Here is a 70,759-nt window from a genome sequence, read left to right on the forward strand (position 1 = left end):
TCACCCTCCATCAATTGCCCCCCACTCCCTGTGCTGGTGGCGGTGACCCAGCGCGGGGAGGTCATGACGCACTGGGTGGATTTGGCGTCAGTGTTTGTGCTGCGTCATCGTGCGTTCCATCCAGCTGTACCGATCTAGCGCCTTGCTCGACCGAAAAGAGATTCGGGTCGAGTCCGGGTTACGCGCGGACTTCACGCGACTTGGACTTCGCGTATGTCAAAAACGCGCTAAATCGTTTTCGCCTCGAAGCTATAAATAGGGGGTCCCTTGGCCATTTTCTTCACCACAAAGCCTTCATCGTTAGCGTTTGAGCCCATGCCAGGGGTTTCTTAGCTCAGGTCTTTCTGTTCGTTCTATTCTTCCAGTCCGATTGCGTTTCTTTGGTGAGTCTTCCCGAGCTTCCTCTTCCCATCTAGTTTGCTTTTTTCTGTTAGTCCGGTATGTTGTCTAGTGTTGACGATCTCATCGACGAGCCCGAGGTAGGTACCTTGGCTTGGGATGTCCCCTCTACTACCCAGCCATCCGAAGTACTGGTGGCTTCGGGTCATCTGGCGTCTACCTCTCATCGAGGTCGGGAACCAGATCAGTTCGGAACTTCCATAATGACGTCGAAGAGGCTTCAAGACCTCATTCAGAGGTTCTGCCTCCCTAGCGAGTACTCATATAGTCTTCCCACCGGCAACTTCCCATGGGAGCATGGTCCCAATGAGACCGTGATCTTCAGGGAGCAACTGATAGCCGGGCTCAGACTTCCACTTTACCCCTTAATTGTTGAGGTTTTGGTACACTTCAACATTACCCTGGAACAACTCCACCCGAACTCCATACGGAATGTGTTGGGGTCCATTTCTCTTTGTTTTGACTGTTCACTTTCCATAGATTTAGATGTTCTTAGTACGATCTTGGCTATAAAGAAGAGCACTTCCGGTGTTCTCCCCGGGCATAGGCGGTCTTACTACCTGTCCCCCCGCCCGGGTTTTAAACTCATGCACAAGCTCCCGAGCAAAGTCCCAGCTTGGAATCGGGACTACTTTGTAGTCTGGAGCAGCACGGGGTGGCCCTTCCCCATCGATTGGAGGATAGCTGTTCAAGACTCTGGTGTCATCCTAGACGGGAAGACCAAGAAGGAGCTCCAGTCACTGGCTAAGCTCGGGTTGCATTATAAAGAATTCACTTCTGAGGAGAAGTTCGTCCGAGCGGGCTTGAGTCCAAGTAGGTTTTTCCACTTCGGCTTTTCTGCTCATGTATTTGCTTCGGGTTACTGATGTCATATTTCACCGCAAGTCCCATGGAGGCGGAAAAGATAGACAGCCAGAAACTCTTCCACCAGATGAAGAGGAAGAAACGTGTGGCAAACAAGGCGCACGTTGAATCCCCGCCAGCTCCAGTCGAGCCTCGCCTTCCGCAGACCTCTGCCTCGGGGCCCGAGGTGGCAGCCGTGCCCATCATAGACTTGGAAGAGGGGGCTGTGCCCAAGGGGCCCGAGGTGACGGCGGAACCTGCCGTTAAGCCCGCCGAGCCCGTTGCTAAGCCTACCTGACATGCCAGGGAAACGTTACCGAGCCTAACGCCGCTACTACCGGGGCTCATCCTTCTGAAGCTGCCGCCGAGACCTCCGAGAGCTCCACTCACGATGTGGAGATGACGGCTTCCAGCTCAGAGGGTCAAGGGAGCCAATCCGTCCTGAACCCCAAGTGCAGCCTGAAGAAGAGTACACTTGCTGCATACCCAGGGGAGGTCAGCGAGTGGGCCAAACTCACTCCTGGTCAGCTCGACGCCCGAGCTGCCACTCATACTATGGTGATGAGTTTCTCTTCTTTTTCTCTTTTCCCTTTTTTTTTTGAATGGTTTCCCTTTCGTAGGTGAACACCGCCATTCGCGCCTTGACCCTCCAATCAGATCAGCACCTGAGGCGGGCTCTAGAGGCTGAGGAGTCACCTTGGCTCAAAAGAGCTTCATCGAGATGTTGATAGCAGAGAAGGGGGAGCTGGCCTGAGATAAGGACAAGTTGAGGGCTGAGGTGAACGACCTTAAGGTCAGTCAGGAGGCCTTAGGGCTCGAGGTGAGCAGCCTCAAGGCTGAGCGGGATGCCTTGAAGCTTGAGGTGCAAGGCCTCAAGGAGGCAAAGGGGAAGCTGGAGCATGAAGTGGGGTACCTCCAGGAGGACATAAGGGAGAAGACTGCAATCTTCGAAGGTGCTCTTGAGGAGGCCAAGACCCAAGCCGTCATTGACTACGTCAAGTCTTCAAGATTCGACAATGTGATGACGGAGGCCTATCGTAAGGGCTTCAAGCTCAGTCGGTGGCTGATTAGGCACCTCTACCCCGAGCTAGACACGAGCGCCATCACTACTTTGCAGATCACTGACGACATCGTGTGTCAGTCAAAAGACAACCCCGACTCCAAGGATGAAGGTCCCGAAGAAGGAGCAGAGGATGCCTATCCAGACACTGTTCCCGAGAGGGTCCCTGATATTTGTAACTTAATCTTTTCCCTTTCTGAATTGTGAATGTACCATCCTGAGCCTTCGAGCTCAGGTAAAACTCTTGTACCTGAACTCTCTTTTGAATGAAAAATAATTTCTTTCGAGTATCTTTGAGTGCAAAAATACTTCTAAGTGTGAGCGGACTCCAAGCTGGTCAATTTAATGTATGGGTTGCCCGAGCTATCAAGCCACTCAGTTGGCGATAAGGGTGATTGAGTGAAGTTGTGTTACTTCGGGTTGCACGGGTTACCCCGGGCTATCGAGTTACTGAGCTGAGTAAGAGCAACAAGGGTATAGACATCGTAGGGTTCATACCCGAGATGTCTTTCCCTTAAGGGTTAGAGATAACCAGGTTTTTGTCAGTTTGCTATGTCGAAGTGGCAACTGGGGTTTTCTTTTTGCCCTTAGGCTTAAGAAGGGACCCGTAGTCTCTTCTTAGGTTTCACCTAGGCTGAAGTGGCGATTGGGGTCTTCTTGTGGTCCTTAGGCTTAGGGAGGGACCCGTAGTCCGCTCCTAGATTTCACCCAGGCCGAAGTGGCGACTTGGGTCTTCTTGTGGCCCTTAGGCTTAGGGAGGGACCCATAGTCCGCTCCTAGATTTCACCTAGGCCGAAGTGGTGGCTGGGTCTTATGTGCCGAGGTCATGTTAGCTCGGTATTCTGGCCCTTAGGCTTGGGGAGTGGCTCATGGCCTACTCGATTCTTACAAATAATATTGTCTTAGGTTGACAATATTCCATGCTCATGGTATCTATTTCCCCTCGAGGGTCTCAAGCTCGTATGTTCCTTCCCCGAGCACTCGTTTCACTCGGTAAGGACCTTCCCAATTGGACCCGAGCTTGCCAGTGTCGGGCTCAGGTACCGTAACTTTATGAAGGACCAGGTCGCCGACGTGAAGGTTCCGCTTCCTAGCCCTGGCGTTATAGTACCGAGCTACTCTCTACTGGTAGGCTTGTGGTCCTAATGTATGCGAGGTCCCTTACTTCGTCGAGTAGGTCGAGGTTGGTACGTAGCTCATCTTCGTTTGTCTGATCACTGTATTCTTCTAGTCGTATCGTAGGTACTTCGATCTCTGCGGGGATCACTGCTTCGGTGCTGTAGGTGAGATTGAAGGGTGTTTCTCCCATGGCAGTCTTCTCTGTGGTCCGGTAGGCCCACAGGACATTGGGTAGTTCATCTGCCCATAATCCTTTAGCTCGGTCCAGCCGTGCCTTTAGTCCGTGAAGGATAGCTCTATTCGTTACTTCTGCCTGACTGTTTGCTTGAGGGTGCGTGACTAAAGTAAAGTTCTATTGGATCCACATGTCTCAGCACCAATCTTGAAATTTGATGTCCTCGAACTGTTTGCCATTGTTGGAAATCAATACCCGAGGTAGTTCGAAGTGGCATACGATGTTCTTCCAAAAGAAGTTTTGGACATTTCGGGCTGTGATCGTCACAAGGGGCTCGGCTTCTACCCACTTGGTAAAATAGTCCACCACCACTACTAAGAACTTTCTTCCACCCGTTGCTGGCGGGAATGGCCCGAGTAGATCGATGCCCCACTATGCAAAGGGCCACGGGCTGGTGAGATACTTAAGGTCGGCAGCGGGTTGGTGGTGAATATTGGCATGTCTCTGGCATTTGTCACATTTTCTGATGAGCTCAATAGCGTCGACCTTCATTGTTGGCCAATAGTACCATTATCGAAGTGCCTTTTGGGCGAGGGCCTTGCCCCCTAAGTGCCCACCGCACAAACCCTTATGGATGTCATGGAGTACGAGCTTGACTTTGGTAGGTTGCAAGCAGCGCAAGTAGGGGAGCGTGTAAGATCTCTGATATAGTTGTTCATCTATCATGAAATATTTGGCTGCCTGGCGTTGCATCCTTCTTGTTGCATTGTGGTATGTAGGGAGGGTCCCGTGTAATAAGAAGCTTGCGAGTGGATCAATCCAACTCGTTTTTGCTTGAATGACGAGAGCGACCTCCTTTGCCCCCTGAGAATGCTAGGCCGAGATAGGTCCTCTATGTATACGGTTCTCATGGTGATGTCACTGGTGCTGGCTAACTTGGATAGGGCGTCGACCTCAGCATTCTCTGACCTAGGGATTTGTTTGATAAAGTGTGACTAGAAGTTGAGCAGGGACTTTCTGACTTTGGCTAAGTAGGCGATCATGGTTGGCTCGCGAGCTTCGTACTCGTCGGTGACCTGGTTGACCACAAGCTGGGAGTCGCTGCAGATAACGATGTGCTTGGCTTTTATTTCTCTGGCTAGAGCTAGTCCAGCTATCAACGCCTCGTATTCTGCTTCATTGTTGGATGCCTCGAACTCGAAGCATAGCGCATACTCCAGTTTTATGCCACTTGGGCCGTGCAGAACTATTCTGGCACCGCTGCCTTGTTGGTTTGAGGAGCCATCTACGTGAAGGATCCTGGGCTCCTCATTCCAGCTCGCGGTTGGCCGAGCTAGGAGAGGTGCCACACTAGCTACTACTTCACGGGGTTTAGACTCGATCGATCTGGGAGCTTCGAGTTCACCCGAGGTGGGAGACTCGCGCTCAACCGGACTGGGAACTTCGGAGCTGAATGTGCATTTGACTATGAAATTTGCTAAGGATTGGGCCTTAATGGCAGTTCTCGGCTTGTATTGGAGGTTGTACTCGCTGAGCTCAATGGCCCACTTCGTCAACCGACCAGAGACCTCGGGCTTAAGCAAGACTTGCCTTAGAGGTTTGTCGGTAAGGACGATAACAGTATGAGCTTGGAAGTACGGGTGGAGCTTCCAAGTTGCAATTATCAATGCGTATGCTAGCTTCTCCATCTCCGGGTATCTCGTTTCTGCTCCCTATAATACTTTACTAACATAATAGATGGGTCGTTGGACCCGATCTACTTCCTTTATTAGTACCAAACTGACAACTTTGTCACTTGCCGAGAGGTACAGTTCTAAAATGTCACCCTCCTCGGGCCGGGTTAAGATTGGCACACTAGCGAGGTAATTCTTGAGCTCGTCAAATGCGAGCTGACAGTCTTGGGTCCACTCGAACCCTTTGCTCTTGATTGCCTTAAAGAATGGCAGACAGCGGTCCGCCGATTTGGACATGAAGCGGCTCAGGGCGGCTATGCGGCCATTCAACCTCTGAACCTCCTTCAACTTATGGGGTGGTCTCATGTCTAAGATGGCCTTAACCTTATCCGGGTTGGCTTCAATGCCACGCCGGTTAACGATGTATCCCAGGAATTTACCTGAGGTCACATCGAACACACACTTGTTCGGATTTAGTCTCATGTTAAACTTACGCAAAATTTCAAAAATAGAATGCGAGTCTTGTATTAATTCATGTGAGAATTGAGTTCTGATGACCATGTCGTCTACATAGCATTCTACTTTTCTGCCGATTAATGGCACAAATAATTTATTTACAAGTCTCTGAAAGGTTTCCCTTGCGTTTTTCAACCTGAAGGGCATAACCTTGTAACAGTAGAGGCCGAACTTTGTGATGAAGGTAGTCTTTTCTTCGTCTGCCGGGTCCATCTTGATCCAGTTATAGCCCGAATAGGCATCCAAGAAACTGAGCAACTCATGCCCTGAGGTCGCGTCCACCAGACGGTCGATTGGGGGGAGCGGGAAGCAGTCTTTCAGGCAAGCCTGATTCAGGTCGGTGTAGTCGACGCACATGCGCCACTTGCCGTTGGCCTTCTTTACCAGGATGGGGTTGGCTACCCAGCTCGAGTATTGGACTTCTCTTTTGAAGTCTGCTGCGAGGAGCTTCTCGTCTTCCAAGTCGACCGCTTTCCACCATTCCGGGCTAGGTTGTGTTTCTTCTGTCTAGCGGGCCTAACTACAGGATCAGTGTTCAGTTTGTGAGTTATGAGTTCGGGGTCTATACCGGGCATTTCTGTCGCGAACCATGAAAAAATATCTAAATTTTGAAGTAAAAAACTTACCAGTTCGAATCGTAGGGGCTCCTGGACGGAAGCGCCAATCTGAAGCGTCCGAGCTGGGTCTACTGTTTAGATCGGGACCGTGACTGTTTCTTCCGTGGGCGTGGCTCGCTTTTTGCCTTGCTCCGTGGGTCGTTCTAGTTCGAGGTCATTAGCCACCTTGGTTTTTCCCTTTAGGGAAGCAATGTAGCACTTGCGGGACTCGAGCTGGTCGCCCCGCGCTACTCCCACACCGAAATCTGTTGGGAAATTCATAGCCAAGTGGTAAGTGGAGACCACCACCCGTAGGACATGGATGATCGGTCGAGCTATTATGGCATTATAGGGAGAGGGGGTCGCTACCACCAGGAAGTTGTGTTCAAATCTGACCACACAAGGACATGTGCCGATCTCTACAGGTACTGTTATTTTCCCAAGGGGGCAGACTTCCTCTCCGCTGAAGCCCACTAAAGGGGTGTCTGTAGGCCTCAGATTGCTTTTCTACAACTGAAGCTTGTCAAACGCAGCTTTGAAGAGGATGTCGGCTGAGCTGCCTGAGTCCACAAGTATGCACCTGACCTCGAAGTCATTGATCCTTAGCTTTATCACGAGTGTGTCATCATGGGGGTAGTGGACCCCTCGCGCATCGTCTTCTGTGAAGAAAATTGGATCTCCCGTCTTCGGCCGCTTTCGGGGGTTCTGCTCTTCCTGGGCAGCCTCACGAATTGACGTTCGAGCTGCTGCTGAGGTGCAACCCGCAACGATCGAACCTCCCACTATCATGTGGATGGTCCCCCGAACTAGCCTCTCCTCCGGAGGCTGCCTCTACGGTTGTTCGGCCGGCCTGCTGTTGGACTCTGAAGCGTCTCTACCGTGCTCCCCTTGTCGACCTGTTCTATTACTATTATTATTATTTTATACAAAGTTTCTCAAATATCCGCGACGGATGAGCTCCTTTATCTCATCGCGGAGGTTTTTACAGCTCTCGGTATTGTGACCGTGGTCTTTGTGAAAACTGCAATACAAACTCTTATTTCTTTCATTGGGATATCCCTTCAGACGGGGTGGCCACTTCACGTATGGGGCGTCCTTGATCGCCATCAGGATTTCGACTCGCTTCGCATTCAATGGGGTATAATCAGCTCGGTCCGGTGCAGGAGCTCAGAACAATTGACCCAGCTTCGAATCCCAAAGTGTTTCCTTTTTTCTTCGGGTGTCCCCTTGACTGGAAGGATCTTCTCTTTTTCTTTTTTCGGGTGCGCCCTCACTCTTCTGGTTGAGTGACGACCATGTGCCACTTGAACTCTTTGTGCTTCACTCCCTTCTTGGCCGCTGCAAGACGTACGACGGGGTCCAGGCGCGGTATCTGCATACAAGCGTCATTGAACCGCTTGATATAACTTCTGATGGACTCTCCCTCCCTTTGTGCTATGTTGAAGATGCTTTCTTCGGTTTGCGGGCACTGCTTGCTGGTGGCAAAGTGCGACGTGAAGGCTTGTGCGAACTGCGCCCAACTTCTTATTGACCCGAGCGCCAAGTTCCGGTACCACGTGCGGGCTGCTCCCCTGAACGTAGTGGAGAAGGCCATGCACATACATTATTTTTTCGGACCAGGTTCGGGATTTGTTAAGAAAAAAGCCTGGCCCAAGCCCGTCCCAACCAGATCTATTATATAGTATAATAAAATATATAATTATAGTATAATTTCTAAACCCTGAACCAACTTACCCTTTCCCCTTTCCCTTTCCCTCATTCTCACTTCTCACTCTAAGAGAGTTGAAGTAGCAACCACCAACACCCAGTCACTAACGAACCAGTAATCTCCAGTGAGGCAGCGAAGAGCATAGGCTAGCAGCGGCAGGCGGCAACCATTGTTTCCTTTTCCGGTGAACTTGGGTAGCAGCGAGCCTTGGTCGTTCCTCTCATCTATCTCCGGCAAGGTGGTGGTCTCATCTATCTCCGATGAACTTAGGTGGTAGCCATTTTTTCAATAGCTTAAAGAACTAAGGCTAACACAATATATTTTTTCCATCTCATATGTTCTTTCAAATATATAAAATCAAAGAACTTATCTCCAATGCTAGCAATTTTTGGGTAGTTGAATTTTACTGTCTTCAATGTTGAATACAAACCACTGCTAGCAATTTCCCAAATTATTCACAAATAGTCTAGCTGGTAAAATATATGGGAATTTAGTTTTATTATATATTTATTCATATGATTGGATATATTAATATTTACATATGCAAATAAACTTTTTTCTTACTGAATTTTTGTTGTATGTCATTGCCATCAATGTTCCCGGTCAGCATCTAAAATATAATTTCAAAGGTTTTGATGTAGCACAATCCAGTCACTCCTAGCTGGCACTCGCGTGGCTCCTGAGATGTACCTGAAACGAGAAGAAGGAGGAAGAACTCCCGGGGGGTTTTCCGGCAGGAACGCTCCGATGCTTATGTTAGTATTGCGTGCAGGAAGCAAAGAGAGAATGAAAGCTAAGAGTGTAAGTTGCGCTAGTGATTTTTTTAGATACCTTGTTCCTTGAGGGTAAGTTCCTTATAGCTGAATTCCGTTGCTCCCAACCCTCTGACTTCTGACAGGGTAGATATAACTGCCACTGTTAGTCTGCCACAGCCACTACAGGCAGGGCTGAGGTGGCACACGTGGGGCTGTTGTGCAGGGTATGTGTCTGTCAGGTGTGGGACGCCTTCCTAAAGGTGGCAGGCGCGACAAGGAGACATGCCTGCAATTCGCAGGTTTGTCAGGTATGACAGTCGGGCAGGAAGCCATCCTATGGTATACTGAGCTGCCCTCTTGTGAATTACCCTGAGCTGGGCTGTCCCTTAAGTGACGGGCTGCCTGTAGCCGGTTATGCCGAGCTAGCCGACCCGAGGTCTTTGTGCCTCGGGGCGTCTAAAGAAGAATCAGTGCGTTCTTGCTTGGGAGTGGCCCGAGGTCCATTGGGAGGAGCTCGGATCTCAAAAGGGGTCAGGGTGCCCCAAACTCGGGACCCCCGAAGTCCCTTGACCTCGGGGAGGAGGTGCGGGCGAGGCGGCTTTTAGCAAGTAGTTTACCCGCCTATGTGTACCTGAGCTACGAGGTTGGGCCAAATCACCCTCCATCAAGTTTGATGACCTCATTAATGGTGTTGTTTGGAGCTTATAGAGGTGCAAAGTGTTTCTTTGGTGTGTGGTGGTGATTTTTTTAAAGTTTGTTGTTGTAGTCATATTTTGAATCATATTGTATAAGTTGTTTGAAACTTTTTGATGATGTTGTTGTTAAGATTCATCGTGGTGTGAAAAATATAAAGAAAATGGCTTCTTGAAAGCATTGGTTTTATGAACTTGTTGAAAAAAGTTTTCATTTGACTCAACGATAAGGTTGAGGTTAGACATGTGTGTGAGATGGAACTCAACTTATTTGATGCTTGAACATGCCATCTATTATAATCAAGTCTTACAACATTCGGGGTAAATGGATAATGCTTTCAAAATGTTTATGCTTTGGGAAGAAGAATGGGGAAAGGTGGATAAGCTTCACAAATTCTTAAGGGTTTTTTATGATATTACTTGCATGCTTTCTACTACCAAGTACCATATTTTAAACATTTACTTCAAGGGAGTGTGGATGATTCATAAGCATTTAATTGCAATGAGTAATGAATCTCATAATTTTATGACTGATATGGTTAGAGATATGAAAGAGAAATTTGATAAATATTGGGCTAAATATAGTATGATTTTGTCTTGTGCTTTTGTGTTGAATTCTCGTTGCAAGGTAAGGTTAGTGGAGGATTTTTTTAATAAACTTTATGGTGATGATGGTGGGGAGTGTGTTAATGCTATAATTAAAACCCTTCATGATTTATTTGGTGAATGTAAAGAATATTTTTCCTCAATCTCCTTTGCTGGATCTTCTAGTCAAGTTGACATGAGTGAGAGAAATGATGATGGTGATGGATTTGAGAATTATGAACAACTTTTTAGTTCAAAAAGAAAATCTCAAAAATGAAAAAACTCAGTTGGACCTTTATTTGGAGGAACAAAACATTGATATCAAGGTAGACGTTGATGTTTTGGAGTATTGTAGTAAGAGCTTACTTATTAAAATATATGATTCCACACTTCTTTGAAGTTATTCTAATAGGATCAAACTTGTTAGGGGCTCCTTCAACATCTTCAAGTTTGTTAAGAGAGGATGAATGATTAAATAGTAGCAATGATGATAATGAAAATGTTGAACTTGATGACTTCTCCTCCTCCTCTTCCCCTCTTTTCCTCTTCCCGCCATGTCTGTATTCTCTAACACTCTCCTCTCTACCTCTTTCCCTCTCTCAGTTGGAGCTCCACCATACGATATCCAATTAATGATGCTAGCGTCATTGGATGAAACCCAATAAGGGTTAGATTTCTTAACTCCATCTCCTCTCTCTCTCCATTTAACCCTGACTGCTTTAGGTTTCAAGGTTACACCGAGCTGCAAGTAGAGAACTCGAGATTACCGGCGACATCTCTTCTCCTCATCCAGTATCCAATGTCAAATGTCAAGCAACTCTCGATCCAAGCGTTACATCCTCGACCTGCACTTGATCCTGTGAAGGTCATTGATTACAGTTCCTCTACTGCCTCCATCATCGGTAGTATACAGGTCGCCTTCCTCTCCTAGAGTCCTTAGTTGTTGCCTTTGCAATCTGTGTATATGAGTTGATATAGTAGATGGTTGTCTCTGACTAGGTCGATGTCACTCTTTGTTTCGTTAATGTGCTTTTTAACAAATGTTGTCTGAGATGTAATCATTGTTTCATTGTTTGGTAGTTGTTTACTCTCTACATTTGGTTACACGCATTTCACCTATATTTGCTCTAGTTTTAATTAACAGGTTTCTTTATTCAATTTTTTCTTTTTGAATTAATGACTGCATTTTTTCAAGAGTTTTGGTTTGAGCGTTTATGTCATTTCCTTGCTAAAATTTTTTGTTTTTTTATCTCTTTAATGTGGAGAAGGCGCTCAGGGGGGGGGGGGGGTTACGATAAGAAAAGTTAAATTGTGTTAGAATCAGAAAATTCAAAGGCTAGAAACAACAATAATCCTATGTAAATCATGATGGAGGACAATATTCAATAAGAACCTTGGTGGAGCAAGGACTTGGAAATTGCAATGTGAATTAGAACCATGCGAGGAGTTTTCTGGTAATAGTTTCTAAGAACTTGCAACTCTTGATGCAATTAGAAGGACATGTTTTGTTATAGCTATAAACACAATTTTCATTCTATGACATGGAAAAAAGTGAGAGGTATGTAGAGATTAATATCATCATTTTCTACTTGTGTTCATGACATTAGAAAAAAGTGAGAGATTCTTAACCATGAAATTTACCACATAAAATGTTAAGCATCATTATATTTTGAAGCAGGGATTAGATATGACTTATGATCAGACGAAGAGAGAAATACATTTGAAATTCAGAGTGTTTTTTGGTTGGAAATGAAAGAAATGATGCTACACAAATCTAGGGGTAGTGCATCCCCATTCCCAATAATCCTCAAAAGCTATGTGATCAACAATAGAGTTTGAGACATCTCTTTTCTGGTTCTGCTCTCCCCACTAAGAAAGATAGGATTGGTTATCCTTCTTACAAATGCAATTTTTCTTAGTTCAGATTTACAATCCCCCGAAACAATTCTTTTTTGTAACCGTTAGTTTAGCTAGATCATCATCCATGCTATTTCCAGATCTAGGAATCCATCTGAAGGAACACCTGAAATATGTAGTTAGAGTATTTATTTTCCTTAACACACATCTGAATCTCCAAGACCTAGCTTCATCATTTCTAGTAAAATTAGGATTTCTTTGGTAAACTCCTATTCCTGTAAACACTAGTTATCCCAATGTATTGCTTGGTTCACTTAATCACTTTATTCTGAATAGTCTTATCACGATATATCCCTTTTCTAATTGATGGGAAGCCAGATTTAGTTTGCTAAAGACCTATTTTGTAAAGTAAAACTTTCAAAGAAAATCAACATCTCAGCCTTATTCCAACTATATGGAGTTGGCTACACTAAGACTTGTAAAGAAAATCATAAGTACAATTGAAAGTTTTACACATTTGAATAAATGTGTTCATTGTCATGGTGGAGTTGTACAAAACCCATAGAAGGTCTTTGTCATTGTTCATGGTGGAGATGTACACATTTCATGACATGGTTTCCTTTTAGACACATCTAGGTCAATTTGATGGCTATTTACATCCTCTCTGTATGAGCAGTTGATTTTCAATACATGTTGTCTCTAATTCTTTTTTGTTTTTGTTATTTTCTTGTTTCTGTTCTTGTTAATGTGGCCTTGGATGTGATCCCAGCATTTAACTAGTGGTTCTTTGTCTTTTGTTTTTGTGTATCTTAACTCTGTTATCAGTTAAAAATCAAGTTCTTTTTTTATTACCTAAAAAACTTGACATGGTGGCTTTCTCTTGTGATCATGTAATTTACATTGGATCCAAATTACCAATTCCTTAGCTTTTAGTTTATCAAGAAAGGGAATGGGCATTGGGCCCAAGCATGGGTTGGGCTGGGTGTTTGTCTTCTTTGGGGCCATCAAAGCTGCTACTAGCGACAGGTTTTCCATCAGCTTCTTATGCTCTGTTTATACATTCTTGCATCCAAACAATAGAAGTGGAATCTAAGAATTAGATCCTAAGAATACAACATTAGCATCCAAACGGCAGAAACACATAATCATCAACTGATTCGTATTTTATGGGTTTTGGAATCAGTTCTTTTCGTCCCATGGGAGGGGTTCATATTTGTGCTAATATCTCAACTGAATGCATTTGGCTTTTAATGCTTAGTCATTTCAGTTTGGTGTGGTTGCAGTGTTGCTGCCTCTTCCATGGCTACTCTGAAACAGCCAACAAATAGAGTTGTAGCCATCATAGCTGAATATGTTCCAGAATCTGATATAAAGCAGCTGATTGCTTATGCACGGGCAAATAATAAGGTGAAACAAGGAGATAGTGGTAGTAACTTTTAGATATATTCACATGATAGATGTAATAGGTCATCAAATTCCAATATTTTGACTTAGAGTAACCAACATTGTCAGCCTGATATATTAATAAGTATTAAAAAAAAAAATTTCAGATATCCAACTTTCCATTAGACTCCAATGCATCGACCTCCAAAATTATGGCATTGCCAGTGATTTCCCTCATGTCAAGATAGTAGGCTCCTTCCCATTTTAAGTATTTTTTAAATTTATTTGAACCTCCCTCTTTTCCTTTTCTTGGTTTTGACTTCAAATTCTCTTATGAGCGCAGATATCTGTGGAAACAATGATAGATCTTAGCGAAAGCGCTAATTGTGCTCTGATTGTTAAGGATCTATTATATTAACTGTCAATTGTCTACACCTTCTTCAATGTATCTAGGAAATATTATTGATTCATCTCAAGTAAGAAGAATGATTTGTGCAATCTTCTGGGTTGATATTTTGTACACATGCTAGTTTTGTCTATCTTAATTCTGGGGAAAAATTACCCAATTTTGCTTTTGACAGAAGGGTGGTGAACATTCATATTTGGAGTTACTGGCTTAAAGCCTCTATGGATATGCCTGGGGAGAAGATTTTAATATGTTAATGTCTGAATTTAGATTGTTTTGTACGTCTGTCTTGGTGTTAATATAGGAATGGATCTCATATTTTTAAGACAGCCTATCTTATAAAAAATGACTGGAATCTCCTTGGTTGTTTGTCACACTACTATTTTCATGCCTGCATATCTGAGTTTGAACTTTGAAATATTATCAGATTTAAGTCTGTTCTCACAATGTCAATCAGGTCTTTTATTGTATTCTGTCTATGAAGCTCTGAGTTATGTTTACATGGCCCATGTTTCTTTGCACAGATCTTAGAACAGTTAAAGGTATTTGCTGAAGATGATATAGATGCAACCTACCCTCGGAGGCATTAATAATGTAACATTAAGTTCATTGAATCTAAGCTGGATATCATCATTCTATGACTATTCTTTCCTTTTTTTTCAATGATTTTGTCAACACTATGTATGAGACTACAAAGTCTAAGTATCTTGTAAGATCAAGGAATTACTCTATCTTCCTACCTCTTAGGATGTTTTCTATTGAAACGTGTTATTAGAAGATAAGCATATCCATGAAGGTGATGATTGTGCCTTTAATTCAGTGAACTCTCCAATAATTGTGGCCAAATAAAGGGGTTTATTAAGGTTCTAATCTTCTCTGAAAACCCAAGGATGTTAATGTTTGGGAAACACAAGGCTTTCCCAGCCTATATATTGAGATTCTAATGTAAGAATTAATAAAGATATATATGAAAATAAGTCAGTTAGTCAAACACACTGAATGCAAAACAACGGGCAAGCAAGAGGCAATCTAATTTTTACATGGAATACATTTCAACACAAAAAGCACCAAAGGATATTGGCCAAACTATCTACTATGTGAAAATATGTCATAATTGTCTGTAATCTCAACTAGAGGCTACAATATTGATTTGTATTGTGAGACAAAATTTACTTTGTTACACTCTTGAACTCTCGCTTGTATAAAATATTAGTAGTTGTTATTTTGAATAGTTTATGATTAAATGATTCTCACTTCATGGAAAGTTTGTATCATGATATGTTTTCTCAAGTGCCAATCAAGAAGCTCTACATGCTAATCGAAATGGCTGCCCAGGGAGCAAAAGATGGAATTGTAGAGGCTATTTACTCTGGTAAAGAGAAGATCGACATCGCTCATTTCTTTGATTGCCATGGAGATGTCTTTCGTGTATAATTTGTACATGTGCCACACTGTACAGCTCCTAAAGAGATATGGACAAAGAGATGAGCAATCATGATGTGCTTGCATTTGCAAGGGACCAGATGCAATCATCTATACTGGAAGTTATGGTCAAGGACAAGGATCTTGTGTCAAAGATGATTTTGTTGGAATTGCCAGCTTTGACCTCAATGAAGTACCTACTAGAATTTCCCCAGATAGTCCTATTGTCAGGTTTTACCTCAATGATTTTGTTGGAATTAAAGCTTTATTATTATTATTATTATTATTATTATTATTATTATTATTATTATTATTATTATACTTGTTATGGGTTCTGAAATTTTTCTTTAATTCATGAACTCTAATTAGAGATGAGGTTAGATTATCCCTAAACAAAGCTGAAAAGGAGGTCTTAGGTCAATGCTGCCAAGTCTCACCAAGGATGCCACTACAATTGTTGGTGATGGAAGTATACAGAAAGAAGTAAATAAGTGAGTTGTTCATATCCATAACCTCATTGAGGTGAGTTTCTAGAATTTTAGTCTTCTTTTTTGGAATTTGCTGCTTGTATTTGTCCAACATCTTTTACATTGTAATGGTCAATACAAATTGCAGAAAAAGATTATGAGAAAGAGAATCTCCATGAAAAAATTGCAAAACTCTCTGGTGGTGTTGCTGTCACTTAGGTAGATTTCTCAAACATGAATGGGGCTTTCTGTTGGTCATGTGGAAATTTAAATATTTGTGTTTATTAATGTTTGTGATGAACATGGATAGGTTGGGACCATGCTATATAAGTGTTAATGTTTGTAGAGTCAGCATAACCAAATCGAGTTCGTTATCTAATCCATCTATCCTTGGACTTCTTGTTTTCTATATAGTTTGAATTCCAAGTGCAGTAGATTTTCTCTCTTCTGGTCTCTGTTACTTAACAGTATGCCGTTTCTGTTGTGTTTAATCAGGTTATGGTTATTGCGCTGGGGCATGATGAATTACAGAAGGCTGAATATAATCCACAACTGCAATGGGTGGTAGGATGGCTATCTTTTTCAATCCACCACTGAAAGCAGATTTAATCATTTTTGGAGATGGGCTAATTGGTTCTGTTTGTAAATTCATTGTGGAGAGAGAGAGAGAGAGAGAGTACGTAGGAGAAATTCCAGCAGTGTAGATTGCTGGAGTTCAGCATGTATTGACTGTAGCAAGCTGCAATGACATTATTATTTTTGAGTATTATGAGAGAAATTATGTTCATTGTCTTCCCTTTGCATTTAATATTTTATTTGCATCCTTTATATGGCTTCTGTGATTAGTTCCTCAAGTTCCAATTTTTGCAATGCAGGGTATCTGTTTTATTGATCCCACGTTTTCGCATTGACTGGCTTCCTTTTTTCTCCTTATCTTTGCTTTTTCTCATAATTTTCTTCTCTGTTTCAGCTCAATTCACCTCTTTTCCGTTGCCGGTGTGGGCTGGCCAGGCGGGCTTACTTCTTTGGGTGCGAATCCGATTTCCTCGTTATATTTCCCTGGATGTTTTGGTTATTTATCATTGTAACCGTAACAATAAATATTTCATAGCTAAGAAATTACCCCCATCTTATTCATCAAAAAAAAAAAAAAAAAAAAAACCCCATCTTCATAAGCAGATACATGCCACCACTTCAAGCTATTGTTTCCATGGATGGGAGTTCTGGATCTTCTACGCCTGGCCAGGTATGTGTCATTTTCTTTATGTAGTGTCCACTTGGGCGATGTACCAAAAGTTCTCTAATGATCTTGTGGTGATCTGGTGTCAAAAAAATTTAGGTACCACATTTGTTTCTTTCTCAAAACCGGCCAAAGAGGTGCGCAACTCATTACCACATTGCTTGGAGCATCTACTGTCATCAGTAATTTACAAGGATGAATCCTTTCTAGCATGTAGTTGCTGGTTCTGCATCTTTTTATGGGGCCAAGCCATACAATCTCAATGTTGTGTCCCCGACAGAAACCACTATTCTTGGAAACCCATTGCGGGGAAACTTACCAAGTAGGAATTTGAACTCGGTTTCAGACAAGGGCCAAGTTGCTAGCACATTTTCTGGTCATACTACAAAGGATAAGAACTCTGCAGCGGCTGCACCCAACTTTGTGGATGCCCAGAGAAAGCAGCATGTGCTCCAGCAAGCTCTGCAGTCTGCTTCTTCTGGAAATCTGCTGGTATGGCCTCTCCTCTTCACTGAATAATTTACTGGTGATGGTTTAAGAAATTTATTAATTTTATTTGCTCTATATGTTAGCATGATCCTACTTTCATCTTCCCATTTACAGGTGTAAATCGGGATGTGCCACCCTCTGTCCAGCACGATGGTCCGTGGGCCGTGCCAGGCCTGGGGTTTTAGGTCTACGGGCTGGGTCAGCATGGCACGATCGAACGGGTCATGCTACCCGTGGCCCGGCCCGATAGGGTCTATATATTATTTATATTATATATAATATATAATATATTATATAAATTATGATTATATAAGTATATAATAATATATTAATAAAATAAACAATTGTTTTCAATTTTATTATACTAATTTATTTTATTGTTGTATATATAAGCAATTGTATACATCAAAATTCATATAAAATTAAAATTAACTTTTTTTTCAATTTTTTTAAATAAATAGGTTTGGCCCGGTTCACAGCCTGACCTGGCCCAAGGCTTGGCCACGGACCAGCCTAGCTCGTGGCATGACACTCTCTTCTTTTACTGAATGTTATTCAGTTTTCTTTTGGAACCCTATGCACAAATGCAATTACTTGTATAGATTTTTAATTCTTTTGGTCATTATTCAGTTGAATGTAAAGTGTATTGCACATGAAGTATCTTGGTTAAGTTAATCACAGTTGCAACCAATTTACTTAAAATTTTCAATCTCTCTGCTGCAGCTTGTTTATTCTAAACTCAGTTGTCATCCCAACGCTACAATGGATTTCGCCTGATGAATGCCAAAACTTTGGTTCAAATGATCTTTGCCCCCTTGGTGGGATTGTAAAACTATATTCCTTTTTACATAGTGGACTTATCCAACTATTCTATGTAAGTATGCATTATTTTTCAAAAAGCTACTTGAGTCATTTTATGATTTATCTCGTATTTCTTTTCATTATACATGGTATGTGCACATGGCAATGTGTGTTTGTAGGGTCTATTGGTTACAATCAGAACTTGTTCCAGAATTGCATTTCAACTAATCAGTCTACAGTTTAGTCAGATTTTTATAGCTCCTCAACTTTAACCAGCCAGTATAAATTCTTGGCTGGTTCTGGATCATAAGATATTTGAATAGTCCATTTGGTGCCTCGATTTCTTATTATTTTAATATATGAATTACTTGTGATTATACAATTCTATGATATAGATGAGATATTGAACATTTCTATGTTAGAGAAAGAATACCTTGTAATTGGTCCTAATAGCTCAAAATTAGCATTGCAGCTAATCAATCAGTTTCAAAAGATTGCATCTGCATTAAAAGAAAATGGATATCAAAGATTTACCTAGCTTAATTACAGGGAGGGTAACCATCACATTCAAGGGTATATTGCTTCATAGTTGTTAGATAAGCTTAAGAAAAGGAAGAATCGTCACATAACATTGTATTAATTTAGAAAAAGAATATAATTGAGTGCGTAGAGATTAATTTTATGGGTATTGGTTAAAAAGTTAACTCTTTAGCAGATACCTATCAATCTGCTAGGTATAAATTCCCATTAAAAGAAATGGTACATGTTGCATTAAGATAAACCACATATTAAGAGTGAGATGATAGTATTTTCAATGATAAGACTTAAGAGTAGGACCCAAGCAGAAATCCTCAGTTAGTTAAGCTGAAAGCTCCACATTGGGTGAAAACTTTGGATGATTTCAAAGTCTTTTCACTAAATGATAATTTCAGAACCTGGAAAGAGGTGGCACTATCGGCTATAGACAAGGCAAGGGAAGTGATGGAGGGGGGGTGCCTTCAGAGATAAAGAAGGTAGAGTGGTGGCTCAATATTCAGGACCCTTGGAGCATAGCGATGCATTGACAGCTGAACTGGTAGTCTAATGCAGGGGTTAATACCCAGATTCCTTGGGTATTCAGGTATAATTTCAGGGAGATTGTAAGCCTAACAAGAAAACTAAATGTTTCCTTTAAGTGGGTAAGAACAGCAAATGGAATGGCAGATTCTCTGGCCAAACAACGGGCTGTGAGACAGCATATGTAATCTTTGCTGATTTGGAATGGAACTTACACCCCATATCTTGTAATTCCTAATCTTTCATTAATAAAATTCCTTTTCTGCTGATCAAAAAAAAAAAAAAGGGATTGCGTTTGCATCTACATCTCTCTATATATAGTATGGTGGGACTCATCATCATCAACATCATCTAAGCCCAACTATATGGGGTTGGCTACATGAGTCCTGTTCCACCATTCCATTCTGTTTAGTGCAATATAGTATATTGGGGTCAAATAAGATTATTTGGTTTTTACCACTAACTAATTCTTTTCACTACATTTAAATTGTTGTAGTAATGAATTTTCCATGTAAGGTAGGTAGTGATTTTTGTGGTATTTCTAAGGTGTCCGGCCTTTCCCTTGCAGATCTTTTGGTTTTACCCACTATACGTTTTCAGCTATGTGTTGAGTAGCATCTGGTATTGATTGTTTCTTTTATCCACTGTTTCATGCCATGTAGCAAATTTTTTGCAATTAATGTTTCTGTAATATTATCATATCACTATTTTGGTATCAATCCTCACTTGTAAATATAATGGCTTTGTTCTTGATGTATTGTTTAATTGGAATATTGCTATGTTGTTGCAAGTTGTAACTCAGCTGATACATGAACCTCTTTCCAACTTGTAACCAAACTTTAGCTACCACAGAATTGGTTATGTGCATTGGCTTATTTCTTAGCCAGATTTTTTGGGCAATTAAATTCTCATAAAAATATATATATATATATGCCCATCCATTTTTCTAATAGTCCAAGGTAAGTTGCATGTAATTATCAGAAACGAAAATGATATAGGTATGGAAGCAAGGAGAGAAACCATGGAAGAAATAGGGTGATTAAAATTTTGGACTATTGGGATTTAACGAGCAGGGGCTTTTTTGGGATTTAAGTAGGAACGCCTTGTCTGTTTTAGCCTGTGAGAACACCTTCAAGGGTATATTGACTAGTAATTAATTCTAGGTATCCTTTTGGTATTACATTTTTTTTTTCTTTTGTACATTTCTCTATTCTTTCTCTTTCTGTCTTGTTTCTATTTTTTTAAATGTATAATTAATTTTGGTTGCTTTTATTCAAATATCTTATTGGTAAATAAAAATTAATAAAATGAAAATTATTTAAAATAATTTTAACTACAAAAATAGTGATAAAAATGAGACTAACTTCCAGTTAATGCAAGAGTTGTTAGAACAACCTTGCATTAGAATATATCCGTACTTCTATGCTTTATTTCATGGAGAGAGATTTCCAAAGCAAAGTTATTAAAGCTATTCAAACGGGGTTTACACCAACTAAATGATAAAAACTTTGATATTTTTTATCATTTTATTGAAATTGCTAAATTTTTCCCTCACCTTTTTCAAGCATAGTTTTTGTTTTATCATTTTATTAAATTACTTCCACAATTCCACTCCGCTAGTGATATTATTATTTTTGAGTATTATGAGAGAAATTATGTTCATTGTCTTCTCTTTGCATTTAATATTATTTGCATCCTTTATATGGCTTCTGTGATTAGTTCCTCTAATTGGCTATGCTCATTTAGAAGCGTTTGGTTACCCATTTTAAATATTCTGTTTTAAGGTGGACATATTACTGAACCCTTTTGAATGAGGGTAAAAAACTAGTTGAAATTGTATATTCAAAGTTTTTTTTAGTTAATATACGTAGTTGGCTCTAGTGTGTTTTAGGTATTATACTAACATATCTTTTAGTTATTTGTTTGTTATTTGACATGATAACAAATTATATATATATATATATATATATGATATGGACAATGAATTTATCTCTTATTTTCTTTTTTAGGATGGCTTAGAATTTGGGAGTTGGAACATTCCATCTTGTCGGTAAATTCAAGAATGGATGGAGAACATGTTTATGGATTTTGTTTGTGTTATTCAGATAGTTTTTTGTTATGATTTTAGATGAACATGAAATTATATGAATTTAGTTTTAGTGTGATATGCTATTTGTAAGAACATGAATTGAAGTTATATGAATTTGTCTCATGTGTTTTATTTTCAGGTTTGCGTTGTTTGGAAAAAGTGCTAGAAACAATGAGATTTAAACTTTAATTTTTATTTGTTAATATGTTTGTTTAATTTTTTTTCTTTTCTTATTCACAAATCACAATAGATATCTTTATTGGCTTTTGAATAAACAGGATTTTTTTTTTTTTTGTATAGAAACAACGAAATAACAGGTAACGTTTTAAACATCTTTAAAGGTTGTTGAAGAAACATGAACATTTGACTTAAATCAGCTGAAAATAGGTGTTCATTTGACTAGTTTCTTTGTATGAATTAAAATGGATTGTTGTTCATTTGAATAGCTTTTATGATTTAAGAATGTGAAACAGTTTATTTATATGTGGTGATTGGTAAACGTGTGCCCTAAAACGTAAAGGAAAACCATGGTGAAATCTTTAAAAATAATAAAATAAAATGAATCTTTAATAAAAAAAGAAAACAGTTGAAATTAAATTATGCCAACCAACTCCAACCTACCCTGTCACTTTTTCAGGTTTAATTTCTAACGGAGCCCTTATTCCACCTTTATATGACGCAGAAATGGGGGATATATCAATCCAAAGGCCTTTGTTTGTTTGTTTGTTTCCTTTTAACCCAGTGGATTAGATATGCCAATAGCTGAGTTGTCCCATCCATCTGAACTCCCAATTGCCTAAATTAAATGTGCTGTTTTGGAAGTGGCCCCCCAACGGGTTCGAATCTGCCCCACACTATCAGAAGAGGCCGCGTGCCCTCTCACACCCACCCATGCATCTCAGTCTCATGCAGAGTTAAATGAATGTTCCAACCCTCTGGTTACGAAACTCAGACTGTCCTATCTCCGATCCCCCGCCGGATCTTGCTGAAAAATCTGACGCCGATGATCATTCCGGCAGATACACCAGAACTCTCCATCCCTCTCATTTCATTTCAGATATTTTTTTCTTTTCAGTTTTTTAACTTTTTTATACAATAGAAAAACGCAGAAGGAGAAGGAAAGAATCGCCGGAAGATATTCTCGGATATGTTCTCTCTTACTCCTGCAATACTCCACTCTAAATTCACTGATTTGAGTTTAACCATGGAATGCCTCCGGCTGAGTTGATACTCAGTACAAAGATAGGAACAAATTTCATGGTTATTTAAGGAATGAAGACGGCGTTAAAGGTTGAGGCGCATGCGTGCAGGAGGACATGCGGCGTCTTTTAATGGTGTGTAACGTTTTTGGGGCGCAAGTCAGTGGAAACATCTCAGCGCTTAATTGATCGGTTGGACCGTATTAATGGATCTGAGGCGAAAGGACCCAATAATGGTATCAAGGACTGTCACAACATTTCTGCATATATAGTCATATATCACTCACTATTCCACTTAATTCACAATATAAATCTACTACAGAAGTTGGAATCACAAATTAAAATAATCCAAAAACTTTTTTCAAATGGAAAATAGGCCACAGTACCACACAAGGGCCACGGGATTCTCTGCAAACAAAAGCGCTGAATACACTCTGCAGTAAACATGGGAATTTTGACGCACATTGAGAACATCTGTGTATGAATTTGGCACACACACATTGAGAACATCTTTGCAAAGGATCCCGACTTCACACAAGGGCATTGGATTCCAGGTAAGGTCTCTATCAACCACCCCTAACCAAGTTGAGGGTTGAACTGCTGACACCTTAGCTACCTTATCATGTCTACAAATAATGATAATGATAATGATGTATTAAATAGAACAGCTTTGAACGCTGTCATGTACATGTGTATAAAATATTGGCATGTTCATTTCAGATTGGTTAGGGCAAAATTGTACATGCAATACAGTTGTATATAGTTAGGTCCATTTGTCGGAAATATTAATATTGGTGTATTCATCACTATAAAACCTCCGGTGCGGGGTCAAACCCGTGAAACCACAGTCCACAGGCTCCCCGTGGGCCGTGGCATGGCCACCTGGCCTGATTTAATTTCCTTTAATGTAAACTATGTAATATGTAAAACAAAAAATAGTTATACTGTATATCTTCGAGGTAGGTAGAAGATATAAAGGTAAATAGGTTTTGGTACAGTTGCAACATAAATAACATGATTCCAAAAAGTAAAAAAAAAAAAAAAAAAAAAAAGGTTTAATGACTTAATGTGACCGCGCCAGATTGTCATGCTAGGCTAGTCCATGGATGATATTAATTACCGTACACAAGACAAAACAATGACCACCACATTTATTCCCACGAACCAAACAGGGCCTCAGTCTTTCTTAATCTGAGATGAATGAATGGAAGATGGATAAAAGAACTTCTTGGCTCCCACAACATCTAAGAGCTTCCTGCTAAGGGTTTCCCTGTTGGAGGCGCCTGGTTTGGTCCCGTAGAGCATGCGACAAAACCATTCGACCAGCTCCGGGCAGCAGAATTGGAAGACGAACAACAGTCCAAACCACGATGGCTCCGTCACGTATCTGTCTCCCCGACATGCTCCATTCACTATTGATTTTGTGCATTCACTTACACTCAGAACTGGAACTGCTCCGATTGCAGCCTACATATATTCATACATGCCCAACAACCGTATCTGAATACTGCTAGTTTATTGGTTATATTAAAATAACTCAACCGGCCGGTTAATAAGCACAAACTTTTGCTTTAACAAACACAGATACTAGTTTCAAGAAGATCTTACATCTCTCAGTTCTGCATCTACTTCGAGAGAACCTCCTTTGGAAAGGTGTTTTCCTTGGGTCATCTCTGATTCTACAAATCCAGGAGTTACCAGCGTCACTTTAACTTCCTGTCCTAATTCCACTCTCAGTGTCTCATAGAAGTTTATCATTGCTGCTTTGCTGGCCTGAAAAGGCATCAAAACATATATAGAACAACTACTGAGTTGCCAAAGAGTAGAAAAACAATTAATTATTAATCATGGAAAGAAACATAAACAAGCTGGATATGACGGGGACGAGGACTGAGTGAGGATCTGTGTTTGAATCTCCTTACACCATACAAGCTCATCATTGGTGAGACAAACGACCCAGCTGACGAAGAAATCACGATGATCTTTCCTTTGCTCTTTCTGAGGTGAGGAATTGCGAAATAGGTTGAATAAATGGAACCCCAGAAATTAATATCCTGTAGACAAACCAAAGGCACCAAACCCCTTGGATTAAAGACATGTTATATGAGCAATGAGCAAGCACTAGTTATATTGTTGATGGGCGGACAATGGAATTAATATTACCATCACAGTTCTAAAATTGGTAACATCCAATGCGTCTTCGAATATGCAGGCGCAAGTGATCCCAGCATTACAAATCAGATGATCGACTGCAAGTCATTAATATGTAACTAATAATCTTGTATATGTACAACAAGGGTAAGGTGAGACATAGAGCGACAAGAGCCAAAGGAGGAGCCACAAAGTTCAATAACTTGTGGATCGTATCCATGGCTACCTGAACAATATACACGAGAGAAAGAAACTTTTAAATGTGCTCAGAGCTCCGGCTCCATGCACTGCATATATATATATATATATATATATAAGGCTCAAATACAAACATGTATAGTGCAAAACCTTGTCTCCTGTATCTGTTGTTTTCTTTAAGCCACCATTAAATATAAATATGTAGAAACTGTTGTAATTTATATTATTTTGTATATATTTATATTTATACTCCTAAACTGAACCTAAAAAGAAAAAAAAAAAATCTGCTTAGCTACCTGAAATTTTTACGCAGGAGTCCTTTAAAACACGCTATTAAATGCTTGGTATTTTTCCCTAAATCTGATAATTGAAACTGATTACGTGGTCGTTGGTTGAAAGCTTTAATGACACTAAACTCGAATAATAGTGTAGGTGGATTAAATAAAATCAAACAACTTAGAAATTGACATCCAACGGATTTGTTTGTGTTACCACGCCCATGCATATACGTTCTACACGTGGAGAATTACGGTGACCTCTCATATCCTTTGGATGGGGGTTGAAACTTAGACCATTAGTCAAAAAGTTAAGGGGAGGATAAACGCTGTCATATATGCGCTTAAGGAATAAAAGCTGTCATATGGGTGTCATATGGGCAGTGTTTGGAACCGTGTGTATTTATTGAATAAACGCTGTTATATAGGCGTTATTTTAACATTTTTTCCATTATGTGGATGTGTATACATAAAGACTTATAAAAGTAAGCCTTGATTTATGTGCACGCCTAAACAGTTAACCATTTATTCACTGTTTTACTAATGCGGTGCCTAATAGTGCCTAAGTATCAATAAACGGAATTGTTTTTCTCAATTTTATAAATAAATCAAATACAAACATTTAGCGAATTAATACCCACGGTTCCAAATACATACTTCAACAATCTACCCTATGGTGATTACCAATAAAAAAAAAAATAATCTATCCTATAGTCGTTTAGGTTTTCTAAGAAATAGAGGCAAGTAAGTTGATAGGTTCCACAGAAGAAATAAACTCATGTATCTTCGTTTTTTTTGTACTAATGGGTCCTGTAGAAAAAAATGATTCTAGAGTAGTTCAAGTAATACTCTCAACAGATTTGGACAAATTACTTGCCCACGCATGCCAAAAAATCACTAATCCATGATATATAATATTATCCTTCAATAATGTCATTTTTTGGATAAATTGGTCATTATACACCTTTATCTAGGACATAAAAGAAGATGGATAATATTTTTATCTAAATAAGTATTTCTCAAGAAACATTTGCCCTGATAAATGTATTTACCTAAATAAATTATTTATTGAGACAAACAAAAATATATATAATCGTAACTTCTGTAACTCTTCCATTCTATTGCATCAGTCCTGCACATCATGACATCAAGTTGATTAAAAATCCCTCCCTGTCTGGGAGGGGTCTCCCTCTCGCATCGCCTGATGCGAGTATCCCTCTTGCATCGCTTGATGCAAGTCTTCCTCTCACAAATGCAAATTTTTCCTCTATTGCAACAGGTTTTTGATGGACATGTTGGAGTTTTTTTTTGGTGTGTTTCTTTTGTTAGTTGATTGTTGTATTTTTCCATTGGTTTCTTCATGCATGGATTGGAACGATGGCTTCGTCTTTGTTTTGAGAAGTGGTTCTTCCTATACGAATTGTTCTTCAATGGTTTTGATTTCAAAAATGTTGAAGATGTTGTCGTTACTAACATCGACCTGTACGGTGACATTTGTTCTAGGGAGATATATGTGGATGCTTTTACTGATGACATTATTTTTGGGAGTATCTTCTTCCAAGGGATGCATTCTGGTGTGGTGTATTCCAGCCTTTCAGTTATCAGAGGAGCCCATTTTGGCACTTTTTTCGGACCACCATCACTTAGTGGGGATGTTACACTTATGGATGATTTTAAACTTTGGAAGGAACTGCCTTTTTCTTGTCTCATGCCTGGGGATGGTTTGCCAATTATTTTAATAAAACTTTCCTGTGGGATGGATTTTACATTTGCAAGATGTCTGTTACGTCCAAGCCTGGTGAGACAATGATTGGCATTCTCCATTTCACCTATCAAGTCTGACGTTTTTAGTTGTGATTGCCATGGAAGGGGGTGACTTTGGCTATCCTTTTTATGTGTATCCTCGTTTTCGGGAGTTCTTTGTTGAGTTTTGACTCTGTTGGAGGTCGGCCCTCCTTTATTGACGTTTCCATCTTTTTGCATTGTTTGCAGAGTATTTATAAGAACTCCTAGGGCTCAGGATTTGTTTCTTTATCAATAATTTGGTTTGGGTTTATCTTTTCATTTTTTTTGTCTACTATTGCTGATTGTACTCTCATGGATTGTATTTGAGATTCTGAGCATTCTTAATGAAATTAGTCATTGCCTTAAAAAAAATTGACTTGGATGATGGTGAGCACGACAAAGAACCACAATGACTAGATGACTTAAAGTCTAATTTAAAGGATGCTCGAAATGATATATCAACTTAAGCCAATAAGGACATTGAAAGTGGCCTTTTAAAGTAACGGATTAATCCCTCCCACATGGACATTGCCACCATGCCATCTATTTTGCCTCTACCATAGTATAGTACAGACGCCATTTATTTAGAGGGTGTTTGGTTTCGTTTACGTTTATGGGTGGTCATTTATTTGTGATTTTTCACTTTAAACGTTTATTTATACTTTTTCACTTTAAACGTTTTCTGTTTTTGTTGTTTGGTTGGGCTTCACTTTAAACGTTTTTTATTCCCCACCTCAGATTAATACCCATTAAAGTTTGACACATCAACATTTGGTTTCAAAAAATGCTGGGGCGTTAGGGAAAATAAGAATTTGGCGTTTCCCCAAATGCCCCATGCACAAAAACCAAAACGTTTCAGTTTTTTACCGTTTATTTGATAAACGATGAAACCAAATAGTCGTTTTATTTTGCTTCATATGCAATAAACGCCAATGCCTATATGGCATTGATGTGGCGGTGTTTTTTCATAAATGCCAACAGAACCAAAGACATACTTTATTTCCCCATTTACCCTTTCTTTTGTATCACCTTTCTCATCATCATCCCTGGCCTTCACTACTTTCAGTTACTTTTCTTACTCATTTTTTTTTAAATAAAAAGCAAAAAACAAAGAAAAGTTTGTGGACTCTATTCCTTGTTGACACTTTTTTAAGGATTGCAAATTTACCTTAAAGTATAAAACAACAGTAAAGTAAGATCAAAAGTATCAATATCATACTTCGTCCATGGGGTACCACTTTTGGATTGTTAATTCAATTTAATAAAAAATGGAAATTATAATTATAAAAAATGAAATAAATAGTTTAAATTTTATTTTTTCCAAAAAATTAATTAAAACTAAAAAATATAAAAAAATAATTTATTGTATCTATCTTCAATGATTTATATGTTTTATTTTACATATAAATTAAATGCTTAAAATGAAAATATATTTATTATTTGAAAAAAAATAGATTTTCTATTTATATATAAATAGTAAGTAAATAAAATTTCCCAAAATTTTAATAAAAATTAGAAATTATAATTATAAAAATTGAAATAGTGACAATTCCTGTATGATGTACACATGTTCTAAAGTTCCAGTATTATTGATTATAATGTTTCCCTTCATATAACCTATTAAACTATGCATTTTTATGTATTTATACTTTATCCATTGATAATTCAGTTTTAGGTTTAGTATTATTAATATAGTTATGTGATTTGTGTGCATTTCCCTAGTGTATCCAAATATTTCTATGCATACCTTTTATTTGTATCTATGCACTTACAAAGTACTAATAAGTGTGGAGTTGTCAGTAAAAGCGAAACGACGGCGCCGAAGGATGGAGATCTAGCGGTTTAAGTTTTCTGTTGGAGTTTCCGTACCACAGGAAAATTGCCGAGAATGGTCAAGATTGGATGTTTATGGGACTTTGTCACCACGGGATTGCGAAAACGCAGTTGAGAACTGTGGCATTAACGAAGTGCGAGAGAGTTTGGTCGCGTTGGATGAGGAGTCAGATATAGAGGTAGAAATGACTTTCAACGAATAATAGAGGAGAAAAAATCTCACTGACCTCTGGCGGACCTCTGCCATTTGGTATTTGTAGCGACCGTCGTCGGTGACGATGGCGATGGCAACCTGTCTGAGAGGGATTGAGTTAAAGCTAAAGACATGGATAAAAATGTAATTTTGCATAGGGGTATAATGGGCATTTTACCTTTTTCATCCATATTTAACGGTTAAGGGTACAGTTAGTCAATTGTTAGAAACAGTAAGGGTACACTTCGTCAATTTTCAAACATTAAGGGTAGAATTAGTCAATTAGCTAAACCATAAGGGTAGTTTAAGAAATTTAATATATCCACAAGTTTTTATAAATATGTATTTTTTATTTTATATTTTATTATTAATCGAATGCAAATTGCAAAATCGAAATATAATTACATAAACATATCATCCAAATATGTGATAATTGGAGTTGTCAGTAAAAGCGAAACGACGGCGCCGAAGGATGGAGATCTAGCGGTTTAAGTTTTCTGTTGGAGTTTCCGTACCACAGGAAAATTGCCGAGAATGGTCAAGATTGGATGTTTATGGGACTTTGTCACCACGGGATTGCGAAAACGCAGTTGAGAACTGTGGCATTAACGAAGTGCGAGAGAGTTTGGTCGCGTTGGATGAGGAGTCAGATATAGAGGAAGAAATGACTTTCAACGAATAATAGAGGAGAAAAAATCTCACTGACCTCTGGCGGACCTCTGCCATTTGGTATTTGTAGCGACCGTCGTCGGTGACGATGGCGATGGCAACCTGTCTGAGAGGGATTGAGTTAAAGCTAAAGACATGGATAAAAATGTAATTTTGCATAGGGGTATAATGGGCATTTTACCTTTTTCATCCATATTTAACGGTTAAGGGTACAGTTAGTCAATTGTTAGAAACAGTAAGGGTACACTTCGTCAATTTTCAAACATTAAGGGTAGAATTAGTCAATTAGCTAAACCATAAGGGTAGTTTAAGAAATTTAATATATCCACAAGTTTTTATAAATATGTATTTTTTATTTTATATTTTATTATTAATCGAATGCAAATTGCAAAATCGAAATATAATTACATAAACATATCATCCAAATATGTGATAATTGGAGTTGTCAGTAAAAGCGAAACGACGGCGCCGAAGGATGGAGATCTAGCGGTTTAAGTTTTCTGTTGGAGTTTCCGTACCACAGGAAAATTGCCGAGAATGGTCAAGATTGGATGTTTATGGGACTTTGTCACCACGGGATTGCGAAAACGCAGTTGAGAACTGTGGCATTAACGAAGTGCGAGAGAGTTTGGTCGCGTTGGATGAGGAGTCAGATATAGAGGAAGAAATGACTTTCAACGAATAATAGAGGAGAAAAAATCTCACTGACCTCTGGCGGACCTCTGCCATTTGGTATTTGTAGCGACCGTCGTCGGTGACGATGGCGATGGCAACCTGTCTGAGAGGGATTGAGTTAAAGCTAAAGACATGGATAAAAATGTAATTTTGCATAGGGGTATAATGGGCATTTTACCTTTTTCATCCATATTTAACGGTTAAGGGTACAGTTAGTCAATTGTTAGAAACAGTAAGGGTACACTTCGTCAATTTTCAAACATTAAGGGTAGAATTAGTCAATTAGCTAAACCATAAGGGTAGTTTAAGAAATTTAATATATCCACAAGTTTTTATAAATATGTATTTTTTATTTTATATTTTATTATTAATCGAATGCAAATTGCAAAATCGAAATATAATTACATAAACATATCATCCAAATATGTGATAATTGGATCAAGTTGTAAAATTTCAAGTATCATTAATAGGCCTACCTACTTCGCTAGATTCTTTTTTTTGTAATGTTTTGTCTTTTTGGTGTATCTTTTTTTGTTCATTTATAAAAAAAAATGTAAGATTTAAATAGAGAGGAATGATGTGAATAGTAGTAGTTCAACTTACAATTTAAATGTCACAATTAAATAGGGACTAAATCCAAAAATGAGTATTTTATTCAAAAGAAAGGTCCACAATATTATCCATATTTTAATAGTAGTGTAAATATATGATTATAGATGTCTTCAATTTTTTTTATATTTTTTTATGGTATTTCTGTGTGTAGAAATAATTTTGATATGGAACACTTACTTATGTATTTTTTCATTTTTGTATTTTTATATTTTATTAATTTTTATTATTTATTTATGACATTAAATATTAACACATTTGACCCAAAAGTTAAACTATTGATTTTTGCAAAATAATAAAATATTTTTATTTTTTTTTCAATTCTAAATTATGTATTTCATTTTCATTATCAATAAAAATAATTATTGTTTATTACACTTATTCTTTTAATTTGATTAATAAAAATATCATACATGTGTCTAATTTTTTCTACATTTTTGTAACTTTCTATATTTATTCCTATTTTAAAAATTTTATTACCTAACTATGATTTCATAGGTTAATCAATTTGATTCGGATGGTTGAATTTCTTAGCCACCACTTGGACAAATAATGGTTTTGTTTTTGACTTAGTTGTAAAATATATGGGTTTATGTTGTTAAAAATATTGACATAGATCTAATTAGAAGTATTTATTAGTAAAAAATAACTTAAAAATAGAATTTAACAAGAGAAAATGGGAGTTAATAATTTAAGTATAAAACTTAATAAGAGGGGATTAAATGAGGTGGAAAGTAGTAATTGAAGTTACATTTTCAACTCTTACCATTAAAAATAGATTAATGGCACAATTATGGGCATTTTAGTAACCATAAAAGTTGATATTAAAACTATAATAAAATGACTTTTAATTCCTTTCTCAAACAAAGAAGTAAAGGATAATTTTAGTCGAAAAAGTTTCACATTGCATTCCAGCTTTTATATATAGTATATATATATATGTATTGATATCATTGTCTAAACTGTTCTATATGATACCCAATACCAATACTTTGATCATTGAAATAAAATATTACAAAAGAAAAAAAAACTAAAATTTAGGTTAGAATTTTAATCCAATAGCAACACTTTGTCGTATACGCATTCATTTATGTCTGCCTAATTCAATAAATAAGATAGCATTCCTAATTTTCAGTACCAACCACCCTAACGCTCCCTTTCACCAACCCAACTGTATTTCGTATGGCTAAATTGAATGCCTTCGGCTGTCCCATTGAATCTTTGAGTTTTGCCCACAACCACAATAACTTCCGCATTGTCCATCTTAATTGGGCTTTTGTCAAGGCGCAGCTCTATTGCTTCTCTGGCGCATTGTCTTAGAGTCAAGGCTTAGTTCCTTGGCTTCTCTGCCCATGATGATTGCAGGGCAGAGAAAATTGATGGTTGGTTTGACAGGATTAAACACTTTAGATGAGCATTTGATAAATATTTTGACAATTGTTAAAAGCGGGTTTAATCTATTTTAAAGGTGGACTGAATGTATTTTAAAAAACAGGTGTCAAAAAAAAAAAAAAATTCAAGTGCTCCTTAAATATTCAATTCCTCTTACAACATTATACTTACCTGATCCAAACTGTGGTTTGACTGCCTTATTATATATTCAATTCCTCTGATTTGAGTCCACATATGATCTTGTGACCTCTAAAAATAAAAGTAAAAGGATTTATTTATTTTCTACCTTGGATTATGAAATAACTTATATTACAGCCTTGATGATAAAACTAGCTTTTAATTTACTTCCATCGTGATGATTAGAAGTATTACATCTACCTACAGGATTGGTTGAAGATTTCAGGTTCTCCTCTTAGCTTGCTCGCTCTAAGGTTGTTATTGAAGGTGATGCTCAGTTTCTCGTGTAGGAATGGCAACCGGGCGGGGTGGGGGCGGAGAGTCTCTTCCCATTTCCGTCCCCACAAAAATCTCCATCTCCATCTCCATCTCCATCTCCATCCCCATCCCCACTTATCCCCATAGAGATCCTATTGTATTTTTATTCCCATCCCTATCTCCGCTAACGGGTCTCGAATTTATTAAAAAAATAAAATCGGTATTTTTTTTTAATTTAAACTTAAATTGTAAGAGATGGATGTACAAGGAAATAATACAGGTAGGGGGATTATTTATTTGGTGTTAGAATGTTGTCCTTTCTATGGTTTAGGAGAAGAATTACAACGAAGTATACTTTTGCCCACCTACTAACTTAAATGGTCGATGTGCTGTTTTTGGTGTCAATATTACCAGATGTGGTGAAGAAGGTATAGGCTGTTGTAGCTTGTACGATTGACATGGCTGAGGCATGGGCAGTTTGAATTCGATCGGATCACCTATCTACAAAATACATTAATTCCATCAAACATCTAAATCTCATATTCATATATATAATTTGGCAGAAGATCCAAATTAAACTCGGGCAATTCACCTTAAGCACAGGAGAGTTAATGTAGGAGGAGGTTTTCAGCTCGCTGTCAACAGCTTAAAAAAGGAGTCAAAGATGTGCCGTGAAGTATTAGAACCATTTTCTGAGCAGGTGTGCTATGAAGTTTGTAATAAATTTTGTTTGAACGTCTCTCAAAGACCCGTACTAAAATAAATGATAATAGGGTTGAGTATTTCGTTTTTTGTTTAATTTCTTAATCTCTGCTCTGCTCTGCAAACACTAATTTAGTAGTACATTGAAATGTGAACAAAAAGATAAAAAAGATGAAAAGCATATATTTGGAAGAGAAATAAAGAAAGAAAAAGAATTGTAAATTAAAGTTGTTATAATTGAGAGATTTGAATCGTAGTTGTTAGGTGCAGGCTTATTGAAGGAAATGCACAATTGGGAAAAAGGTAATGAAAATGTAAACAAGGAAGGGGCCGGGAGGCAATGGATGGAGAACCCCCTCCAACACTAGTCCAACTCCAATTAAGCATATTTCGGTTCCTACTCAATCCTTGTTGATGTGAGATGAGTGCAGCTAAGAAGGGTATATGAACTTCCCGTGAATCGCTTCCAAAATCTTCTTACTTGGTGCACTAGTAGACGTTCCTTCCTGGCTTAGCAACAAATAAGTAGCGGCAACTCCATTCCAACAACTCGGGGCACAGGAATCGGCACAATAGCAACATATTAAACCACCATGGTTCTATCACGTACCCATCTCCCCGGCATGCTTTCTTCACGATAGCCTCAGCACATTTCCCTACACTTAAAACCGGGAGTACGCCAATTGCCACCTGCCCAAACACACATCATCCCTATTCACTATTCACTACTATTCACTTCCTAGGTATATATGTATATGATGAAAATAAATTATTCTTGATTCTCTGGCCGGCACGGGAATCCGGTAATTAATAGATCCCGGTGGCCGGTGGGTGGTCCTCATAGTCATATATATGCATCAACTGATACTCAAAATTAAAGCTAGCGTTTCAGATAATGTTCATGAACCCATGCAATAAGTTAATTTCATTTCTTAATCAAAATGAAGTAACTGTAATACTTGAAGGAGTTTAAATTAAGTTTATATATATATATACCATGAGAGATGTGCAACTGGCGATACTGGTTACGCCTTTGAAGGCACAGAAGCTGATGATCCCGGCATTACATACAAGATGGTCCACTGCATAATTCATTTATATTAATTAAGAATCGCAAGATTCTAAATTAAAACCACATCTATAAATAACTAGATTCACTTACATCGGCCGAAATGGTTCACAGCTGCTTCAACAAATTGCTTACATTCGTCTACCTTGGAAACATCTGCACCAACAACCAAAACATCAGGGGAACCAAGCCCAACAGCCTTCCTAGCAACTTCTCTTAGACTATTCTCCCTTCTGGCAATGAGGACCAGAGAAGCTCCTCTCTTGGCATATTCATAAGCAAGGTGCAGTTTGATGACAAGAGCCAATTAATTAATTAATTAATTAATTACATCAGTCAAACCAATCAATATACACTTATACAGTAGTAATTTAATGGGCTATTATATAACAAAAGAAAAAAAAAATGTATATATATTATTTAATAAAATGAATTAATGTACAAGCACCGGTAATGAGAACAACCTTTCCGCTCATGTTCTCCCCAGATAGAGGTGATGGTCTCATGATGAGAGAAAAGACGAGCTTCATTGTGAATATGAAAGGAAGAATGAGACAGAGTAACGACGATAACAGGGGGGAGCACCAAGTGGATGAACTTGTGAATCACGTCCATGGCTGCTCTGCACTTGGATGGATGTGCAAGTGCAACCCACATAGAAAAGGAGTCCACTCCATTCATCCCCACATGTGCATCCATTTATATATCAACAGTGCCTTTCTTACGGGAGTATGCCTCTAATGCACTCACGGGATATATCAATGCATTATGCATGCCCTGCCTGCCCAACTACATACCTAATCTACTCTCAAAATTTCTTACAATGATGTAAGTCTGCATATAATTAGAAAAATTAGGTCGGAACTCGGGATTAAAGATTTTATATGATTCATGTAACGTATCGTCAATTTCATATCTTATTTGGGTCTTTCTTGGATACTGGCTTCTCCAGTCCTGTCCTGTCCTTGTACACAGACACGAGGGTCACCACTTTAGTTTTTTAATTTATTCACACAACTTTTTATTTTTATTGTTTTCACTCTTCAATATTATAAAGAAGGGGAGTTTTCATCAGCTTTGGTTCATCATTTCAGACAGAATGTTGTTGAAATTTAACCCATGGTTTTTAAATCCGGTTACTTATTATTATTATTATTTGAAGACCTAAAATGGGAAAAAAAAAGGCAAAATTTCCACACTGCAAAATAAAATAAATAGGTGAACTATTTCAACTAGTTAGAAGACAAACATGGCCTTATAATAACAACAATTAGATGGATGAAAATTGCAAATTAAACCACTATAATAATTATTGTATTTGAGTAAATACTACAAAAAAACCACATGAAAAGAGTCAAAAGACATCGAAGAATTATTTAACATCAAAGAGTCTTTAACAAAGAAAAAATCAAATGAGTTTTATAGAATAAAAACAGTGAATAATGGGCTTGCAAACCCAGTGGATTATCCTGGGCCAGGCCAGGCACCCTCAACTATCGTGGGCTGTAACATGTCAACCAGGCCAGTTTGTCCAAAACAAATGCACGATCAATATGCTATATAAACGATCTGGCCTATGAATTTATGCTAAAAGCCTCTTTGTTTCTCTTTTTTCGCCTTAGTTTGCTTTTGCTTCCAAAGGTGCAAACTTGTACCAGTATTTACTCAAACGTAGGCCGGCCGGCCGGCAGTTGATATCAGTCGACTAGCGATTTGGTGAGGAGATTGGGTTGAGGATGGGTGGGGGATTTTGTGGTCATCCTGGACATCCAGTATTTACTCAAACCCCCTCTCAACAAAGCCCCAAGTAAGGTGCCGTAGACCAAGCGGTAAAACCATTCCAGCACTTCGGGACAAAGAGACCTGCAGAAGATGGCCGCCTTGTACCACCTTGGCTCTATCACGTATGGTTCTCCTCGGCAAGCGCCATCCACGATATGCTTAGCACATCCCTCGGTGCTTGCATATGGGAACACCCCAACTTCCACTTCTCTGCTTTCTTCATCAACCTCCATTAATACGCCTTCATTTGATAGGAATCTCCCCTTTGTCATTTCCGACTCTATAAGCCCTGGAACCACAATTACGCTTCTGATATCTGCTCCATACTCAATTCTATATGTCTCATGGAACTTTATCAGTGCCGCTTTACTTGCCTGATCAACCAAATGTCCAAAACAAAACAAAAATTAATTAGGAGCTCAGCTGAGGTATAATATCATGGACCAGAGGAGGCCTTCCAATAATAGACAGAGTCAAAGGTTAATCAACTACTTACACAATAGAAGCTCATCCTAGGCACGGGTAACCATCCAGCTAAAGAGGCGATCACTATCATCTTTCCTTTGCTGTTTCTTAAGTGAGGGGCAGCGAAGTGCGTGGCATATATTGATCCCCAAAAGTTTATCCCCTGTGATCCAAGTTTATGAATTCCGTTTTTTACCATACAGATACAATACATGCTAGTTGTATTTTTTTTTTTTTTTTTTTTTTCTTCTGGCTTCTGTTGGGTAAAGAGAAGAAGGGGTATCGATCAATCTGCTTACCATAACCGGAGTGAATTTATTAATATCAGTTGAATCTTCGAACATGCAGACGGATCCGATCCCAGCGTTAGTAACCAGATGGTCCACTGTCGAAACTCAAAAGATAGAGCAAGGCATACAATTAAATATGACTAACAAAAAAAAATCACGTTACAGGTTGCACCGAATGAAGAACGATCGGTCATAAGATCAATAACGTTGAAGTTGGAGATGGGGAATGGGCTTCAATTCAACACACTCACATCGGCCGAAGTGATTTACTGCTTCATCAATAAACCGTTGGCAGTCGTCGACCTTGGAGACATCTGCTTGCACCAACATAACATCCGGCGAGCCCAACAAACGAGCTTTTTCCGCCACCTCTTCAAGAAGGTTTTGTCTCCTTGCAACCAGGACTAAGCATGCTCCCTTCTCGGCATACTGGTAAGCGAGTTGCTGCACCACCAAATAAAGAAGAATTAAGAAAGAAGCAACTGATGTCTATAAATAATAAATATAGGTGTACAGGAACCTTGCCAATCCCTGACGAAGCACCCGTGATGAGCACGACCTTCCCGGCCACGTTTTCGCTGAAGAAGGATCTAAGGATGGAGAGAAAAAACTCGAGAACTAGAAAAGGCGGTGAGAGGAGAACAAGTGTGAGGAGGATAACAGGAGGAGCCACGATATTCATGAATTTTCGTATCTGCTGTTGCTGGTCCATGTTGAGACTTGAGAATGAGAAGACGACGATGATGAGGAGGAGACCGGAAGATGAAGAGAAGAAGCTTACATAATTTAAGAATAAAGGTTGTTAGGACACGACATCGACACGTGTTTATAAAAAAGGCTTGACAGGATACGTAGCTCAAGGGAATTTAAGAATTAGACTGCGTGCCAGCGCTGAATCAGATACGCGACAGTGTCACAATAAAAGAACGCCACGTCACTGGCCAGATGGCTACCCATAGTAGCTAGTAAAACCTCTCTATCAACATTTTGGCCCTCCCCGCTCTGATTAAGAACGATCATTCTAACTTCTAAGCGCTCGTTCAGTTTTCCTAAACTTAGCCCTACACTCTTACACTTTCCAGTTTCCAACTAGAACAGAGGTCCACCACCCCATCAAAAACACCAACACGAGAGCTTCCTGAAACTTGAAAAGAGAATTTAAAACTTTATGAACCAATAAGAGAATTTAAAAGTGTAACTTTTATTTTTGAACAGGGCAGATTTGAAAAATAAATCATATAAAGAAAAGTGAAAGATTTAAATAGCAATGAAGATAAAAAAAATTGAAAAGTAAACATTTTGGTCAAAAATAATTACAAATATCGGTTTGAATATTACATCATTGGATGTTGTATGTTGTTGAATTAAGTCAGGTCGGGTTTGGGTTTGAGTAGAGACATTAGTGTTTGGTCATAAGTAGAAAACCGCCCAAAACCGACAGACCGGCCAACAAGCTACTGCTGCAAGGAGGAGACATCAAGACAAGAGAGCTTTTCTCCTTCACAGTTCCAACTTCCAAGTAGTTTGGGACTGTTTGGATGACCAGGGCCGGATGGAGGGCTCAACCACCCTCTCATCTTCTCGCACGTTTGAAGGAACCTCTCGTGTGATGAAACTGTATTAGAAGTGTAGAAACAAGCGTAGGGCTTGAAGTGTAGGGCATCCTTCCTATGCAGTAGCTAGCTTGTTCATAGGGTCATTGCCTTCACCACTTCACATGCGTTTGAGGGTTTCTGTGAGGTTTAGCCGCCTTCGTAGTTGTAGAGATCAACAGTCCATAGGTGACAACTCACTCGAAGAAATCACAAAAACAGATATCAGCATAATGAATTTACTCTATTTACGTATATTGTTGGATTAGACACTTAAATTTCTAAGATACCAGATTTTCAAAACAAAAATTCACATCGGACGGGTAAAACACATGTGATCCTTGTGATTATTTTATTTGTTTGTTTTGATGAGCTCAGTATACTTTAATGGTGGATCTAGATCCCTTTATAATAGGGGAGCATGGCCCCATATGCCTTGAAAATTCCCATAAAATCTATTTAAATTATACTTATATTTTAGCCCCCTTACCCATTTTTCCTAGCTTTTGGCCTTTCCTATTCATGTTCTTTGAGTTTTGGCCTACTCAATAAAAACTCCTAACTCCGCCCCTGCATATGGGACACAAGTAGGGGTGTCAATTGGACTAGATTTAATCCAATCCAATCTAATATGAATCCCAATGAATATTAAGGATTATTTTGGAACAGTCGAATTCAATGTGTGGACCATCCAATTTGCTCAAATTCCTTTTGGTCTAAATTGGTTTCAATCCAAACCCAATCCTTTGACACTTATATTCTTACTTTATTTCAATGGACCAGATATTAGCTTAATCCAACCCAATCTAATATAAATTTGTTACCAATGGACCAGGTCTAATCCAATCTAATAAATATTTGGACCGGATGGTCCAATCTAATGTCCTGTTGGTCCATCCAATCCATCAAAAATGATTTTGGACTGGACGGGGCCCAATCCAAAACCGGTCCGTTGACACCTACCTGGACTCGGTTGGATCATTAGAGCAAGAGCTGAGACGAGCACCTCTTAGTCATTACAGATTGCCTCTTTTTTTTTAAGAATATATAAACAGAACGAAATCAAGAAGGATAGTCTGTAGTCATCAACACATTATAATAACTCCCGGGGTCCGGGAGACGGACTAAAGAGAATACCGAAAGAAAAGAAAAAAAAAATGAATACATAAATTTAACATTATCAAGAAGGGCCTTTCACACAATTTTGCCACTTCCCCAACCACACAAGGGAGGGTGAACCCAAGACAAAAGAAAAAGGCTTACCATTAGCATCTTAGGTAATAATGTAATATCCTCCTACTGCCTGCCCTACCGGTGGAAGGGTCACCAAGCTTTCCTCCCTCCGCAAAAGTTACTGGCTAGTTAGTTGGACATCCATCAATCGGTTTGGTGCCTCTCTGCGCGGAGGTCACCCCATTGCACATTGTACCTGGCTGCAAGATAGTGAGCCCCAACGGGTCCCCTACTCCCATAAGGATAGTACTCCGGGATAATCTTCTTCTCTTCCAGTTCTTTCAAAAGAGGTGTGAAGAGTGACCATGCAGCATCCAACTCATCACTCCGTATGAACAGCCTTCTTTCCCCCTCAATAGCATCGAGCAGAAGCCTCTCGTATGCATCTGGAATCTCCTTGGAATACCTACAAGGGATCAGCCAAAACAATGATTAACAAATATAACTGAAATCCAATGAAAATGGATTTATTCACGGATGGCAGACCAAAGCTGTGCACCAAGGAAATGTGTCAAACCCATGTTGACATAAGCCTCCAGGAATTATCTTGCTTCCATGTGTTTCAAACAATATGGAACTGTGGTGTTCAATCAATTTGCCATTTAGACAACCGACTAAAATCTCTCAATTGAGAGGATTCCCCAATAAGGAAAAAAAAAAAAACAGAAACAGAAATCCAAGTTCTTAAGTTTTAAATTAATAAAGATGGTTATTAGCTACCATAATCCAAGCACATCCATCATGTACCTTGCTGCATAGTGAAGATTCAAATTACTACGATCCAACCTCATGCCCAAACCGGGGACCTTGTTATTTATCTTCAAATAAATAGCTTCATCAGGCTGCACTCGAATAACGAGCTCATTGGTTGACCTATCAAGATCTGTCCCGAAACTCCTGTTGTATAAATTACCAGGAACATGTCTGAACTGTACCCTTATCTCAGCTCTGAGTGCAAGAAACACCAATTTCCTTGTCAGAAACTATAACACAACAGTGCAAACACTTGACAGCCTGCACACAGCAAAGGAAACCTCACAAACCAAACAAGAAATGCGATGCATGCCTCTTAGTATGCAATGCTTTCCCAGCTTTCATCAAAAATGGAACCCCATCCCATCTTGCATTATCTATAAAGAGCGCAGCTGCAGCAAAGGTTGGAGTCGGGCTGTCCTTTGGCACAGTCTGGTCATCTGTGTAGGCAGGGTATGTAATACCCCCCTTTGTGTGACTCGTATACTGCCCTATCACAACATCTCCAAGTTGCAACGGCCTCATTGACCGGAGTACCTTCACCTGCATATAATTAGCAATTTAATAAAGAATCAACAATAATACGACTGCACAATGAAATATCCTTTATTTCCTCTGGAAACCTTTTCATTTCTGATATCTTCTGCGTCCAAGCTGACAGGAGTTTCCATGGCAAAAAGGGCTAGTATCTGCAACAGATGGTTCTGCATTATGTCCCTTATGATCCCATAATTGTCAAAGTAACTGAAATTGAACAAGAAAAGAAAATAAGTAGTTGAAGAACTTCAACCAGAAACCAATGTCAAACTGAAATACAGGCTTACCCTCCTCGTCCTTCAGTACCAAAGTCTTCAGAGAAGATTAACTGCACATTCCTTATATACTGTCTTGACCACAGAGGTTCAAAAATAAGATTGGAGAACCGAAGCACAGATAAGTTTTCTACTAATTCTTTGCCTAAATAGTGGTCAATCCTGTAAAATAAGTCCATATCGACCACATTAAGAGGTTAAACTTCTTGGCTCGTTCATTCAAGGAAAACATATCTAAATTATGAATAACTGACCTGAAAATCTGGTCCTCTGCCATGTATTGTTTTAGCCCTCTCGTCAAAGCAGCGGAGGATTCAGAATCTCGACCAAAGGGCTTTTCCACAATAACCCTAGTCCATCCACTAGCAGAAGAAGCTGACAAGCTTGCACATCTTACCGCATCAATAAATACATTTGGTGGGATTGATAAATAGAAAAGGCGGTTTGAAACCCTCCCACCCTGCATGAAGCATATATCATCACTAAGCTATACTTAATATTGAAAAGAAAAGTAAACAGAATTGGCACAGAAATGTTAAAGATCTGTGCTGCACAAATTACATAAGAGGAAAGTAAAAAAGAAAATAGAGGACAAGGATTCCCAAATTTAAAACGGTGAATTCACTGAGAGAATAAAACATCTCCCTACTTCAACTAGGTGATAGGAGAGAGCACCTTGGATCCTAGGAGACCAGACAACCATCTTCGCATTAAAATACTATGATATTTCTATATATTACAGGACTAGTTAACTTTAGCTTGTTCCTCTAGTTGAAGTAGGGGAATATCTACGCATCTTTCTAAAATTGACCTAAATTATCTAACATTGTCATCATCCAAACCTTATCCCAACTATATAGGATCAGCTATGTCAATCTGTATTATTTTTTTGGATCAGCTACGTGAATCTGTATCACCATTCCACTCCGTTTAAAGGCATATCTATTGTTAAATTATGAGTGATTTAATCATTTTTTACTACTTCAACCCAAGTCCTTAATTTTACGCATGTGTCCAAACTGTATTAATCTACTTTTTCTCATTTTTATCACCTGTTGGAGCTACTCCTAGGTTTCTTCAAATGACTTCATTTCTGACCCTATCCTTTCTAGTTTTTCTGCCCATCCATCTCAGCATTCACATTTCTGCTACACTCATTTTTTGGACATGTTTCTTGACTACCCAACACTTTGCTTCATACAGCATAGCCAGCCCTACAACTGCTTTATAAAAATTTCCTTTTAATTTAAGTGGAATTCTCCTATCACACAAGACTAGATGCATCCCTCCATTTTGCACACCCTACTCTAATTCTATGGTTGACATCCCCCCCAATCTTTCCTTTGTTATGAATTATCAAAGACACATAGCAAAAAAGGTCACATTGTGTTATCTCTTGGTCTCTAATCCTAAGTGTACCCTGATCAGCACTCATATTATTATTATATTTACATATCAGATATTCTGTTTTATAGGATATATCATATATTTTGTTTTAGACCTACTTAATTTTGCATTTATTCCTTCATTTGCTTCATCAATTAAAACAATGTCATCGACAAATAGAATGCACCATGAGGCCTCCTAGCATGAACAACTTTAACATTTATAGTACAATAAAAACATTATTTGAAGATCTCTAGGAAACAAAAGAAAGCCCCTACTCTGTGTGTGTGTGTGTGTACAAGGAGAAAGGGTGAGAGAGAGAGAGAGAGAGAGCTGTTCTGACAAAAATGATAAAATGGTGCAGACACAGAGTGCTTATTCTTTTTTTTTTTCCTTTTTTTTACAAATGCACAGAGTTCTTATCCTTGTCACAGTAAGAAATAGAGAAGCAATTACAAAAAAATAAAAGAAATGAAATGAAAATAAGAAAATAGAACATATGAAGAGGTAGAGCCCCTTATCTAGAGAGATTATGTGATACAAAAATTAAGAGAGAAATGGAAGAAGTCCATTGTTATGAATACCATGATGAAGGCTACAAATTAATGCCCTATCCCAATGAACACAACACTTTCCCATACTTTTCCATTGCTGTTGCAGTTTGCATAAATCCATTTTATGCCTCTAAATTGAGATTGGCCATTTACCCTGCCACCCCTGCCTAAACAATATGATATGGTTTAACTGCACTATAACTAAAATTTGTCACCAGATATAAAGCATCAAGCCAAGGAAAAAACAACCCTAAAAAGATGCCTTATCAGTTATCACCTAGGTATCTATATTCTATCCCCCTAGCACGGCAAGAAATTGACTGATAGCCACTATTTTGACCCCCTAGGCATCTATATTCTATCCATGCAGGATAATTAATCCTAGACACGAACCTCTTGATTACCTCATTCAAGTAGTGAATTCCCACTGCTTATGATCAGAGAATGTAAGTCAAATTTTTCACATAAGTTGATATACCAGGGCTTCCATCTCCCAGATTAAATCTAAAGTTTTGTCTTGAAAGATTGCAAGTCATATTTCCCAAATGGATTCAACAGACATCTTTTTCTGATCTGGATTTAACCTCAAACAATATTGAAATAGAGATCTCCCAGTAGAAACATTTGAGGAATGCAATCAGACTGAGCCAGTTAGAGGTGATTGATGAGCATAATCTAGGGCTTAGTCCCTCTAGAGTGCCTGCCCCTTTCTAAGTGAAGCTGTTATGGGTTTAGATCTGCTTACCCTAACCAGGCATTCATTCTGGAATATTAAAAAAAGGCCTTTACCCAATGCCAGCTCCCACTACATAGGGCCTTGGGAGGGCTGAATTGGGCAAAGGACCCAAACCTAACCATTGGCATTTTTGCACAAAGTGGCTGCTCTCAGACTCAAACCCATATTCTCATGCTTGTCATCCTAAGGTTCAGTCTGAAATATTGATTCCTAAAATTGATCATGAAAATTCATGTCTTCCATTTTTAGATATATTTTCTGGTGCTGGTGGTCTGACTGCAGCTTGCATCACCAATTACAAGTAGGTGAGGTGAGGTGAGGTAATCATTGAGCTACAAGTACTTCATGTCCAGCCTTGACTGTAGCCCTTCCTTCTTACCATTATAAAATGGGGGCCCACTACAGTTTTCAGATACCATTCGAGTTCAAACTTCAAAAGATCATGGCTCAATGCAGACTGTATTTTTCATTTAAGTAGTCAGTGTATCAGTCAAGGTCCACTATTGCTTGGAAAAATAACTCTAGTTTGTTGTTTCCAGTTCCATTGCCAAAGAACTCACCATCATGGTCTTGAAAATTGAAATTGAAAAGGAAAGGAACTAATTCAAGACCTCAGATTTGCATTTTCTATAATAAAGTAAGAAAGAAGATATATTAAAAGAAAAAAAAAAGTAAGAATTGGAACTCAACAGAAGATTGTTGAGCAAACATTAAACATCAGAATGTAACATCAATAACATCCCTAACCAAAAAACAACTAAAACTCAAACCAAAAATAGGCCCTTCAGCAACGTCAAGTTCCAAATGCACCAAGACCCCTACTTCACTTAGAAGAATACCAAATTTCCTCCTCAATGCTCTTCTTAGTTGCTCTCTCCTCCATGAACTTAATCTACCACTTTGACTACAATTCTTCTTCCTTCCATGTGAAAACAATCACCATTTGATGCAAGCAATTGCTGCTCTATCAGTATACCTTACTAATCTCTCTTCCTCCCCACAGAAAAAACTCTCTCACCTATCTATCATCTTCTCCAATACCCTTACCCTATTGGTCATTGCAGTACCCTAACCCTAATGGTCAGTGCAATTCCCTTTGTCAATCTTTCAATCCCTAATCTCTTCCCAACCAATTTGCAGATTAGTGCCCCCCCAACTACAAACTCATAAAATGTTGCACCTTTTATGGAATGGTTCTAGTGGGAGTTTGACATACGTTCTTTAAAGAGGCAAAACAGGTTTCATTACACAATAAACAAACCCAATAAAGCAATGGAAAAACCAAATAATTAATCAAGTGAAGCTATTATTATTAACAATACTAATTTAATAACCAAAAAAGTGTACTTGTTAATGTCAATATGGATATTATATTTATATTCATTACTCATTAGCACGCAATTTTAGAATTCTTGCAATGAAAATAACACAAAAGCTATCTACAATGTTCAGGTACTAAATAATATATTATTCAACGGAGTGAAGGAATATAATATAAGATCCCCATGGCAATCCACCACCTAATGCATCCTGATTTAATCTTAATTGACTGACCTTCCAAAATTATGATTCAACATGTTGAAAACTCATCAATAAACCCTCCCAATGATATTTATTCTTTTGCACTCTGATGAATTGGAAAGAACTCCAATTTTCACATCCAACATAGATATGATTTATCAAAAAAAAATATAGATATGCTTGGGGTTTGAAAGGAACCAACAAATATTGACTTGATCAGTAAGAAAAAGAGGTTTCTGAAATTTAAGTAAATTCACTCACGGAATAACCTTCTATCAGGTTGGGACAGGAATGAAGAGTAGTAGAGCTTGATAAATGTATCAGCTAGTCTTACGAATGCACTGTCATTTGGTTAACCACAGGCTTATCTGTTGAAAATTAGCCAAATTACCTCATGTTCCATCAGCTTCTTGTGTAATTCTGCAAAATTTTCCTCAGAGTCATACTGACCAGAATGGTAGAAGCATCTTTTAAGGAATTGTTCCATCTTTTCATTACAATTTTCCCTGTAAAGTAGAAAAAAAGCCATGGTTTAACCAGTGTCACAAACGAATAAACAACTAGCTTTGTCTACACTCTGCATGACAGAAAAGAACAAATAAGGGAGATCTTACTGCAAACTCAAAACTAGAACAAATATAATCTTCTCCAAGACACGATCAAATGACAAGGTCTAAGCCTAAGTCATGAATAATGTATGTCACCTTTTATCGATTCTGCAAGTAAGGGTCTTGCTAACCATGTTTCTAAGTTCTGCATCGGTCATCTTACTCCGAGCATAACCAAAAATAGTAAAATGCTGCAGCCATAAATTCGTTTTCGGTTCAAATTCCAGTGTAACCAAGAAAAGCGCTAGTCTCAAGATTAGCTCAAAAAAAAAAGTCAAAGAAAAAAACACCTTGGGCAGGCAATCTTCGTAAAAAAGTGCAAATAATGCAGGGAATATCTTCTTTTTCGCAAGATCCCCAGAAGCTCCAACCACAGTAATACTGACAGTAGATTCCTCTTTGCTACCAAAACCTGTTGAATCTTTACATTCCGCAGGATACTTAACCGACAGCAACTCATCCTTCAATCTTTTCAATTCCTTTGTCTTCAAGGGCGCAGATGCAGCTACTGCACCTGTATCAATAAAAAAAAAATCAAACAAATCCCATCTTTCCACAATACATCTTCCAGAAGACCATTCGAAGGATAAACAAATATAAGTAGAAGGCTAAAAGCATTAGAAAGGCAAAGCCGGGATGAAAAATAATAATAGTAATAGAAAGAAAAAAAAAAAAAAACACTTGAATAAGATAAAGAAATACTTCCGCAGGAAGAGAGAGCAAATCCATGTAAGAAATAAGTTTAAAGATGTGATAGATGTAAGAAAAGGTCCCAAATAATAAACGACAAAACAAAGAAATGAAAGAAAGGTCTCACAACTAAACTCATACGACAGAAAATAGACACTGATTTAGAGAGAGATAACAGATTATCGATGAGATAAAGCAACAGTGCAAGTAAAGAAACGAAAGGCACAAAACCCATTTTTGATGAGTCGTAGATTAGCCAAGACACAACCAAAACAAAACTAAAAAAAATACTAACCATCTTGCATGCGAACGACATTTCTATATTGAAGAGAGACCTTCTTCTGATCATATGTCGTGGATACTGAAAGTACCCCTACACGCCGATAGTGCACAAATAACGAAGAAGAAGAAGAGGAGGAGGAAGAGGAAGAGGCAAAACAGCAATTATAAGAAGAAGTAGAAGCAGTGTAATTTGGAGAATGAAGGGTAGACATCCCTATTTTTCTTCTCAAATCTCGAAATCAGGAAAAAAGCAGCTTATTCAGGTTCTTCAAGGTCACAGATATGCGAAACAGAGTTTCAGAATTTGAAGAGAGAATGAAGAGCGCTTCGGAAACATCTAGGGCAATCAGTCCTTTGAGATCGTCGAAAGGCTGCTTGAACGCAACCCTAAGATACCAAATGGAGAACGATACTCATTTGCTTCTAAAAAAATAATATTAAGGTAAATTACAAAGACCTCTGTATTTTTATTGCGACAAAGAATTCTCTGAACTTTTGCCATACCGTTGAGTCAAATGACGGAAAGCGTTAAATTATTAAAATATTTTATTAATTTTTTCTTATTTTTTTAATCTTTTTTTTTTTGAAATCTATTTAACCTAAAAAACAGTGAAATATATAAATCTGGCCTGTTGGTGGGTCAGTAATTGTTTTACTGAGTTTCATTTCACATAATATGATTATGGCCTTGATGTTGTCATAAAAGGGTATTCCAATTCATCCTTTCTCTCATCTTCGTCATAAAAAGGCTCCCATTTATTTCGTTAATATTTTCCATTAAATATTTTAAAATCTTGTTTTTATATCATTTTACCTAATTTCAATGGAAAAGACGATGAACAATATAAAAGGGTAATTTGGACTTCGGATATTTAAAAGCTTTAAACAATTATATAAAAAAATTTTCAAATTTAACTGACATGACAGAACATTAATAAAAGGGGGTTTTGTCTAATGGCTAAAATTCAAAGAGTCTTTCTCGCAAAAAAAAATACAGGGAGACTTTATCACTGACCCCGTAGTATAAGAGGAATCTTTATAATTTATCCAAAATATTAATTAAATTAAAATGGGCCAGGCCCGGCTTCCGATCTTGCTTGTAGCACCTTACCTGAGTGTAGACCAGTAGGACAATTACGTTTGGTGTTTGGACCCAAAAGTCCGGTCGCATGGGGCATGACCTTGCGTGGGGAGGGAGATCTTGTATGTAATTAGCCACCTGCCAAATTTTGTTAGAAGTAGGATCAAATATGGAATGTCTAAGCATCGTATTATGGCAAATTATTGTTTTTAGTGTCATTAAAAAGGATTATATTCAAGGCCGGAATCAGATGCTCAAGATTGTGACACGTTGCCATGATATATGTGATCTCAGTTAGGAGGTGACGGTCAAAAAGGATCCACCAGTTTCTCCCTGTATACCTGAGTCGGTCAACCTTGTCTCTCAGGAAACTTTCCGTGAAAAAGACAAACATGAATGAAACATTAAACATAGGCTGAAGAGGGACAGAAGAGCAGATGGCTGATGGGAACGAAAACGAAAAAGGCTGGAAAGTGGAATACAAGGTGGTGAAAAAACGACAATACACACGTGGGCAGTTACATCATGATGCATCACATCGGATCCGGGTCGCGCATATGATAAGAGGCGTAGCCTGGCCCAACCCAACCTGATCCACGAATCCAAGGCCCTGGCAGAAAATTTATAAGCCGACCCAGATAGATAACCTAGGCCCAAGCCTTAAAACTTCTACGTCCGACAAGCAGTATGTTCTAACGTGTTATTGATGGAATGATCAAACGTGACTCGGGCCCCTGGCAGTCATACTCCAAAATCGTAATGTGTAAAAAACTGGCCAAAACTGGTAACTCAAATGATTTTTCAATTACTGGTTCGATCAAACTTCTAAACGCCATTAGACGTTTGATTGAGGTGATTTTTTTATTTATTTTAGGTAATTATTCAAGATTTATGCATTTCTAATGTAAAAAAATGTTTTGTCCCACTATTTTTGTTAAAAGCATCTTTTTGCTTCAAATCTTAATTTTTAATATAAAAAAATAAAAATATATGTTATTAAAGAATATGATTATAGATTTTGAATATATGCATATAATCAATATTATATATATTATATAAATTTTATTACATTACATTATAATATAAAATAAAATAAAAAAATATGTTATAATAATAGAATATAATTATATATTTTGAATGTATATATAAATTATACATACATACATATATACATATATATACATACATACATATATACATTATGGTTCAACCTCCAATTGGACCCCAGTTGAACAACCTCTCCCTTTTTTCAGGTTGATACATGATTCGGTTTTCTGAACATTCTCACTACTTTGTTTTTTGAATGTTTGGTTCTTTTTTTTGTATGTCTCGTTGGATTTCACATTGGCACCTCACAGATTGCACCCTACATATGCATCTCCGTGTATATTGAGAACATCTTTCATGCTTATCACTGATAGATGTTTTCAATACATGGTTGGGATGTGATGTGGGGTGTGCATGTAAATTTGTCTTATTAAATTACTAAACCAGCTGCTTGGACAGCTTCATACCTTGATTGATGTCGAGGGACAAAAATAGGGAGATACTAGTGGGGCTGTGCAATGGATAGGAAAATTAAAAAGTTGATTAAAACATGTAAACAACAAACCCACAAATTTCTTAGGAAGATAATATATCTGTTTTCATCTTTTTCTTTTTGTTTTTCAATTAATTAATCGAAAGATGTTGGTATTTTTGTTGATACATGTTCCTACTGCTTTTTTCTTTTCTCAAGTTTGGGGTATTCATATATATATATATATATATATATATATATATATATATATATATATATATTACTTCTATTCAATTCCAAAGTAGATCATTTAACCACTAACATAAATTATTCAACTCTCCTCTACATTCCAAATTTCCAATTGATTTGCCTTGATATGTTGTATATAGTAATTTAATGCAAGCTTCAAGTTTATAATATATTGCAGGTAATGAATGGGAGGAAAAAACCATTCATCAACATCAAAGTAAGTAGCTGTTTTTCAAAGACGGGTGCAAAAAAATTAATTTCATTTATTTTCTGGCACATACATAATCTGTGTGTGTGTTATTATAGAAGCAGTGGCGTATTTGAGTGCGGTTCAAGAAACTCTGAAAAACTTTACCGCGCGCGACAATTCGACAATCTAAGCTATTTAATTCCTATAATAATGAAAATCATAGTGGTAGTGGCTATTTGAAGTATATATGGTATCCAGTGCTTAAATATTTAATTATCTGGAATATGGTTGGTTCCAGGGATATTTACTTGGTATTCCTATAACGGATGGGAATTCTGAATTGAACAAACAAATACCATATGCTCATGGTATTTGTGGGAATCACAAAATCACAACTCCTTTTCTCATTTATAAAATGAACAAAAAAAAATCTAGTTTCCAAAGTATATATATAGATATGGCTATGTGCAAGGATTAATCGATACAAGAAAAGAGCGAGAGACGTTTTTTTTTTTTTTTTTTATTTTCATCTAGTCGGCCAAAAGAAGCTGCCAATAAGAGGAGTATGTAAATATAAAATCCCAGCAATCGATGTACAGTGTGTCTGCAGGATATGCAGGCTTTTCGAGAGGTGGGAATTTTGTATTTTGCTTAATTTGTTTTTGTCATCTTACATTAATTCTTGTTGACGCAAATGGAAATGGTAGAGGTTTGATCATACTGGCCGGCCGGTACTGCATTGCATTTGCAGAGTAAGTCAGGAATTAGATGTTCACACATTTTGGAACCATATTGCTATGTCTCATCCCCGAATTGAAGCCAAAAGAAAAATGTTGGAGAAGAAAGAAGATATGTTGATGAGGACAACTCCAGAGAGATCCTTGATCCAGAACCTCCTCTTCCAGCATTTGGCTGCATGTTAGGTCTCTTAATCTTTATCATCCTCTGTTTTAATTTTTAACTTTTAATAATCCACTGGCATCAATAAGCTAGAAATGTTTATACCATTTTTATTTTTCAGGATTATCTCTTATCTTTTGTTATATTATATTATTGGGCTAACGATGATAGTGTCCAAGAAGCATTACAAATTCGAAAGGTAGGAGGTATGAGGTATGAGGGAGGATATCACTGATCAGAATAGTAATACTATTTGTAATGAAATGAAACACTTTTAAGAAAGTAATTAAACTATGTATGTGATGATGAAAATAGGGATGATCAGTAGGGGAATGGCAGAGGTGCGACAGAGGTCTAACTTATACACGTGAAATCCAAAGCAGCTTCAGTCATCATGTAAATCTAAGCAACAAAAGGATATCCTTCTCTTATTTATAGGTATTTATATAGAATGTGTAATGTCCAAGTCTAAGTTACATCTTCTTAATATAATTATAGTTTAGTAGGTTTCTAAATTTTGTGCTCTGAAACAGCGGTGATCGATCATGACTTTTTAGCATGGTTTTTAAAATTGGACCGGACTGGAAAATCGGGAACCGGTCGATCATGATTTGACTGGTTCTGTTTTTTCCTAAAACTGTTCTTTTCCTCAAAATTATTGGTTTTGGTCAGCAAATCGCTGAACTGGCCAGTTAACCGTTTGAACAGTTTTTATTGTTTTTAAATTTTTTTTCTTTTGTTAAAACAGGCCGATCATTCGAGTCAAATGATCGGATCGTTCAAATCAATAACCGGACCCCTGACCGGTTCAATTTTAAAAGCCATGTTTTTTAGTGCCATTCTTGGCCACTCAAGCATGGATACATTCTCTCAATTACTCCATTAATTGTTGATGACTGGAGGTCCTTGGGTTGTGGATGGCCAAGTTGGAGGGTAGGCCCTAATTATGTCCCATTTTTTTTTGGCTAAATTAATATTAACTTCAATAAATCAATATTGAACTTCCCCATTATATTGAAGATAGAATGAGTGTTGCAAACTCGTTGTGTTTGTTTGTGGTGCAGATAAAAGGACTTATTGCAATAACATGGCATTTGCAACTGTGAAGGCAAAACATATATCTAATTCCTCCACCCCTTTGTTTTCTTCAATGTCGATGTCATGCACAAATAGAAAAGAAATGGAAGACATAGTCATAGTAATATAGAATAAAGGAAAGCTGATGATGTATTGTACGTTTTTCTTATGCAGGGCGGACGGCGGAGGACACACAGCTCCAGAGTACCGGACCAAGGAGTGGTTTGCCATGTTTAAGCGCTGGATATATGAGCAACCTCTATAGCTTAGTTATACATTCAGCTCCGGAGCCTGAGCTTGAAACTATTGGCCTACACCATCAATTTGGACGAGAACTTTGTGGATAACCTTTTTTTTTTTTTTTTTTTTCTTTCTTTTAGGGGGTGTTAGGCCAACGTACGTTTATGAATTTTTTTCTCTTTTTTTTTTTTTTTTTGTAAGAAGGAAACAATCATGTTATACCACTAGATAATCACTTTTTAGGTTGTATTTAGTACCATTACCACTTTTATTTGTAACATTTTAGGTTGATTAATACAATTTTTTAAGAAATTGTTTTGTCACTTTACATCACCGGATAACCACTTTTACTAAAAAATATAAGTATTGGATTAGGTGTTGGCATTTACAGTAGAAATACCAAACTGAAGAAAAAACAATGATATCAAATGTTGTATTGATGGCTCAAACCATTTTGTGGTAGAGAAAAATATATTCTCATAAAATTTGTATCAACATAAAGCATTAATTGCAAGTAGAAGTGGCAAGGATACTAAAAACAACCTTAATCTTCTGTTTCCATGTTTGTTTAATTCTTGTGTGTGAAATGTGAAGTGTGACCGTGACTATTTTTACTTTATAGTTTTATTTAGGGAAAATTATATTTTAGTACCCTGTACTTTGGGCTTAGTCTAAATTTGGTCCCCAAACTTTAAAATTTATCAATCCGGTACTTGAACTTCTAAAATATACCAATCCAGTACTTGAATTTCCCTAATGTGCCAATTTAGTCCAAAATAAATATGTATTCACATTTTACCTTCAATTCAAGTGTTTCATTCATCAAGGATTGCCATGCTTCTTGCATCCCCAAATTATTAGGCAACGAGATTTAGATTTTGAGAGAGATGGGGAAATGGTGGGAAATAAATTTATTCCCTCATGTCTAAATTTGGTCCTCAAAAAGCTTGTTATCATAAATAGATTCTATAACTTATCCCTCATGACTAGTCAAGTCCATTGTTTGGAACAGGTGACATGATCTGCTTTGCCATATTTCTACCTACAACGATGATTTGGCCGGAGAGGATAAAAAAAGAGGGATTGGTACAAATTGTATTAAGGTTTATGAGGTGAATTTAACAATAAAAGACCCATTATTTTGACTGCTATGCATGGATTATGCAATTCTACACATGTGGGTATATGCAATTCAACCCAATTTATTTGCAACCCTAACTGGTTACGTGTAAAGAGATGTCAATAAGTCTGGTTAAATGGTAAACCTGACTTGACCCAACCCAATAGTTTTGGGTTAGGGTCAGGTCTCTTAATCTGCTGGGGGGAGGGGGGTTTGCAATTTGGTATGATTTCTAACCTCATAACCTTTTTTTTTTTTTTAATTGAAAGGAGAGGAATATATTTATATAGAAAAAGTTACATGAGGGGATTGCATCGAGTTGTAGTGAATTCCAATTTGACCCTCACAAGAAAAGTAAGCAAAAAGATGTATTGCCTAGTTATCTTGCCTTAGTATATAATCAAAAGAGGTTATGAGTAACTGTTCAATCTAGTGAAGTAACTCGATTTATTCTTGCAAAACCTATTAAGTGAGTTTGGAAAGAGTACAAATGCAAATATGTACTATGCAAATACATACAAAATATAAGATTTTGCACTCCTTCCAAACTGAGCCTATAGTATTTCTTTTCATGTTTTTTTTTTTTTTTTGAATTTTTTTGTTCGTAATGGAGGAGGTAACACCTCGAAACCTATAGACCAAACTTCAACTTTGCTTTGGGTTTTCAAAATGTGTTATGCAAGATGTGAGCCAAATTTTTGGATTAAAACCTGTAGTATCAACCTTGTGATGTCCTCGTAAGAATTCTAAATGCTTGTGTTAGTGATAAAAAACGACCTTCCTTTTATATATAACAGAGGAAGAATTCATTTTATTGGTCCATTGGTGTAAGACTCTCTAAGAATTACGTGGACATCGGTTTCCTATGTAGCCTTTCCCACCTCTTTGTAGAATTAGGGAATACGGACTAACTTCCTTGCAAGAGAAAAAAAAAAAACCCATTAAACATAATGGAATATATCATCACGGTTATCACATGTCAGTATTCTTGGGAGGCATCACATAAACATCAGAAAATATGAGGGGCATCAAATCAAAGTAGGGGAGGAAGTTCTCTAATTGAGTGATTATTGGCGACGGGCAAAAGTGAAAATAAAAAGGAGGGAGAAGGGAAGAATATTCTCCTCCCTTGGATCCCAAAAGCTCTTTCTTTCTTTAGTTTTTATTTTCACTCAGTATTAATATTTTATATTTATACAGGAATTACACTACGCACATAGGTATAAAGGTTGGAAAGAGCTTTGTCCTTTCAAAAAAGAAAAAAGAAAAAAAGTGTGCATGGGGCTCACTTCCATCATCACCAATGAGCTTGAGATTTAAATGGCCAATCTGAGGTATGTATGTATGGCCGACACATTTCGTTTTATAAAAGGGAGCAAAAAGCGTTGGGTTGGGCGGACGTAGCAGTAAGGCAGAGTGCATTGATTGGAGTACAAACAAACAGCGGAGCTGGAATCCGTAATCCAATTCCTAAACTTTTATACCTGTGTGCGTAGTGTACCCATAGCCATACGTACATGTAGTAGATGTAATGAGACACTTGTGTTGTGTGAATGAAAAGTAGTGTAGGTAAAAAAGTGCAGAAGAAGATCCGGGACTCTGTCTCTGTACGACTGCTTTCCGCCAGCGCAGCCATCTGGAATAGGGGAATATATAGGAATAATAGGAAATATCTTTGTATCTTCGCCATTAAGCAAAGCAAAGAGGAGTATTAAATCAAGACCCAATCACATTTCAGCACTGCCCTACAAATAAGAAAGCGATTCACGTGATGTTTTTGAATTGGTGTCTCCCCAATCCATCTCAATATCTCATTGAGGGGTCGCAACTGGCAATAGGACTGAAGGAGTCACAACAGAACAGATATAGATGAGGAATCGGAAGCGAGCGGCTTTTAAGCTCCTTGTATTATTGTTAATTCAAGTTATCTGTTTTCTTGAATATTGACCCATTAGCTTTCAGCCTTTCAATAAATATTTCATCATCAAAATGTATACCAAGTCCTGGGCTCCTGGCCTCTCCCCTTGGCCCTTTCTTTCTCTTGGGCTTCGGGTTGAGCCCATTGAATTTTTGACAAAATCACAGAGAGCGAAGGAGAGCAAATCCGGAAACTTCGGCTTCAGTCTTCCACCACCTACACAAAAGGAGTGGACTTAGAACCCAGATTTTTTATTCACTTTTTCTACCCACTCTCTACTCGCCTTGAATTTCAGTCACACATCTCTGAATTCATAATAGAGATGTGTATCTGCAATTCACGGCGGGTAGAAGGTGGGTAAGAAAAGTGAATAGGAAATCCCGTTTGATGGACTTGGAACACAAACGTAAGCCTTTATATATGATCTCTCTTTCTGAACACTGACTTTTATTTAATTGAAACTCATCTGGGTTTGCCATTGGATGTTCATTTCCTTGCTTTTCTTACCCCAAAATTTAAGTTTCATTTCCTTGATTGCTCGGATATGAGATTGACGAGACAAACCAAGGCAAATAATATGGTAATGCCGGCATTAATTTGATGAATTCAACATATAAAACATGGACACGTCCGGCCTGGCCTGATCATCAATCTTCACCCAATGTTAGCCATCGGCTTGGGTTCAGTACTCTGAACCGTTTGAAGTGTGATGCCATTGCCGGAGGAAAAGTGGGATTGATCATTGATGGTGTCACAAGAAAATCCACACATTAATAAATGATTGAATTGGCGATATGTCAAATCAATTAGTTGCTCGCGGGTCTTCTATGACGACGACTTCCATCCCGGTTTAATGGAACCTTTTCTTCTGGGAATATATATGTTACTGATCATTCTTAATAAGTAGTCTCTATCATCAAAGAACATATGTCTGCTTGATTCTACTTTTACCACAACACCCATCTCTTCTTCTACATACAAGGAAATTTTGGATGAAGTCGTCTCTTCTTCCTAATTTTTAGCCGAACCTCGCTAAACAGAGTGTTGATGATATAACTTCCTATTTCAGATGCTGGGTTTATTTACTCGTGTTTCTTAATTTAGTTTGTGGGAAGATGAGGGACGGTGTTCATTTCCTATTCACTTCTCATGCACTACAGCAGACTAGTTGCTTAGCCTCAAGCCACCTTTGCTTATTAATCTTCGCAATGAAATCATCAACCATCCTTTTAAACTCCTCAGCGGGCATCTCATCAGACTCTTCTTCAGCTGCTGCTGCTGCTTCTTCATCCAAGTTCTCGTCACTTTCTTTATTTCTATCATCTTCTTCTCCTTCTCCTTTTCCATCTTCCCCTCCCCTTTTCACACCCTCTTCAATCAAAGGCGTATCCGGCTTCTGCTCCTCTGTGATAGAGCACCTCCGAAGGCTTTGGTTCCTCCTAACATACACATCATAAGTGTCGCTAATTGCTGGAGATGAGTGCGAGCCTGTGAGCTTGGATTCTCCGACCAACATGGCGATTATGAGGTTGCAGATGATGAAAAGGTATTTAGGATGGAAGATGAAAGACCCAATTTTTGGGAGATGAACAAAGAGAAGCAACCTCATGGAAGAACACAAGGATGGAAACCACAAAGGGCTAGAACAAAATAGGGCACAAATGGATGCAGTGAAAAAATAGAGGATGAATTTGTTGAGAAGCTGATCCCTTTTGTATTTGTTCATGGCTTGAAGCTTTTCTATCTTGATGGGATCCATTGAAGATGGGTTTAAACTCCAAGGGGATCGAGGAGGTTCAGTGGGGTTTGTTTTGTAGCTTTAGAGGGAATTTCCAGGTGAAAATTGAAGGGAGAGATTCAGAGATTTAGAGGAGGATATAGCAGGCTCTTAGGGAGGATATATTCTCATCTGACTGAACGTAGGGCAGTGCAAGAGGTTTGCTTATATAGTGAGGGAAAGGAGGGGTTAATATTATAAATATGCATGTTGATGAGAAGGATTCATCACATGCTATTTCTTTATACGCATGGGACCTAGCTATATAGGAGAGTGACTTTATTGGGGGAGGACTGAGGAAGGTATTTTCCCTGCTTTTGCTTTAACTTCTACTGTTAGTTTTGATTTGATTTATCACACCCCAACTCAACATTATTTATAATTTTAGTATTCCTGGATTGTATCATGAAATAATATTGACTTCTGCTCTGAACTCTGAAGGTTACTTAACTAGAGTAATTTCCTCATAAGGCACCGAGTTGTTGGAAATGCATGGAGAGTGGAGACTCACCCTCACCGGTGAAGGTAATAATAACTACGACCCACATAATTAAAAGCATGTCTTAACTTTAACTTCAGTGAGAGGTGCATGGAATAATTGGAATTAGTTTTGGTAGAATTGAAATTTGCCATGCTTAATGCTTTTATGCTTTTAGCTATAGCAAGACTGTAGGAGTTGCTTTTGGTTGTCATATGGTTCACGTTTCATTTCAAGTTCACTTTTAATTATTTTTCGCAAAATAAAGATTTATAAAACGATATCAGATATCGTCTTCTACTAGTATACTCCGGTCCGGTCCAATCCTGTCCCATTGTCATGTAACCACTAGGGGTGCAGTGCAAGTTGGGCTGGCTGAACCGGATTTTAGCTCAACCTAGTCCCAACCCAGGAATTGGGTTTAAAGCCCGAGTCTGAGGTTAAGTCAAAACTATTTAGTCGAGTTCAACATCTACTAAAATTTGATGCATTTTCTAATTGGGTTTGGACTAGGGTTGGGTTCTGGTTGGTCAATTAGTCCACACTAAAAATTGATATCTATGTGTGTGTGTGTGTGTATATGCATGTATGCATATATGTAAGAGTGACCAAATAGGTAGGTTTTACTTGGAGCTGAATAGAATCAATCTCGAACTGGCTTTGAACCAATCCTCCAAATTCTTAGAATTGACCCCCACCTATGCTGGTTCCAAGGTCTAGGGTTTTACCCTACCCAAACTAACCCGATGAACCAGTATTGGTTGGCCTTGGTGGAAACCGACCATGGTGTAGTTAGTCTTGGAATTGAACTTGCCTTGAAGTAAACCCCAAATTATTTTTGAAGATGTGAAGATTTGAACTCAAATATTCACGGCTACAAAGGGCATGGTCTTACTTGACCATTGAATTATTTAAGTGATTTGATTATTTGTTTTCATTTTAATATTTGAATGTGTATAATAAGTAATGCAAAAGATAATATTTAAAAAAATATATAATTAGAATGATATGTTTTAAACCATATATTAATATATTATAATAATCTACATATTAAATTACTCAATTTAATCAATAAATATTATATAAGTTTTAAACTATATATTATTTTATTGAAAATCAAGTTTTTAAAAAATATCATTTTTTTAAAAGGCAAGAGTAAAGAAAAAACAAGTTCTACAAGTAAACCTTGAAACTGACCTTGGTACCAACCTTCGCAAGGTAGGTTTTGATTTCAAAAACCTAGAACCAATCCCTCCCTACACGGTAAGTTCCATATTCCAGGTTCTACCATAAAACTGAACCGAACCAAATTGACTCATGCTCACCCCTGCAAATAGTTTATTAAAAAAGTATGCATATATACATGCAAATATATATATATATATATATAATGAGGTTTGGCTCAAGATAAGGATAGGCCTGAGCCGGTGAGCCTAGGCCGAAAAATTTAAAAGCCCAATATTTTGAGCCTAGCCCCAACCCGAGAATAAAAAATTTAAGTCCTTTTCCGGTGTAAAACTATAGGCTGGGTCAATTTGGCCTTGAATTGGGCCCGCCCAAATTACCACTGAGAATCGCCTACACCACCGCACGTACATTAACGAAGAAATGATACAGCTACAGGTCTACAAGAACTGCTTATTGTTAATCATTTATTATTATTTTGCTTGATGGGGATATATACAACTTGGTAACCCTCCCCATCCCCACAATTAACCACACCTCAAACCTGGTGACGGTGAGATTTGATCTCAGGTCTCTGCTACAGTGAGAAAGAAATCCAACCAACTGAGGGGATGTGGGGCTCATATTCCCATGGTCAAACTTTGAATCAACTTTGGGAATCGAGCATACCCGGCCGCAGCAACAAACTGGAATATACTTTGCTTAATTACTCAAATCTCCCTCTCCCTACCAAATACCAATCGCTGACCTTGTGTTCAACTCCAATTTTCAGTCGCAGAGCACAAACGATTAGGATTTAGCTAGAAACGCAGCTCAGTCAACAAATTCGGCCAGGTTGATCTTGCTTCCCTTCTTCTTTGTACAATGTAGAAAGATGTCAACCAAATTAAGTTGCATGATGAGTGAATCTGAGTTCGTTTCCAATTTTCAATATGCATAGTTGAGAGGAAGTGGAACGAAATCAGCTTGGCATTGCAAGGGGCTAGGAGTCGGCCCATCTACCATATTAATTAAATATGGCAGCAAGTAGGCGAGCTCGACACCTGCACCTTTAATTGCAAATAATATATCAATCAAGAGAGTAACAAAACAATATTTTTGTTATATACAAAGCTAATTAAGTGTATGTATAGCCACCACCACCACCACCACCACTACCACTTAGTTTTAGACTTTTAGTGGTGACTGGTGAGTGAATCTTTATTAGGTAAGGAAAGGTACAAGTTAGTCTCCTCTAGATGCATCATATATATGGGGATGGGTTGTAAAGGGAGATGAGGGTGAGGTAATCAGCACTCAGCAGTGATTGGTGCTGGCTCTCATTGGTCGCCCTCTGAATTCTGAATTCTGATTTCTAATTGTTGGTTTCAACCTCCCTATACCACTTGTTTGTAGCTGACCTCTTTCTAATATGTATAATTAACACTAGCTTTTGCAAAAAAAGAAAAAAAAGAAGATTTCCCAGATTCCCTTTTCACAGAGAGAGTCAAAGTCAGAAAAGGGAAATGTGAAATGGTATTATTGTATGTGCATTATAGATATATAAAATAAAATAATGCAAGTAGTGCATAAAGTGGAAGAGTGGCAGGGAGGAACAATATAAGAATGAGCCTTGGTACAAAAAGTGCAAAAAGGGAAGGCTGATAAGAACAAGAGATATTTTTAAGTCGCTTGAGCTCAATTTATTTGCTAATGATGGTTTATTTATGTAGTCTTTCATTCTGTGCCCCTGCCCCAGTTGCATGCTTATGCTTATGTAAAAGTTGTGAAAGGGATTGAGGCACACCATATTTTCTTATTCCCTTTCCCTTGGGATGTTTAGCTTACCTATCAAGTCTACAATTAATGAAACCCTATATACACGTTAAAACCCTAAAGTAATATCCTCTCTTCCATGTCCATCTAGGTAGGTAGGGGTACCAATTGATCGGTTTTGGGGTGGACTCCGTCCAAATCAAAACCAATTTGGATGGATGGATGGACTGGACCAATAAGACATTAAATTGGACCAGTCCAGACTTAATGGTGCAAAGTAGTTATTACATTGGATTGGACTTGGTCCATCTATAATGGATTGAGCCAGATTGAACCAACATCCGGTCCATTGATAGAATATAAAAATACAGGTGCCAATGGACAATGGACCAGATTGGGTTGGAAACAATCTAAATTAAAACTAGTTTGAACATATTAGATGGTTCAGACAGACATTGAATTGAATTGGTCCAAAATGGTCCATAATATTTATCGAATTACATTGGATCTGGTCCATCTGTAATAAACTCATATTGGACCGGATCAAATTGAATCAAATCCTGTCCAATTGACACCCCTTCATCGAAGGTATCCTGTTTCATTCCTTGCAATAATATTTAGGCCTCTACCTATGATGTTATTTGCTCATTGATTCTTTCTAATTCACTTTTATGTGCTTGTGGTGGAATTAGAATAATAGATTGCCTGAGAGAAGTACATGACATCCGTCTAGCTTTGGTGGTTAGAATAGGATTAGGATTGAGATGCAACACAGATTATATCATTATATGCTGCTTTCATACCATAGTGTACAACGACTTTCTCTATCAACATCAATTTCTCCATATGACAGTAGAAAGAGAAAATGGTTATTATATTTCTCTCAAAATAAGCCAAAGGTGGGATTCGATACTAATTCCCCACTATCAACAACAAACTAGCGAGATTTTAGATGGATTGGACCACATCAAATATATATGTGCCTAAGTCTAGATTTAATAATTAAACAATACTCAAATTTGAATATCCGAATCTTAACAAGAGTGGACTCGAAATGGATTTGGGATATTGAAAACCATTAATACGTACATTAAATTGGAATTCAGACTATCTTAATTGAATTGTTCTCCAACCTACAAATGATTGAAAGAATTTGTAGCCCTACTTACCCAAATGAAGGTACAAATCAATTGGCACCTTTACCTATTGCCCCACTCAAAACAAAGTGTATTTAATATAAAGATATTCATCATTCCAGTGTTGTCAGCCTTGGATCAGACACACATCCGTTTTGCTTACAGGATCAGACACACAAGCTAGCCTAACCATTGGGTTGATCAGTGACCAGTGACATCATACTCAAATATATTATATAAAATGCTGACAACTTGACATGAATAAAATGTTAATTTAATGGTTTGTTGTCAACTTAGGTTTTAAGTCGCTTTATCTGTATTTTTACTTAAAACATAGATATTATATACATATATTATCTATAATACCTATAAAAGAGCGAATGTTATTTTTTTATGAAATTTTTACTTAACGTTTTCTATCATATTTGTTAGATGGCATATATGTCATTTACTCTCGTTTCAAAAATTGCCTACTTGTAATCGTTTAAAAACTGTTTACTTATAAACGTTGAGAAACTGCCCACTTATAATCATATAAGGAAATGTCTATTGTCTCAAGTAGGGGGTGAAACCAAAGAAATTGATATTGAGAGGTTGTTGAGAGTTGCAGAAGAGGATGATGAGAAATTTTTGTTGAAACTCAAAAACGGATTGATAGGTATTAGACTCTCTTTTTTTCTTCATTTCCTTTCCTTTTTTTTTTTGCTGAACTGAACTTTTTTCCCTTGAATATACTTACCCAATTACTTCCTCTACATCTGGGTTGTGCTCAAAGTTGGACTTGATATTCTCAAAATCGAAATCCAGTTTGAACATTTAAAGTTGATGCAGAAAGTTATGTGGGAAGAAAAGCTTTGCCAACAACCTTCAATTTCTCTGTTAACATACTTGAGATGAATTAACTGCATTTAATATTTTGATCATCATGTATGGATGTATAGTTTCGTTTGGCCTCTAATCTTTGATACTGCCACATACAAATACATTTACACGTTTACTAGTATTATAAAAAGCATAAACATACAAAAAAGTGAATAGGCATAAAAAAGTGGCTAATTAAATAAGTAATAATTCAAAACATATAAAGTGGCATGAGCCCCACACTTTGTAGTCAAGCGATTTTTGTACCTTCCCCTAGCTCCTGGCATACAAAGTTTTTATATCATAGAATTGGATTTCTCAATAATGTACTAAGATTTGACTACAAACTGAAAATATAAACGCTGAATGCAGTGAAAAGTGCTTTTTCTGCTCACAGATCCCCTCTCCCATTGGACCCTATTTTGCTTGTAACAGAATTTGGAGAATGCTTGAACCACACGCTGAAGAAGAAGTCAATCTTAAATGATAATAGGCACCTTAACAATGTTGCGACCTGATTTTAACACCTGAGAGACCCTTTTACTGACTAATCTCCCTCAACAATTAGAATTTCTAATTTAACAATAGCCATTACTAATTCGTCAAACATAGATATTTTCTGGTTATGTGGAAACATAAATCTAAGTGGACTGCTCCGGCGGCAACAGAAATTCTATCAGGGATTATCTCCACCTCTTAACGTTTTACTGCCAAGTTTCTTCTATGTATTTAAGAAATTTACGTCCATCTTGTGTTTAATTTCTAATTATAATTATCTTCAGAATGACATCAATGATGTTCAGAAATATATCATTTACTTTATACTTGGGTGTTGTTGAAAGTAGCACAATGTACCACCAAATAGGGTCTTTGTTTATTCAAGAACAAACTAACAAAATTGTAAATCTTCAGCCACTTTGGCCAATTCATTTTGACAGAGTTGATATGGTCCCAACCATGTGCAAATCTGTCGAGCTCTTGGAAGCATCTTCTCCACCAACCTCATCCAAATTTTTTGGTTCACATCCTTCATAATTTTAACTTTTCTGTTTATTTGTGTTTAGATTCAAGGGTTGCTTGGCAAGTATTTCTAGATAGATCTTTCAACAGTCCAATAGATGAGAAGATGCATTAATTTTTTGGATTTTGTATTTAAAGCAAGGTTCAAAGTATCGATACATATCAGGTTGTATCAGTCAATATGTATTATATCGGGGGCTTCCCGATATGCCCCTTATAGGGAGTGTTTCGGGGCCTCAACCGGTTCAGAGGGTGGACGGACCTTAAACCGACCCCTCTAAACCAGATTAAAAAAATGAAAATAAAAAGCTATCGATACCGCCCGATATACCACTACCAGCATATCAAGCATATTGATATTTTGAACCCTGATTTAAAGACCAAGATTGTTTGGTTGCATCATGGTCTACTGGTTTAAAACAGTTGGAAAGGCTATTTTTAGTGTCAAACACCAAAAAACTTTATTTAAAGCTTCATGAGCTTTTCCATTTTCCGCACACTAGTCTTCAGATCTTTCAATCTACACAATGCCAAATGGGAGAACACCATTTCTTTTGGTCTTTTGAGATTCCAGCAGACCAAAAGATGCACCAAATAACTACCTAGATTTTCAACTTAAGAACTGTAAAATATCAAAATGTCTGGTGCAAATATCAAAATATCAAAGAAGCATAGTCTGTCCTTTCTACCATAGATCTTTTCCCATGAACCCTGAGCATAAATTGATTAATAAACTATTAGAGAGGAATTGAGATCTGTTCTTGTGAGCGCTCTTCACACCGATCTCACAGTTACATCCCACTGTGTATTGAAAACATCTCCCATGAATAATAACATATAAATATGGGAAATGTTTCCGATGTGTGGCTGGAACACACTGTGAGATTGGCGTAAAGAGTCTCCTGCCCACAATAACTTTGCCCACGTCTACTCACATATCATCGCAGCCACACATGAATGAATGTCTCATCCTTCTCCATAGTATTATGTACAGGGTAATGTGAGAGTAGACGTGGGCATGAGTTATTGTGGGCAGGAGATCTGGAGTACGTGGATAATGTTGTTAAAAATCCACAAGCAACAACAAAACTAACAAGCTCTATGATGAAACTGTAGAAAGCATCTGACGAGGTTTATATGCAGGTATCACTGGTTGAGATCATTAGCATTCCATCTCAGCTTTCCTTATACCCAATAATCAGAGATGGAGAAGCTAGCCAAGCACATCGGTTGAGAATCATGTCAAAAACTGAATATCGCCAAAGAGTCTTTTCCCACAAAACCAATTAAATAAATTCTAATAAAACCCAAATAAGCCGTTCGTTTTGTTCACCAGCAACCGACAAAAATGGAATGGTAATGATGCCAAAAAGTGTTAAATACATTCGATGGGCTTTTGGAGACGATGAATCTTGGGTCTGGACCTTCTGCCCATAAGAACTCTCATCACGTTTATCCAGGGCAGGAGATCCGGTCATTAGAGATTGATGGAAATAAATTGATAAAAAATGCTGTCAGTAATTATTTCCTTGCAAATGCAGGCCTTGAAAACACAAAAGTCTTCCTTCACAAAGCAATAGCAACCGATTTTCGGCTTTTAGCTAAACGTGTCAAATGAACATGAAATGGTTGTTGGTAACTAGAGTACAATGTGAATCCATCCAACCAAACCTACACATAATAAGTAGCAGAATATTTTTGTCATTAATATAAAGCAAATCCCTTAATAAGAAATAGGAAGAGAAGAGTGGGAATCAGTCAAACAATGGTGCTTCATAAACAGCCACCTTATTTGCAATGTGTGCCATTGAATGACTTGGAAGAATGCAATCTCACCAGCATGACTCAAATATCAATATAAATACCATCAACACAAGTTACTAGAATCCTTGACAAAATATGAGAGAGGTTGAAGCTGAAGAATCAGGCCCTGTGAATACAAAACATGCAGAGCAGATTTGAAAGGCACACATATTCCTTGGAAGAAAGAAGTTAAAAATCATTCCAGAATGTGTATAATGGTGAGACAAACTAGATTATTACTGAAATGATCTTCAAATTGTTAGATTCGGTTAAACAATTACTTCCTTTCCTTTCCTTTCCTCTCTCTCTCTCTCTTCATTGCTAATCCTGATTCCTCTCAGGAGTTGGCAAGTCTTAGTAGTATGATTGGAATTTCTCCATACATTTATGAGAATCCAAAAAAGTTTACGAAAAAGACCCTCTCTATGAATTCTTAGCATTATAACAATCAAAAAATGGATTTTCAACATTACTTTTTCTTCAATTGTTGCCACTCAAAGAACTTCCTTAAAGTCAAATAAATCGTTTAGTTTTACTCATCAATGCATTGTTGGATAATAAGACACGTTCATGATAAAAGAATAAGGAAATTTACCATTCAAATCAAGAAAAAGGATACAAAAAAACAATGCCAATACAGAATGCCCCGACAATACAATATCAAGACGATGATCTCTCAACAAACTCAAGAAACTAAACATCAGAAAGCCGCCAAAATCGTTACAGATGTACTACTACAGGGGATCTCAAGCACAGAAAAATAGACCTAAAGGTTAGAGTCAACAGTGAGAAAAAATCTGGTTAGAAATGGAAGGTGTGCAATGGAAAATTTCCTTGCAGTCCTGGAAGGAATAGCGAGGACTATGTTGCTGGCCACCCATTAAAAAATAATAACAAATCAAAACACTCCAAGTCTATCTAACCTCTAAGCCGCAAAACTGGATTATTGGCTTCCTCAGAGAATAACAGCAGCTTTTTCCTGGAAACCAAGTAGAGCAGGATTGGCTATCAGGGGCTCATAGTGATCAGCTACAGCACCACATCAACCTGAACATACAAAGATATTAAAAAAAAAAATCAGGGGTACCTGTGCCATTTATCTACAAATAGCTACTGTCAACAAGTACATAAAAAGAACATTAAAAATGCAACAAGTCATGATGGATATAACCTCTAAGCCACAAACCTCAGAGTACAACAGCCTTTTCTTGGAAACCAAGTGGAGCAGGATTGGCTATCAGGGGCTCATAGTGATCAGCTCCAGCACCACACCAACCTGAATATACAAAGACATTAAAAATCAAATTTCAGGGGCACTTGTGCCATATATCTACAATAGTTCCTATCAACAAGTAAATAAAAAAACAAGAAACTGCAGCAAGACGTGGTGGTTAATATGATTTTACCAAACTTTAATGAGAAACAGTAATTTGTCATATTTCATCATTTTTATTGGTTGGTCAGTTGGAATAAACCCATAAACTGGAATATGTTCAAACTGGATGTTGCCATAGTCTGACATGATGAACTGGAATTTTATCTTTGCTGCTCTTTGCAAGTTTGGATTCAACAATATCTGAATTGATTTAATTCTTCTCTGCATGTGCAATTACTGGTGTTCAGTCATGATTAATGGATCTCCTACTGGTTACTTTCACTCTAAAAGGAGTTTAAGGCAAGGTGATCCCCTCTCTCCTAGTCCTTTTATTCTTGTGGAGGAGGTTTTTAGTAGAGGTTTGAATGCAATTTACCAAAAATGGTTTTGTTCTTTATTAGAGGTTGCATTTTTATGTCTCAGTATTTTTGCAGATGACACTATAATCTTCAGTATTTTCTAGAGGTTGCATTTCAAGGTGATCCCCTCTCATGTCTTTTCTCTCAGTTCATGAGAAAGCATCTGGCCATTGGTAAGTAAAGAGAAATCATGCTTTGTATTCACCCAAAGATGAGTGCTTCAACTGTGAGTATGATCAAACATGTCAATGGTTTTAAATAGAAACAGTTTCCTTTTATCTACCTTGGAGCTCCCATTGGTTTTATGAAGCTAAAAATCGTTGATTTTGAGCCCATTGTTATGAAAATTCAAAAGAAAATTGAGGGGTGGAAAGATTATTATCATCTAGAGAACACTTGATTCTCATTAGGCATGTTCTTCAATCAATGTCAATTCATATTCTTAGTGTTGTTACTCCTCAACTTGTTATCAATAGGATTCATTCTTTATTTGCCAATTTCTTCTGGGGATCTTGACCATGGAAACAAGTTGCATTGGGGTTGGATGGCAAAAAGTCTGCAATCCTCCCATTAGATCACTCTATGATGTTGCAAATGCTTTTACTATCAAAGCTTGCTTTCGTCTTATTCAAAGGAAACATATGATTGATGTTGCAAATGCTTTCACTTCCACCCTCTGTCTTTCTCTCTCTAGTATGAGAATGGGCTCAAAAGTTTGGAAACATATAACTGAGTTGAAAGATACAATGGTACTTTATTGTAAATGGGTTGATTGGGAATGGTGAGGTTTCTTTTTGGTATGATAATTTGATAGGTTCAGCCCCCCTTGTATATGAAATGCAAAATAGAAATGTTCAAGACTTCTCCTTGAATCAAGTCTTACTTCTAGATGGCAATTGGTGTTTTGATTCAGTGATTCCACCTCCTCAATTCATTATAGATTTGGTTGAAGTGACTAGAGTTTCTATTATTGATGAAGATGATAAACTTCTTTGGAATGTGAATCCAAATGGTGAGATCTCTCTCTCTCTCTCTCTCTCTCTCTCTCTCTCCAACCTGGAACATTATTAGAATTCATAATACAAATGCGCATTAGTTATGTTTTTGGAATTTGGGTCTTCCTACAAAAATTTCTATTTTTATTTGGAAGTTTCACCATGGTGTCATTCCTCTTGATGATGCTAATAATAAAAGGTGTACTCAACTTGCTTCTAAATGTTGTTTCTGTGGTGATCATACTGTTGAAAATTTTAATCATGTTTTTGCCAATAGGGCTCTAGCAAATAAACTGTGGAACTATTATAGCAATCTCTATGTCCCTATGTTTCAATCTCGAAATGTGGTTGACAATTTATATGTGGTGGAACCTTGTTGTAAGACATTCTCAAGTTGATCACCTTTACAAAATTCTGCTCATGATGTGATTAATTTGTAAAGAGAGATGCAGCCATAGATTTGAAGGTCAAAGTGCTCCAGCTTCAACTCTCATTAGGAAAATTAATAGATGGTTTAAAGTTTGGTTAGAGCAAATCCATCTTCCATCGACAAGTCCTTTGCAATAGAAGTTCTTAACATCTCCATCAGACAATTAAAGAGAACTACCATTCATTGGGTCTACTGGAAGCTCCCTATTGAATTTCATTTTAAGTTGAATGTTAATGGGTCTCATTGCCAAGGAAATCCGTGTAGAATGGAGGAGATGGTGTTGTGAGAAATGACATTTGTATGCTCTGTTTGGGCTTCCATAACTATTATGGTGATGGCTCTTCTATCATTTCTGAATTATTATCTCTTTGTTGTGGTCTCAAGCTTTGTCTCAACCAAGGTATAATGGTGGACCTTGGTGGTTGGGGTGGAAAGTGATGATATCCTTCTTAAGAAGAACACTATTCCAAATGGAGTATAACTTGTATTTTGCATGCAATTCAAAAAATGAGATCCATTATGCACACTAAATTCTCTCATGTTCTTGGCCAATATGGGCATTGATCAGAAAAAATTTTTCATCTACAGCTCCTTGCAGAATGCTCCACACAACCTAGTGAAGCTACTAAAAGAAGACTATCAGAAACATCCAGTTTTATGTATAGGGTAGTATTCTTTTGCTCTTGTTTGTGTCCCTATCCATTGTTTTTCTTTATTTTGTCTTGTAGGTTGGGTTGAGAGGGTGAAGTTGTGTGCTTTGTATTTGGGTTCTAAGGCAAGACAGGCTACATCCCCCCTTGTGTTAATCTTCCTCCCTTTTGATAATGGTTGATAAATAAAATTTAAGGTGGTTGCTCCTCCACTTGGAGTAAACTTAGGGGTCCAAAAAAACCATGACCACAATACTGCACAGCCCTTGAGACATGAGAATCATAAGCACAAGGGCCTGATGTTTCCATGCAAAAACAAATCATATAGTTGACATTTTTGCCATGTTAGTCGCAAAAAGAACTGCTTCTATATGATGATGATAAATGACTATTTACCTGTCCCTTTCATGAAAAGAAAAAAAGGAAGTTCACAAATTTCACTCCTTGGACGGTGTGGAAGGAAGAAAACACAGTTCTCTTCATCAACCATTCCATCTGATCCATGGGCTTGAACCTAAAAAATGTTACATTGATAAGGCAGTTAGTAAATACAGTTTTTTTTTTTCTGAAATAAAACTTACTAACATACAAAAGGTTAACAACAAGAGGCACTAATGCTCTACCAAAACTGTTAAAAGTGACATTGCCATAAGCTTGATCTCATCATAACTGTAACCAGTCCTACACTCTACTTAAATTGTAATACAAGTTCAAATTAAAGCATTTTAAAAATTATAGTGTGTTCAATAACTTCCCATAGTTGATGGAAAGAAAAGAAAGGGAACAGATGCTCTATATTAAAGTTTTTTTTTTGTTTTGATAAATCTCTATATTAAAGATCTATTGATGAAACACAAAACTCAGTATACAAAGAGACTCACAAATCTTAATGGAAAGTGACATCAATATCCACATTAATGGTGTCCAATGGAAGATGAGACAACTGATTCCAGCCTTTTTCTTCTAATTCCATCTTTCATCATCCTGATGCTTTCTTTCCCTACTTGGCAGTATCTGTTATCTTACATTCTTACTCTCAAGACACTCAACCAGCTGCAAAACTTTTTCCTTTAAGTGATGCCCTATAAATCAAAAAACCAAAAGAAAAAGTTCATTACTCCTTTTCAAGCAGTCATTTGATGCACTGCCTTTCCCAATTGAGCTTCAAATTGGACCCGCTATGGGGAAAGTTTCCAGGCTAACGGTTCTACATGCTGTTAAATTTCATTAGATTAGGAAGAGAAGAGGAAGAGAAAGAGAGGGACGGCATTGGTGCAATAAGCCAATAAGGGTACAGGTATAAGTGCAAATTGTCCAAATGTAGACTTGTGCAGCATCAATTTAAGTATGTGATATAGGTAGACGTTTATATAAAGAAATATATGTACTCTGAAAAGTCATTATCATGTGAAGTTTATAAC

At 37.8% G+C, this 70,759-nt stretch overlaps 5 protein-coding genes and 1 pseudogene across 16 annotated transcripts in view; 1 reads left to right on the forward strand and 5 right to left on the reverse strand.

Annotated features, from left to right (window-relative positions):
- The first annotated feature begins 10,622 nt into the window (after positions 1–10,622).
- Positions 10,623–21,469, forward strand: LOC148862420 (uncharacterized). 5 transcript variants are annotated; one of them, XM_088975180.1, is made up of 9 exons: positions 10,623–11,034; positions 15,103–15,420; positions 15,559–15,680; positions 16,152–16,220; positions 16,627–16,685; positions 16,836–16,902; positions 16,996–17,388; positions 18,109–18,259; positions 19,811–20,050. In XM_088975180.1, the coding sequence occupies exons 3-7, from the start codon at positions 15,610–15,612 to the stop codon at positions 17,093–17,095; spliced, it is 366 nt and encodes a 121-aa protein (XP_088831306.1). In that variant the 5' UTR covers positions 10,623–11,034; positions 15,103–15,420; positions 15,559–15,609; the 3' UTR covers positions 17,096–17,388; positions 18,109–18,259; positions 19,811–20,050. The 5 variants fall into 5 exon arrangements, 3 of the variants coding, with proteins under 3 accessions (XP_088831306.1, XP_088831304.1, XP_088831305.1); XM_088975179.1 differs by lacking the exon at positions 10,623–11,034 and having other exon boundaries at positions 14,915–15,139; positions 15,227–15,420; XR_016109188.1 differs by lacking the exons at positions 10,623–11,034; positions 15,103–15,420 and adding exons at positions 15,805–15,875; positions 21,252–21,469 and having other exon boundaries at positions 15,577–15,711; positions 19,811–19,863.
- Positions 21,470–23,452: 1,983 nt separating this feature from the next.
- LOC148862421 (11-beta-hydroxysteroid dehydrogenase 1A-like) lies at positions 23,453–24,971 on the reverse strand (annotated as a pseudogene). The gene is made up of 4 exons (XR_016110759.1): positions 24,694–24,971; positions 24,453–24,584; positions 24,139–24,303; positions 23,453–23,997 (listed from the first exon to the last, which is right to left on the reverse strand). The product of XR_016110759.1 is annotated as an 11-beta-hydroxysteroid dehydrogenase 1A-like (transcript).
- Positions 24,972–33,649: 8,678 nt separating this feature from the next.
- LOC148862422 (11-beta-hydroxysteroid dehydrogenase-like 6) lies at positions 33,650–35,207 on the reverse strand. Its single transcript, XM_088981073.1, has 4 exons — positions 34,981–35,207; positions 34,610–34,672; positions 34,444–34,529; positions 33,650–34,137 (listed from the first exon to the last, which is right to left on the reverse strand). Exons 1-4 carry the CDS (start codon positions 35,195–35,197, stop codon positions 33,937–33,939), a joined length of 567 nt encoding a protein of 188 aa, XP_088837199.1. The 5' UTR covers positions 35,198–35,207; the 3' UTR covers positions 33,650–33,936.
- A 567-nt stretch (positions 35,208–35,774) lies between these two features.
- Positions 35,775–37,847, reverse strand: LOC148862423 (11-beta-hydroxysteroid dehydrogenase A-like). The gene is made up of 5 exons (XM_088981075.1): positions 37,574–37,847; positions 37,305–37,497; positions 37,063–37,148; positions 36,795–36,926; positions 35,775–36,672 (listed from the first exon to the last, which is right to left on the reverse strand). The coding sequence occupies exons 1-5, from the start codon at positions 37,763–37,765 to the stop codon at positions 36,214–36,216; spliced, it is 1,062 nt and encodes a 353-aa protein (XP_088837201.1). The 5' UTR covers positions 37,766–37,847; the 3' UTR covers positions 35,775–36,213.
- Positions 37,848–39,654: 1,807 nt separating this feature from the next.
- LOC148862424 (glucose-6-phosphate 1-dehydrogenase, chloroplastic-like) lies at positions 39,655–47,812 on the reverse strand. Its single transcript, XM_088978400.1, has 10 exons — positions 47,234–47,812; positions 46,539–46,762; positions 46,345–46,439; positions 46,032–46,146; positions 41,698–41,903; positions 41,456–41,605; positions 41,255–41,375; positions 40,945–41,174; positions 40,626–40,826; positions 39,655–40,284 (listed from the first exon to the last, which is right to left on the reverse strand). The coding sequence occupies exons 1-10, from the start codon at positions 47,430–47,432 to the stop codon at positions 40,023–40,025; spliced, it is 1,803 nt and encodes a 600-aa protein (XP_088834526.1). The 5' UTR covers positions 47,433–47,812; the 3' UTR covers positions 39,655–40,022.
- Positions 47,813–64,995: 17,183 nt separating this feature from the next.
- Positions 64,996–70,759, reverse strand: part of LOC148862425 (Gap junction beta-4 protein) — a 7,438-nt gene continuing 1,674 nt past the window's right edge. Inside the window, exons 3-7 of one of the 7 annotated variants that reach the window (XR_016109045.1) lie at positions 70,220–70,420; positions 69,735–69,852; positions 66,716–66,805; positions 66,453–66,576; positions 64,996–65,397 (exon numbers count right to left, since the gene is read on the reverse strand). Coding sequence is in view for 2 of the 7 variants with exons in the window: in XM_088974718.1 (XP_088830844.1) it covers positions 66,717–66,805; positions 69,735–69,852 (207 nt within the window). In the remaining 5 variants the exon portion in view is untranslated. Of the gene's footprint in view, positions 65,398–65,513; positions 65,657–66,100; positions 66,577–66,700; positions 66,806–69,734; positions 69,853–70,219; positions 70,421–70,759 lie in introns of those variants that run through there. The other 6 variants (XR_016109042.1, XR_016109043.1, XR_016109044.1 and 3 more) reach the window with 6 other exon arrangements.

This window comes from Nelumbo lutea, chromosome 3 (assembly GCF_056320005.1).
Source record: "Nelumbo lutea isolate HS-2025 chromosome 3, American lotus-T2T, whole genome shotgun sequence".
In the NCBI taxonomy this organism is placed as follows: Eukaryota; Viridiplantae; Streptophyta; class Magnoliopsida; order Proteales; family Nelumbonaceae; genus Nelumbo; species Nelumbo lutea.

Excerpts from the sequence above, each read along its gene's own strand:
- LOC148862420 (XM_088975178.1), top strand. The coding sequence starts at position 10,921 with ATGTCAAATGTCAAGCAACTCTCGATCCAAGCGTTACATCCTCGACCT. Across the intron at positions 16,686-16,835 it reads AGGCGGGCTTACTTCTTTGG|ATACATGCCACCACTTCAAG; the intron begins GTGCGAATCCGA and ends CTTCATAAGCAG. Across the intron at positions 16,903-16,995 it reads GATCTTCTACGCCTGGCCAG|GTACCACATTTGTTTCTTTC; the intron begins GTATGTGTCATT and ends AAAAAAATTTAG.
- LOC148862422 (XM_088981073.1), bottom strand. The coding sequence starts at position 35,197 with ATGAATGGAGTGGACTCCTTTTCTATGTGGGTTGCACTTGCACATCCA. Across the intron at positions 34,673-34,980 it reads GGGAGAACATGAGCGGAAAG|ATGTTTCCAAGGTAGACGAA; the intron begins GTTGTTCTCATT and ends TTGTTGGTGCAG. Across the intron at positions 34,530-34,609 it reads TGTGAACCATTTCGGCCGAT|TGGACCATCTTGTATGTAAT; the intron begins GTAAGTGAATCT and ends TGAATTATGCAG.
- LOC148862423 (XM_088981075.1), bottom strand. The coding sequence starts at position 37,765 with ATGGACCAGCAACAGCAGATACGAAAATTCATGAATATCGTGGCTCCT. Across the intron at positions 37,498-37,573 it reads CTTCGTCAGGGATTGGCAAG|CAACTCGCTTACCAGTATGC; the intron begins GTTCCTGTACAC and ends TTGGTGGTGCAG. Across the intron at positions 36,673-36,794 it reads CTAGGATGAGCTTCTATTGT|GCAAGTAAAGCGGCACTGAT; the intron begins GTAAGTAGTTGA and ends TTGGTTGATCAG.
- LOC148862424 (XM_088978400.1), bottom strand. The coding sequence starts at position 47,432 with ATGTCTACCCTTCATTCTCCAAATTACACTGCTTCTACTTCTTCTTAT. Across the intron at positions 41,904-46,031 it reads AGAAGCTGATGGAACATGAG|GGTGGGAGGGTTTCAAACCG; the intron begins GTAATTTGGCTA and ends TGCTTCATGCAG. Across the intron at positions 40,285-40,625 it reads AATCTTCACTATGCAGCAAG|GTATTCCAAGGAGATTCCAG; the intron begins GTACATGATGGA and ends GATCCCTTGTAG.